At 40.6% G+C, this 72,089-nt stretch overlaps 1 protein-coding gene across 1 annotated transcript; it reads left to right on the top strand.

The window, feature by feature from the left end:
• The first annotated feature begins 29,072 nt into the window (after window positions 1-29,072).
• On the top strand, window positions 29,073-62,769 carry LOC117522959 (protein eyes shut homolog). Its single transcript, XM_034184379.1, has 4 exons — window positions 29,073-29,087; window positions 45,477-45,640; window positions 45,806-46,059; window positions 62,636-62,769. Exons 1-4 carry the CDS (start codon window positions 29,073-29,075, stop codon window positions 62,767-62,769), a joined length of 567 nt encoding a protein of 188 aa, XP_034040270.1.
• Window positions 62,770-72,089: the final 9,320 nt, after the last annotated feature.

The raw sequence follows: 72,089 nt of genomic DNA, 5'->3' as shown, positions 1-72,089 counted from the left end.
TTAATGTGCAGTTAAGAGCAAACAGACCAAACAGAATCCAAAATTATGGCTGTTGGACATTTTTTTTTTTTTTTTTTTTTTTTTTTTACATACATTGGCCATTACACATACACCACTGTGCACAGTCTTTTGTATTCTTGACCATTTTCATTTGAGGGGGCAGGAAATTATGGGGATGTGGTGTAGGATGGCGCCAGGGTGTACAGGGCTCTGACAGCTTGGGGAAGAAGCTATTACAGAACCTTGCAGTGCGGGTCTTGATGCTGCAGAACCTCCTGCCTGATGACAGGAGGACAAACACACTGTGTGAGTGGTGGGAGGGTTCCTTCACAATGGCAGAGGGTCTGAGAACACAGCATGTCCCAAAGATGTCCTGGATGGGGTGGGGAGGAAACCCCAGTGATCGTTTTTCCACTGTCCTCATTATGCAGTGCAGGGACTGTGCAATTCTCAAACCACACAGTGATACAGCTGGCCAGAACACACTCCATAGTTCCTGTGAAGAAGGTGGTGAGGATGGTTTAGGAGAGACTGGCTCTCCTCAGTCTCTCCAGGAAGTGAAGATATTGGTGTGCCTTTATCACAGCAGAGTTGGTGTGGATGGAGCAGGTCCATGAAATTTGGGGCCTCTGACTTTCTCCATTTCAGAGCCATTTATGAGCAGGGGAGGATGGTCAGCCTGCCATTTCCATAATTCATCAACATTCTTCGTTTTGTCTCTATGAAGAGACAAATTGCTATTGTGCCACCAACTTAAAAGCTATGGATCTGCTTTGAGACCTGCATAGCAAAGCCCAGGCTGACAATCAGTCCATCACCACCTCTTGAAAGTAGCCCACTCTCTGCCATAGTCAGGTGAAATGTGAGCTTCCATGAGGTCTTCTCCAGAATCTGGGATCCTGAACAATGAGGCACCTGCATGCTGTGTCACGCCTAGAGAATTGCTGTTCATTTGACACAAAATCATTCCACTGGTACCAAAGGATCCTCTGAAGAGACCTAGCACCAAAGGCATCCTGTTGCTACCTTAAGCCACGGGTTTCATCCAAGTCTGGCAACCAAAACCCTAAAGACTAGGATGTTTGTTCTACACAGGTGCTTGGCATCACCAAACACCTTTGTCCTCATGATTCCATTACCTCTTCCCAACCATATTATACCCCATTCTTCCATCAGAGGGGCCAGGGCTCTCCACACGAAATTCTTCCTGAGGGGTGGGCTGATGCACGACCATGGCCAATATCATGTTTATTGGAATGCCAAGTCCAATAAAATGTCTAATTTCATGACAAGTAGAAAATCTATCACAAAAACTCACATGATTTTGTCCATTTTTGTCCTTTTCTCATTCATTAAACGTATTTCATGTAGTGCTGCCACAGTAACTTTGAAAAGTTACTTTATTAGTTACAGCCCCAATTCCAATTAAGTTGGGACGTTGTGAAAAATGTAAATTAAAAACAGAATACAATGATTTGCAGATCCTCTTCAACCTATATTCAATTGAATACACCACAAAGACAAGATATTTAATGTTCAAACTGATAAACATTATTGTTTTGTGCAAATATTTGCTCATTTTGAAATGGATGCCTGCAACACATTTCAAAAAAGCTGGGACAGGGGTATGTTTACCACTGTGTTACATCACCTTTCCTTCTAACAACACTCAATAAGCGTTTGGGAACTGAGGACACTAATTGTTGAAGCTTTGTAGGTGGAATTCTTTCCCATTCTTGCTTGATGTACGACTTCAGTTGTTCAACAGTCCGGGTTCTCTGTTGTCATATTTTGCGCTTCATAATGCGCCACACATTTCCAATGGGCGACAGGTCTGGACTGCAGGCAGGCCAGTCTAGTACCCGCACTCTTTTAATACGAAGTCACGCTGTTGTAACATGTGCAGAATGTGGCTTGACATTGTCTTGCTGAAATAAGCAGGGACATTCCTGAAAAAGACGTTGCTTGGATGGCAGCATGTGTTGCTCCAAAACCTGGATGTACCTTTCAGCATTGATGGCGCCATCACAGATGTGTAAGTTGGCCATGTCATGGGCACTAACACACCCCCATACCATCACAGATGCTGGCTTTTGAACTTTGTGCTGGTTACAATCTGGATGGTCTTTTTCCTCTTTTGTCCAGAGGACACAATGTCCATGATTTCCAAAAACAATTTGAAATGTGGACTCATCAGACCACAGCACACTTTTCTACTTTGTGTATGTCCATTTCAAATGAGCTCGGGCCCAGAGAAGGCGGCTGCGTTTCTGGGTGTTGATGTACGGCTTTCGCTTTGCATGGTAGAGTTTTAACTTGCACTTGTAGATGTAGCGACAAGCTGTGTTAACCGACAATGGTTTTCTGAAGTTTTCCTGAGCCCACACAGTAAGATCCTTTACACAATGATGTCAGTTTTTAATGCTCTGCCACCTGAGGGATCAAAGGTCACGTGCATTCAATGTTGGTTTTTGGCCTTGCTGCTTACTAGAGAAAGTTCTCTAGTTTCTCTGAATCTTCTGATTATATTATGGACTGTAGAAGCTGGAATTTTTCAGTTTCAATTTATTTTCATTTATATAGCGCCAAATCACAACAGAGTTGCCTCAAGGCACTTCACACAAGTAAGGTCTAACCTTACTAACCCCCAGAGCAACAGTGGTAAGGAAAAACTCCCTCTGCGGAGAAGCCTCAAGCAGACCACACTCAAAGGGGTGACCCTCTGCTTGGGCCATGCTACAGACATAAATTACAGACCAATTCACAGAACAATTCACAAGACGAATATACAGGAAATGCTGTTGGTGCACAGGACATGAGGGTCACCAGCACAAATACAACTCCCATCTCTGGATGGAGCTGCACCTTAAACAGAGAGAAAAAACAGAATCAGGCATCAGAAAGACAAAAAATACTGTATAATTTGCCAGCATTAAACAACAAGAAAAACAGAAGAAATACCAAGGTGATAGCCGGCTTTTTTTTCTCAAAGCTTCACTAAAAGACCTAGAATTTAGGTAAATTTGAGGCCACGGCACGCTCTGTTTCCTAATAAAATGAATTAAAAGAGTAAAAGCTTAAAACAAAATTATACTAGTATGCTAGCCATACGAAAGGGAAAATAAGTGCGTCTTAGATCTGGACTGGAAAGTCTCCACAGAATTTGACTGTTTTATTTATGCAGGGAGACCATTCCACAGAACAGGGGCATAAGAGAAAGCTCTATGACCTGCAGACTTCTTATTCACCCTAGGGACACAAATTAGTCCTGCACCCTGAGAACGCAAAGCCCGGGCCGGTATGTAAGGTTTAATTAGGTCAGCTAGGTAGGGAGGTGCCAGTCCGTGAACATTTTTTTCTGGACTAGTCGTAGAACCTTAAAATCTGATCTCACAGGGACAGGAAGGCAGTGAAGGGATGCCAAAATGGGTGTAATGTGGTCGACCTTTCTGCTTCGTGTCAAAAGTCTGGCTGCAGCATTTTGAACCATTTCTAAAGCCCTAAATGCTGGACTGCGGTAAACCAGAAAATAGAACATTAAAATCCCTTCGGAATCCCTAAATCCATTGCAATTGAACATTGAGAAACATTGTTCTTAAACTGTTGGACTATTTTTTCATGCAGTTGTTCACAAAGTGGTGATCCTTGCCGCTTGTGAACAGCTGAGCCTTTTGGGGATGCTCCTTTTATACCCAATCATAACACTCACCTGTTTCCAATTTGGTGTTCTTTGAGCAATCATCAACTTTCCCAGTCTTTTGTTGCTCCGTCCCAACTTTTTTGAAATGTGCTGCAGGCATCCATTTCAAAATGAGCAAATATTTGCACAAAAACAATAAAGTTTGTCAGTTTGAACATTAAATATCTTGTCTTTGTGGTGTATTCAGTTGAGTATAGGTTGAAGATTATTTGCAAATCATTGTATTCTGATTTTATTTACATTTTACACAACGTCCCAACTTCATTGGAATTGGGGTTGTACTTTATACAGTTATATTTTACAGTTATTTTATCCAGTTACTTCATTTGCACCTGCAGACAACTTGTCGGCAGCTGCTGAATGTAACTAATAAAGTAACTAGTAATCTAACTTGGTTATTTTGTTGTGTGGGCCGCCAGAAGAGGAGGTACTGCTGGCCCACCACCAGTGGGCGCCCTGCCTGAAGTGTGGGCTTCAGGCACAAGAGGGCGCTGCCGCCACGGACACAGCCGGGGGTGACAGCTGTCACTCATTATCTCTTGACAGCTGTCACCCATCTACTCTACATCATCTCACTCCATAAAGACCAGACGTCATCTCCACCTCGTTGCCGAGATATCGTACTTCACTGGAGGTAATATTCTCAGCCGAGTAACTAACTGTGTTTAGTCTGAACTCATTTTTGCAGCTGTTTTTCCTGTGGAGTGCATTGTCTGGAGATTGGCGTGACCGGCGACAGCTTCGCTTCACACCCCGCCAGATAAGTGCTTTGTGACAGGAGCTGCACGTGTGTTAGAGGTGGAGGTGGCATTCCCACCGTTGTTGTTACGGGGTGTACACACACCCACACTTGACTGTTTGACTGTCTTTGTTCTTCGCCAGCAGTACCAGATCCGACAGTCGGGGAAGGTGATCACCTGGGAATTCGGGACTTGGCGGCTCCAGTATTCACCAGGTTCGGTGGCGGCGGAAATCGTGTGGTTCCGGCTCTTCTCAGGACAGGCGTCTTCTATCCTTGAGCCTGCCCACATGTCACCTTTATGGATTGACTGTTATCATATTCTGAGATTGTCTGTGTATTTGTTGTGCACCTTCACAACATTAAATTGTTACTTTTTGGCTCATCTATTGACCGTTCATTTGCGCCCCCTGTTGTGGGTCCGTGTCACTACACTTTCACAACATATTTTTAAGATTGAGTACTCAGAAAAGTAACTATTTGTTACTTTGCTGATTAGTTACTTGGCAGATTACTCAATCTTAAGAGTAACAAAGTTAGATTGCTAGTTACCTTATTAGTTACATTACTTATTAGTTAGAAGTTGTCGGCAGCTCCTAATGAAGTAACTGCATAAAGCTGCTAATAAAGTAACTGTATAAAGCTGGTAATGAAGTAACTGTATAAATTAACTAAGAAAGTAACTTTTCAAAGTAACCGTGACAACACATAATTTCATTTAAATTCAGGTGGGCATTTAGCCAACTTTCTTCAAAAAAGGTGGTGGGCTGATGGGCCCTCCGACAAGCAAATGGGTGATTCTTAGACTACGGGCACTTATTATGTCCTTTGATCATATTGTATGAAAAACAGAAAAAAGGGGAAATTTCACACTTTTATAGTTATCTTTACAATGAAAGTGTGTTAAGAAATTTGTTCTAGTAGTCTATGATGACTTTTTCACCTTTTTTCAGCACCATTATATGCAAATATTGTCCTTTTGTGCTTGTCCCACACCCAGACTTTTGATCTTCAATGATAAAAATGAATGGTAAAGAAAGGTTTTTTTCTAATGTTTTAAAATATCTCTGAATAAAATATCAGTAAAATAATCAAAACATAATTGGGGTATTCAATGTCATACAAATGTTGTGATTTTTTTAAACAAAATGTAGTTGTCCCACACTATTGCTGTAATTTCCACCACAACACTGTAATGTCCCTTTAAACAGTTTGTATGAAAGATTGTTTGGGTAGTTTCTATGGAGATAAACAGTGACATCAGACCACATGTATATAGCACCAAATCACAACAAACAGTTGCCCCAAGGCGCTTTATATTGTAAGGCAATGGTGTGGTGGAAATTACATTTACAAGGCCAATAGTGCCCGTAGTTAAAGAATCACCCAAATATGACATATCACCAGCTTTGATTGGGACTGTACAAAGTTCAAAGTGTTCAGAGAACTCCTCCATGGGATGGTTTTACTAACCCACTTTTTTTTTTCACAATGTATGCATGTCCATCGATGGAGGGACATTTAATTCTTCCCAAAATTGATGTAAATGTGTCCGTATGAAGCCAATTTATATTGTTCCTCAACCAAAGACAGCTGCACACAAGCCATGTTGTGATGCTGATGATGATGTCATGCATAGATGAAGAGAGGAAACGTCACCAATCAGAACTCATGATAATGCTTCCTTTTAGCCTGTAAAAAGAACACCGGTAACAACCATTTGTGTTATGCATTGTTTATATTCATCATGAGTTCATGAAAGTGATATTACTATTGACAATACAATCACACACTGCTGTGTATAGGGTTTGAATATATACACTGTATTTAACTCTATAAAAATATCTATACACAACTAAGGAAGAATGCAAGTGGATGGTGTTTTCTTTATTTAGAGTCTGAAATATAGCATGTGGAGGTTCTTGCTTCTAAAATATGCATTAAATCAAGGACAATGTGGCGGTCCTGCAACAAAACCAAGAACACAAGCAGATGATTCATATGACAATCTTTACAAATAGATATTTGGATATACTGTAAGTACTTGTATTAATTTCATTCACCCATTATTTTTAGACATATATATTAACAAAACTCATTTCCAAGCTTTTACACTCGCATCTTGCAGGTGATGCTACGAACTGTGATGGTTTTTTTTTTTTCTCAACTTTCTTCTCAGGAACAAGCTGTGAGACTGATATAAAGGAGTGTGTCTCAAGCCCCTGTCAGCACAACGGCACATGTTACGACTTGGGAGGACGCTACAAATGCCAATGTCCGACAGGTATGTCGGCCTGTGGCCAAAGCTACAGTTGTCTACATAATGGCTTTCTTGTGTTAGCTGAGGTATCACGCAATACTGCTGACCTTTTATAATTGTATGCAGTGAAATTGGACAGAGCTCCACTGACAGTGACCCACTAGCCATTTCATTTTAACAAAATAACAACTTGCAATTTATGCCACCAATAACCCCTGGACTATTCTACCGAAGGAAGTTACGGAAGACAGGTAAGAAACTTTTAAAAATACATTCACATTTTTTGACCTTTTATATGTGACAGTCTCAATTAGTTTTTTTTTTTTCCTGTTCCCCCTGTCCATCTGAGTGTACAAGGTTATTTTCAAGATATGGATAGATTTTTTTTTTTCTGTAAGGGGACGTTTTTACATTCAAAGAAAGAGATCTAATTAGTGAAGAAATATGGATCCAAGTGCAGAGTATTGTACTGCCCTGCCTTGCATGCAGGGGATGGGTATTTTTGATAAATATATTTAAAATAGGCATTTAAAATGTAAGACAACGTATCTATAATTGATGAAGTAAGTAGTAAACATCACAAATTGGAGTAAAAAAATGTTCATTTGATATTTGGTGTTTTCAAAATTTTGCCATCTGATTTTTCACCATATTGGGAATAAAAAAATTCATGATGAATTCTAATTATCATAAAATGCATTTTTTTCCTGTCATATATCACAAAATTACAGCTAATTGTATTGCTGGAATTTATTTACAGTGCATCCGGAAGTTATTTGCAGCGTTTCACTTTTCTGACATTTTTTTTCTACAACCTAATTTCCAAATTATTGAAATTTATTTTTTAACCCTAAACATCCTACACACAATACCAAATAAGGACAATGTGAACAAATATTTAATGAGATTTTAGCATATTTATTACAAATAAAATAAAGTAAGAAATCACATGTGTATAAGTATTCACAGCCTTTTGCCATGAAGCTCAAAATTGAGCTCGGGTGCATCCTGTTTCCACTGATCATCCTTGAGATTTTCCTGCAGCTTAATTGGAGTCCACTTGGGGCAAATTCAGTTGATTGTACATGATTTGGAAAGATACACACCTGTTTACATTTAATGTTGCCTAGTTGGCAGTGCAAGTCAGAATACAAACCAAGCATGAAGTCAAAGGGTTAACCTTTACCCTAACTCTGTTTGTAGACCTCTGAGAGGATTGTCTCGAGGTACAAATCTGGGGAAGGGTACAGAAACATTTCTGCTGCTCTGAAGGTTTCAATGAGCCCGGTGGCCTCCATCATCTGTAAATGGAAGAAGTTCAGAACCACCGGGACTCTTCCTACAGTTGGCCGCTTCGCTAAACTGTGCAGTCGGCCTTAGTTAGGGAGGTAGCCAAGAACCCAATGGTCACTCTGTCAGAGCTCCACCATCTCTCTGTGGAGAAAAGAGAACCTTCCAGAAGAACAACAATCTCTGCAGCAATCCACCAATCAGGCCTGTATGGTAGAGTGACAGACAGAAGCCACTCCTTAGTAAAAGGCACATGGTAGCCCACCTGCCACTTAGGTGCCTGATCTTCAGAGCAAGGGATAGTAGGTTGAAATGGTAGTTAGGTTTTTATCCCATGGGAACTCTCCCTGCCCATCTAAGCGGCTCAAGAAAATGGACAGCATGTGTATAAGTGATATTTACACAATCAGGGTAGTAAACAACATATACAAGAAATATAGCTACTACATAATATTATAGGAGTTAACTTCTAAACCTAAATATTCATACAGGAGAAGATTGTAGTATACCTTTACCTAGTCTGTAGACTTGCTGTAAAACTAAATTATAGCTAGTAGGCTAAGCTATAAATATGGTTATTTTATTGTAGAAACAGAAGCTATGATGTAATATGTATTAGGTATCTTACTATAGGAAGACAAAATCCATACTCTCCATGCTTTATAATGGAAACCCCAAAATTAGATACTATCTGTTTATCTATAGAACCCATAAACTGAAGAACCATTAAAAATCTACACCATGTAAAATAAAAGTATAAATCATGAAAGTAAGCTTAGTTGTACATGTACTAGAGGCTGCTATAAATCTACTACCTATTGGATTTTTGTGCATTAGAAGGATGATAGTGTTAGTATTGACAACTGACATGACAGACGTGTGAAAGTGTTCTTAACTGTGTCTGGCCCATCCATTCATCCATCCATCCAGTTTGTATACCCGCTTACTCCCATTAAGGGTCGCTGGGCTGGAGCCTATCCCAGCAGTCATGGGGCATGAAGCAGAGTACACCCTTTACTGGACACCTGTGTCCTGTAAATTTCCATGAAATTTGGTGATCTATCTGCTCACCATCAAAATTTTATAAAAATTCCTTCAATACTGTTATGGGAAATAAGTGATTAAAGTTTGGACACGATCCAGAGTATATTCTGGAAGTGAGATCCAGAAGAATGTTTGGTACATATGAACATTTTACTCAAAACATTGTGAAAGGATGAGGATAATATATTTGGAGCAGATGGAAAATATCCTACAACATGAGGGATTTCATTTGACACTATATCCAGAACATATGTAGTATTCAAAAACAATTTTTATAAATGAACTTTGATAACATTTTATGAGCAGATGAACAATGTCCTTGGAAACAATATCTGTAATTTATTTATTTTTGACCAGAAGCATCCAGCAGAATGTTTGCATTAAAGCAAATCAAGAAGCCATGAATGGATCTTGATGAAATTTTATGAGCATATACTAGATAGGAACAAGGCTAGAGGCTAAATGAGTATACTAGTGGCCTTGATAGTGATATCCATGCTTTCTAGATGTTAGTTTTGGCTATTGCTGTCTGTTTCCATTTTCTTTCTTTTTTTTTTTTTTTTGAAGTGGGCAGGGGTAGGGTGCAAATTAATTCATAACATTTGTATACAAAGCCAGCCATGCACTCTGTGTCTTTAGTGAGATACTGGGAAACAGTTTCTCCCTGTATAATGGGGTATGTTTGTTGTGTTTTTACCCCCATGGGTCAAACATCTTTATTTTTTTTCCAGAAAGGTGAATCTTCTCTCATGTTATATGTATTTACTGACAATATCTTGTTTAAATTTGTCTGTGTTTTCATATTTTCTTATAATATGTTTATACTGCTGCCTTTGGTTCACTATAATTGATTAAAGCATATCATTAATGAGCTCTACAGATCAGCACACCTCTGGGTATGATGCTGCAGAATACAGAGGAAAAGATGAACGCTCTTGGCATGCAATTGACAGCTGAGAATAACCACCAAAAGTATTTCCACAGCTTAATAATGGAACCAAATTGCGCAAATGTCACATTATCAAAGCTCCCATTATTATAATTTCCCAGTAATTGGCAGTTTTGCTTCACCGCCTGAGTCTGACTTTACACTCAGTGAACATAAATTGATGGACTACTCGTGGGAGTTCCGTGGTGCTACCAGGGCACACTCAGTATGTGTGTTAATTGCTCGTGTCTGCTTTGCTGCGCATGCACACCGTGACAAAGTGTCTCGGTCAGGTGATTCTTTTCTCAGTAGATCTCAGCACATTCAGTTTTTAGATGTGGTTTTCAGCAAATGTTTGTTTCTGTTTAGGGAAGTGCACCACTGATTGGAATGAAACATTATGTTTGTTCAGTCATGTTCAATTAGACATTGAAACACAATAGCAGTGTCCATGGCCCGCAAATCACAGATTTTCTATCACCATCATAATTTGTTCAGGCTTTGCACATTACAGTCAGAGTTTATGGGGATTTTTAGATGGCTGTGTCATATTTTCAACAGTAGATGGGTTATATATCAGATGGATTTATATATAAAGTGAGGAAAATAAGTATTTGAACACCCTGCAGTTTTGCAAGTTCTCCCACTTAGAAATCATGGAAGGGTCTGAAATGTTCATTTTAGGTGCATGTCCACTGTGAGAGACATAATCTAAAAAAAAAAAAAATCCGGAAATCACAATGTATGATTTTTTAATAATTTATTTGTATATTACTGCTGCAAATAAGTATTTGAACACCTGTGAAAATCAATGTTAATATTTGGTACAGTAGCCTTTGTTTGCAATTACAGAGGTCAAACGTTTCCGGTAGTTTTCCACCAGGTTTGCTCACACTGCAGCAGGGATTTTGGTCCACTCCTCCATACAGATCATCTCCAAATCTTTCAGGTTTGGAGTTTCAGCTCCCTCCAAAGATTTTCTATTGAGTTCAGGTCTGGAGACTGGCCAGGCCACTCCAGCACCTTGAAATGCTTATTACGGAGCCCCTCCTTAGTTGCCCTGGCTGTGTGTTTGGGGTCATTGTCATGCTGGAAGACCCAGCCATGACCCATCTTCAATGCTCTTACTGAGGGAAGGAGGTTGTTTGCCAAAATCTCACAATACATGACCCCATCCATCCTCCCTTCAATACGGTGCAGTCGTCCTGTCCCCTTTGCAGAAGAGCACCTCCAGAGTATGATGTTTCCACCCCCATGCTTCACGGTTGGGATGGTTTTCTTGGGGTTGTTCTCATCCTCTAAACATGGTAAGTGGAGTTGATTCCAAAAAGCTCTATTCTGGTCTCATCTGACCACATGACCTTCTCCCATGCCTCCTCTGGATCATCCAGATGGTCACTGGTGAACTTCATACGGGCCTTGAGCAGGGGGACCTTGCTGCCTTGCAGGATTTTAAACCACAACAGCATCATGTGTTACTAATGTAATCTTTGTGACTCTGGTCCCAGCTCTCTTCAGGTCATTGACCAGGCCCTCCTGTGTAGTTCTGAGCTTTCTCAGAATCATCCTTACCCCACAAAGTGAGATCTTGCATGGAATCCCAGACTGAGGGAGATTGACAGTCATCTTGTGTTTCTTCCACTTTCTAATAAATAATCATAACAGCTGTTGTCGTCTACCAAGCTGCTTGCCTGTTGTCCTGAAGTCCATCCCAGCCTTGTGCAGGTCTACAGTTTAGTGGACAGGTTGGAGTGTGATTGAGTGTGTGAACAGGTGTCTTTTATACAGGTAACAAGTTCAAACAGGTGCAATTAATACAGGTAAAGAGTGCAGAATAAGAGAGCTTCTTAAAGAAAAATTAACAGTTCTGTGTGAGCCAGAATTCTTGCTGGTTGGTAGGTACTTATTTGCAGCAGTAACATACAAATAAATTATTAAAAAAATCATACATTGTGATTTCCGGATTTTTTTTTTTTTTTTTTTTTTTTTTTAGATTATGTCTCTCACAGTGGACATGCACCTAAGATGAAAATTTCAGACCCCACCATGATTTCTAAGTGGGAGAACATGCAAAATCACAGGGTGTTCAAAGACTTATTTTCCTCACTGTATATATATATATATATATATATATATATATATATATATATATATAGATATATAGATACAGTGCACACGGGAACACAGTGCCACCAGCTGCATGATGTGGTTACACATCGCACAGCTGCTATGAAGAAAATAAAAAATACATGTTGCGACAGTTTAGTGCACGCAGGAACACAGCAGCTTTTCATAGCAGCTGTGCAATGTGGTTACACATCGCGCAGCTGCTATGAAAAAAAAAAAAAAAAAAAAAATTACATGCCACCCACAGGAATCAAACCCACGCCAAAATCTCTGATAGAGTTATGATTGCTGTCCTGTAAAAGCTGCGGGAAACTGCTTGTATCAAGACGGATATGGATGTATTAAAAAAAATCACACACCATATAAAAACACTGCATTGTATTGAATCCCTCTTATCAAGCAGGTAATACAAATATGATCCGTCTGTTCCTCTGTAGATGACCCATGGTCACGGACGTACAGTCATGAAATTACATGAATGAGAAGCAGTTCACTCTTCTCATGTTCACATCTACTGGTCCAGTGTGTCCAGCCGGCCCCACGCATGTGTTCTGCCCGACACGCCACAGCACTGACACCGTGTCATGTGGAACAGAGCTCACGTGGGTGACCTGACAGTCAGATCGCCCGCTGCGTGTTCTGATCTGACGGTTCATTTCAATCTGGGGGCAGCCTGTCAATGGGTTGCAGTGAGTGAGTGTGCGCACATCGCCACAGCGATATATATTTTTATTTATGTCCATGTGATCAGCAAGCAGACACGTGTCACAGTGAGTAGTTGTTAGCCCATGTCTGTCCAAAAACAGTGTGTTGTCCTGTTATCCACAGCTCCCCATAGTTGCTTCAGTTGGTGGCCACACCTCCTGTCAGTGTAGCGCACACTCCAACATGTCAGTGTGTGTTTTTGCAAAACCACACTCATGGGGAACTTTGGCTAACTTCACATCCAGCTCGACAGTGATTGTCTGCTGACTGTTTTCGTGATAATAGTGCGAATGGCCAAACATTTTCTTAGTGCCATGTGAGCGGTGTTAGATGTTTGTGCGTGTCAGCTAGAATTTGGCCGACACCTGGCGCGAGAGGGTTCGATGGGCTCCCACAGCGCACACTCTGTCTTTCAGCCGCTAGTGTGAGCAAATAGTTGTAGCAACAGGTGTATGAGGCATTAGAGGCAGCTACAACGTTACACAATTAGCATACAATTCCTGCTTCATGCACACTTTATGCGCAAATCGACCAAATTTGCACCATGTGTGAAGGGGCCCTTATGGTCAACATTGTTCAAGAAAGGTAAGCATTTTCACACGCTTTGAACCCAGCAGCTTAAACAACCAAAATATGTCCATTAATGCATTGGTTGGCAGAGTAAAAGAAACGTAGTAAATATAAGTTCTCACCTGTTAGTTTCAGTTAAATTCTGAAGAAAATACTCCACATAAGCGTCCTGGTTATCCAAAAGGTGTGTAAACGGTGAAAAGTCCCTGCAGCTGCGCCATGAGATATCCTCTCTCCCACTGAGTTGTGGCCATTAAATTATCCCGTGCCACAAAGAAATAAAATAAAATAATGTTAAAATTAGTCTGTTTTGTTTGTGTCGAGTGGACAGTAACAGTGTAACGTCCAAAGTGAACCTGAACTACACTACTCACAATGCTCGCTGTGTCAAACGGTCAGTCACATCTTACGCTTAATGATGACATCATCAACCACTGATCTACACACAACAGGGATTAAAATGTTTGATTTTAGGGTTTACAAATGTTTTTGACTGTTAAACTTTGCTCACTACCAGCAAAAAAAAAAAAAAAATGTTAGTGGATTGAAAGTTATCAGAACTAAATTTATCGGAGAGATAATTGGTCCGATGATGGTTTTAAGACTTATCTGAAAAGCTAATCCACTAACAAAAACATTAGTTTCAATAATTAGCGGTTAGCTGAACAGTGCCCACCACTGTCCTCCACACACACAATCCTGTGACCCTTAACTGGAACTCATGGGTTAAGATTGCATCCTCTGTTTAGAGTGAACACTGGCCCCCTCAAATAACTGCCATGTTGCATTGTCATGTTGATGCAGTAGCCCAAAAGGGTCATAATTCCTCTGCAGTGCCTTGCAAAAGCATTCGGCCCCTTGATATTTCACACATTTTAATTTGTTTATGCCATTTAAATATAAAAAGTAAATAAGGCTTCTCAATATATAATTTCTAAAATTACCTTCCTTAAACTCAAGCTCAAAGCAAATTTCTACAATTTGATATAAATTCATTCAAAATATAAAGGCCAAGATGATGGGTTGCATAAGTAAAAGGTCCCTTTGGAATAATACCTGTAAATAATCTGTTTTATTGCCAGTTTTCTTCAGACAAGTCAGGGGATGGCTACATGAACATTTCCAAGTCACTGAATATGTCTTAGACTTTATGTACATCAATTACGAACAAATACAAATAGTACAACACTCTATGGTAAATATACATGAACAAGACAGTTCTCAAAAACTGAGTGATGGTGCAATAAGGAAACGAGTGAGGAAAGACACCCAGACAACCCAGAAGAAGTTATAGGCTTATGTGGCTGTGATTGGAGAAATTGCGCACAGTGCAAGCTTTTTCATTTCGTATCACCAGTTACACAGCTTCATGGTGAAGTGGTATAGAGGAGGATTTTCTTAAAAAGAAGACCTGAAAGTTTAGCTACAAATTGCCAGAAGGTACATCTAAGATGCAAACCTAGATTTGATCTGTTCTGGTGAAAGAAAGTCCTTCTCTGCTCTACTCCACAATGCAAATATGGTCGGTGATCAGAAGTATTTCTTAACATAAGAGAAGGCAAGGGAGCATGAATCCCCATTGCTAATTGCTAAAGAAGCAAAAACATGAAGAGAAACAACATCGTGACTGGTGATGGCATACTGCAATCTGCAACCTCACCACTAGAAGACACTACGTCCTACAAACTGTAGCTTTAAGAAAAACTGGAACATAAAAACCCAGCATTTTCTGTTAGGTTAACCAAACCCAAGCTTTGCAGTGAATTTCAAACTTTCTAAGCTGTCATTCTGCACCAATCCTCTAAACTGCCTGCTTTTCATCTCTTTTTTCTTTTTTTTTTTGGTAAGCATCTGTTTGTAAGTTTGTCTGGGATGTTCCAGAAAAGTGTTGGTGGTTTGACGACTGTGACATTGGGGTTATTGAGTGGGAACTTCCCATCACATATGTCAAGTTGAATTAAACCCACAGCATTCCGGAAGGCTCAACATTTATCTTGTGCCACCCCTGTTCCACCTGTAATGACTATAATCCTCATCAGACAGTGTGACTCATTTGACACAGCCTGCTCAACACATTTTTTTAAGAATATAAATTGGTGTACCTCTCTGTCTATATCTATTCAAATGATGGCTGGCCATTAATCATGTCTGGAGCACAGTGTGTGAATGATGACTTTTCCTATCACAGCTGTGGATCCTGTGATATTTGCAGCATCGTGTGTCTTAAATATGAGGTGGATTTACACCTATGAGCTGCTGTGTTCTTCATTTGACTCGAGCCACCAGTCACTCTTTTCAGATGCCTCCAAAGCCACGTTTGCAGCTTCCCATAATCCCCGATGGTGGACGCCTAACTCCCTGAGTAAACTGCTCCTAGATGGAGCCGCAGATCCGCAGTCGCAGCGATTCACGATGCTTTCCAGCCTTTGCAACTAAATCTCATCTGTTATCTCACTAAACCTAAGCCTCTTCTACTCATATGCTGCAGCTTCTCTTGCTGAAGTCCGATCGAGTAAATAAATAAATAAAAATAATCATAAAAACATAAATAAAATAATCTGGAGAGTCCAAGACTACAGATTTTAAGTCGTTCAAGGGTAGAATTATGATTTGATTGGCTGTCCTGTGACTTTTTTCAGCTCTTAATTCCTTGATTTGTACAAATTCAGTAATATGAATATGAGTGGACAGATTAATGTCTTGGATTGTGATTGTCCAGCATCAAAAGGCCTCTTCACACATAGAGCGAATTTGGTCAATTTGTGCAGATAGTGCGCATGAAGCAGGAATCGTGTGCAAAATGTGTAATTTCGTAGCTGCCTGCAACGTCACGTACACCTGTTGCTACAACTATTTGCACAGAGGCTGAAAGACAGAGTGTCCGCTGTGTGAGCCCATCGAACCCTCTCACGGCAGGTGTCAGCCAAATTCCAGCTTACACGCACAAACATCTAACACTGCTCGCATGGCACTTGGAAAATGTGTGGTCATTCATACTATCATCATGAAAACAGTCTGCAGACAGTCAGTCGAGCTGGATGTGAAATTTGTCTGTGTCCCACGACTGTGAAGTTGCCGAGTGTACATGTCCGATGCCAGAGTGTCAGGACCCCCCACAACATGTGTGCATGTGCTTCGCGCGCTCCCCCAAGGTAACACGTGTGTGTGTGGTTCCCCCCCACAGGCGAGGCATCTCTCATCTGATCACAGAGTGACATCTTGGTCTGTGTGCTGTCAGGACATGGGGTGTGGCTGGCTGCCCCACATCTGTTGGGACAGGTTCTGGAAAACACAGCTGCAGCACACGGCCCATGTTTTGACAGACACACGCATGTGTGTGCTTGTGTGGAAATACATAAAAAAATATATCGCTTTTACAATGGAGGACAAACGGAGCGTCAGTCCGTTTGGACACGCAGCAGGTGATCTGAATGTCACATCAGCCAGAACATGTGTGTCGGGCTGTGAGGGCTGTGAGCAGCACACTTTTTTTTTTTATAAAATATGTTTATCTGCTTGTTGATTTTACCCATTTCATGCTCCTGTTATAACACAGTGATTGTATCGCAGTGTTAAAGTTTCCATCTGGTAATCAGAGCATGTGGGTTTGAATTCCATGGCGTTCATTTTCTTTTTATTTAACCAAAGTTATTTAACGGCCCCTTCATTATTGTATGTCAGTGACCATGGGTCATCTACAGAGGAACAGACTGACCATATTCGTATTGCCCACTTAAAGACGGTGTTTTTATATGGTGTGTGGGTTTATTTCATTTTAAATACATCCATCTCCTTCCTCATATCAGGCAGGTTCCCACAACTTTCACAAGACTGTGATCGCAGCTCAGTGGTAAAGTTTCCGACTGGCAATCAGAGCTTTTGGAAGGCGTGGGTTCAAGTCCTGTGGGTGCCATGTAATTTTATTTATGTATTTATTTATATTTTCAGCAGCTGCACGATGTAACTGCATCATGTACGTATTCGCACTATGTGTGAAGATGCCCTAAGATCCAGGCTTTCAAAGTCATCACAGACTCGACCATCAGAATGTGGTCTAAATAAATCAGAATGCATCTGTATGCAGTGAAAGTGATGAACTTGTAGAGACATTCACTTATCTTGGAAGTGGCATTCATGTCTCGGTGTTCTTGACCTTTGATACTGACAGACACCAGGGAAGCACTTGTGGAGTCAGGAAGTCACTGTACAGAGGTGATTAGTGATGCTGATGCCTTTGGAGGGGGACAAAGGTCCAAGTCTTTTTTTGTCCCGATGCTTTATAGCTTGCTGTGTGCTTGTGAGATTGTACGCTAACCAGTGACTTAAGCCGATGACTGGATGTCTTTGGTGTTAAGTGTCTTTGCGAGATACCAAATACCAAAGAGACTTTGTGGTGGAAAAAAGCTGGAAAGCTGTAAAGATTTTATGTCAAAGAAATGGTTACATTGTTACACACACACACAACACACTGCCTCCAAATTTTACTGTAGGTAGCAAGTGTTTTTCTTGTGTTCTTTTTCTCACATGCATATTGCCCCTTGTTATTTCCAAATAACTCAATTTTAGTTTCATCAGTCTACACCACCTTATTGCAAAATATAGCTGGCTTGTCCAAATGTGCTTTAGAGTACCTCAAGTGACTCTGTTTGTGGCATGCACACAGAAAAGCCTTCCTTTGCATTGCAGCATCATTCAGCATCTCTTTGTGCAAAGTGCACTAATGATGCACAGAGACACTATCTGCAGCAAGATCATGTTGTACATCTTTGGAGCAGGTCTGTGGATTGATTAGAACTGTTCCCACCATTCTTCACTTCAGCTTAGGTGAGATTTTTCTTGGCCTGCCATTTTGGGCCTTAATTAGTAATGTGCCTGTGGTCTTCTATTTCCTCACTATCTTCCTCACAGTGGAAACTGACAGCTGAAATCTCAGCGATAGCTTTTCGTATCCTTCCCCTAAACCATGATGTTGAACAATCTTTGTTTTCAGGTCATTTGAGAGTTGTTTAGAGGCTCCCATGTTGCCACTCACAAGAGATGCAAAGAGGGGAAACATTTGCAAATGGCCACCTTAAATACCCTTTCTCATGTTTGGATTCACCTCTGTAAGGAGGTCAAGGGGGGGTCATTGAGCTTACCAAACCAATGTGTTCCAATAATTAGTGTGAAATGTATTCAAATCAATAAAATGACCAGGGTGCCCAAATTTATGCACCTGCCTAATTGTATTTAAATAATTATTGCACACTTTCTGTAAAACCTATAAACTTCATTTCATTTCTCAAATATCACTGTGTTTGTCTGCTATATGATATATTTTACAAAATTTCTGATCCAAACAACCAATGATTTATAAAGGACAATCATGGAAATAATCAGGGGTGCCCAAACATTTACATACAACTGTAGGTGACATGCATCTGAAGTGTAGCTGTCACTGACAATGGCAGGAACCATGGCCAGATCCTGTAGTGCTGATCCTGTGGTGCATTTTATTGTCAAGGGCCGAGGACATATCTGCTGCAAAACATGTGTGTCTGCGGCAGCACATGCCTGACACTGCCTTAGTTATTTGAGAAAGCCCAGTGGTAAGTGGTCCAGATTTCAATTTCAATTTTTTAATTTCTTTTCCTTTATATAGCACCAAATCACAACAGAGTTACCTCAAGGCGCTTCACGCTAACTCCCAGAGCAGCAGTGTTAAGGAAAAACTCCCTCTGAGGAAGAAAACTCAAGCAGACCAAACTCAAAGGGGTTACCCTCTGCTTGGGCCATGCTACAGACATAAATTACAGAACAATTCACAAAACGATGATACAGGAAATGCCATTGGTGCACAGGACAGGTGGGTCTTCAGCACAAATACCACACCCATCTCTGGATGGAGCTGCACCTTAAACAGAGAGAAAAAACAGAATTAGGCATCAGACAGACAAGAAATACAGTATAATTTGTCAGCATTAAACAATAAGAAAAAAGGAAATACTAAGGTGATCGCCAGCCACTAGCCCTTAGCTTCACTAAAACACCCAGAATTTAGGTAAAGTTGAGGCCGTGGCATGCTCCGTTTCCTAATAAAATGAATTAAAAGAGTAAAAAGCATAGAACTATAGTATGCCAGTATGCTAGCCATATGAAAGGGAAAATAAGTGTGTTTTAAATCTGGACTTGAAAGTCTCCACAGAATTTGACTGTTTTGTTGACGCAGGGAGATCGTTTCACAGAACAGGGGCACAATAAGAGAAAGCTCTATGGCTCACAGACTTCTTATTCATTCTAGGGACACAAAGTAGTCCTGCACCCTGAGAACGCAAAGCCCAGGCCGGGACGTAAGGTTTAATTAGGTCAGCTAGGTAGGGCGGTGCCAGTCCATGAACAATTTTATAGACTGGTAGTAGAACCTTAAAATCTGATCTCACTGGGACAGGAAGCCAGTGAAGGGATGCCAAAACGGGTGTAATGTGGTCGAACTTTCTGCTTCTTGTCAAAAGTCTGGCAGCAGCATTTTGAACCAATTGGAGAGCCCTAATGCTGGACTACGGTAAACCAGAAAATAGAACATTGCAGTAGTCCAATCTAGAAGAGATAAATGCATGGATCAGGGTCTCAGCATCAGCCATAGAGAGGATGGGATGAATCTTTGCTATATTCTGCAGGTGGAAGAAAGCAGCCTTCATAATATTTCTAATGTGGAGGTCAAAGGACAATGTAGGAATAAAAATTACCCCAAGGTTCCTCACTTTGTCAGTGTGATGTATGACACACGAGCCTAGGCTAAGCGTTGATTGATGCCAATGTCTCACTGGACCAAGAAACATCATTTCAGTCTTATCAGAGTTTAAAAGTAGGAAGTTTCTAGTCATCCAGCTTCTCACTGATGCAAGGCAATCTTCTAAGGATTTTATGTGGATGAGATTACCAGCAGTTATCGGCACATATAACTGAGTATCATCAGCATAGCAGTGAAAGATAATCCCAAAGCACAGCAATATGTGTCCAAGGGGTGGTATATACAGTAGTGTTCAGAATAATAGTACTGCTATGTGAGTAAAAAGATTAATCCAGGTTTTGAGTATGTTTCTTATTGTTACATGGGAAACAAGGTACCGGTAGATTCAGTAGATTCTCACACATCCAACAAGACCAAGCATTCATGATATGCACACTCTTAAGGCTATAAAATTGGGCTATTAGTAAAAAAAAAGTAGAAAGGGTGGTGTTCACAATAATAGTAGTGTGGCATTCAGTCAGTGAGTTCGTCAGTTTTGTGGAACAAACAGGTGTGAATCAGGTGTCCCCTATTTAAGGATGAAGCCAGCACCTGTGGAACATGCTTTTCTCTTTGAAAGCCTGTGGAAAATGGGACGTTCAAGACATTGTTCAGAAGAACAGCGTAGTTTGATTAAAAAGTTGATTGGAGAGGGGAAAACTTATACGCAGGTGCAAAAAATGATAGGCTGTTCATCTACAATGATCTCCAGTGCTTTAAAATGGACAAAAAAACAGAGATGCATGGAAGAAAACAGAAAACAACCATCAAAATGGATTGAAGAATAACCAGAATGGCAAAGGCTCACCATTGATCAGCTCCAGGATGATCAAAGACAGTCTGGAGTTACCTGTAAGTGCTGTGGCAGTTTGAAGATGCCTGTGTGAAGCTAATTTATTTACAAGAATCCCCCGCAAAGTCCCTCTGTTAAATAAAAGACGTGCAGAAGAGGTTACAATTTGCCAAAGAACACATTAACTGGCCTAAAGAGAAATGGAGGAATATTTTGTGGACTGATGAGAGTAAAATTTTTCTTTTTGGGTCCAAGGGCCGCAGACAGTTTGTTAGACGACCCCCAAACTCTGAATTCAAGCCACAGTTCACAGTGAAGACAGTGAAGCATGGTGGTGCAAGCATCATGGTATGGGCATGTTTCTCCTACTGTGGTGTTGGGCCTATATTGCATACCAGGCATCATGGATCAGTTTGGATATGTCAAAATACTTGAAGAGGTCATGTTGCCTTATGCTGAAGAGGACATGCCCTTGAAATGGGTGTTTCAACAAGACAATGACCCCAAGCACACTAGTAAATGAGCAAAATCTTGGTTCCAAACCAACAAAATTAATGCCTCGCAGATGTGAAGAAATCATGAAAAACTGTGGTTATACAACTAAATACTAGTTTAGTGATTCACAGGATTGCTAAAAAAGTAGTTTGAACATAATAGTTTTGAGTTTGTAGTGTCAACAGCAGATACTACTATTATTGTGAACACCCCCTTTTCTACTTTTATTTACTAATAGCCCAATTTCATAGCATTAAGAGTATGCATATCATGAATGCTTGGTCTTGTTGGATTTGTGAGAATCTATTGAATCTACTGGTACCTTGTTTCCTATGTAACAATGAGAAATATACTCAAAACCTGGATTAATCTTTTTAGTCACATAGCACTACTATTATTCTGAACACTACTGTAAAGGGAGAAAAGCAGGGGCCCTAAGACGGATCCCTGTGGAACCCCAAACCTCATGTCACTAAGGTTAGAGGTAGTGTTACTGTACAAAAAGTGAAAATGAGTGTTCAAGTATGACAAATTGATGCCAATGTCTCACTGGACCAAGAAACATAATTTCAGTGTTATCAGTGTTTAAAAGTAGGAAGTTTCTAGACATCCAACTTCTCACTGATGCAAGGCAGTCTTCTAAGGATTTTATGTGGATGAGATTACCAGCAGTTATCAGCACGTATAACTGAGTATCATCAGCATAGCAGTGAAAGATAATCCCAAAGCACCGCAATATGTGTCCAAGGGGTGCCATATAAAGGGAGAAAAGCAGGGGGCCTAAGATGGACCCCTGTGGAACCCCAAACTTCATCTCACTAAGGTTAGAGGTAGTGTTACTATACAAAAAGTGAGAATGACTGGTCACGTATGACGTCAACCACGCAAGGGCACTCCCGGTAATTGCAAAATGATTTTCGAGCCTATCAAGTAGAATATGATGATCCATGGTATTAAATGCAACACTGAGATCTAACAGCACAAGAGCCATAGTGGTGTCTGAATCCATTGCATGCAGAAGATCATTCACCACTTTAGTGAGACCCGGCTGTTTGGAATGATATTTTCTAAAAGCAGACTGCAGTGGCTCAAAGAGATTATTCTCAGTAAGATAGTCCATGAGCTGCCGTGACACCACTTTTTCCAAAATTTTAGAGCAAAATGATAGATTTTATATCGGGCGATAGTTTTTCAATACACTAGGGACAAGATTAGGTTTCTTAAGTAATGGTTTAATCACTGCAGATTTGAAACATTTAGGAACAGACCCAAATGAGTCCAGTTTTCTGTTGCATAAAATCAACTCATTCACTGATGATTAAAAGCATATTTTATATTTAGCTTTCTAATTGACAGATTTCCAAAAGCAGATTTTTCTGTGGCTCAGAGGTGTGCAGAGGCATGGCCACATGAAGTGTGGGGTCAAACAACACAGGACCACTGACCAAATGTCAGTGAGATGACTGTTTAATGTTGTTATTACTACTTGGATAATACAGTCTTTATTTCATTCAGAAACATCTGGGTTAAAAATGGATCTGGCTTCTTACCTTACTGCATAATTTGCTCAGGCCGGACAAGCTTTGCATGGCTTTATATAGGAAGGTGAAATAACAAAAAGCCTTGTATTTTGCCACCTTGTAATGCACCATATGGACTGTGTGGTGCATTCTGTGCCTTTTACCTTTTGAAAAAGGATACATATAAATTCCCTCAGATTATATTAATATTGTGTGAAGACAAGCATTTGCACAATATGAGTTTTCCACTGTTTACATCATAGCATGGATGTGCATTAAAACACACATTTGATAAACACACTTTGCCTCGTTGGCTCACCTATGTTGTTGTGCATGGATCTGACTGCATATTAATGAATAAATTAATGAAATAATGAAATAATTAATCCAAACATGTCTGTTTGTGAATGTGTGAAGCACCTCACAAGGACACAAGGACCAAATTTCAGCACTGGAGCTGTTCATCTCTTTTTCCTTTTACACCTTCCTTCTGACAATAAATCTTTTCCCTCCAGTCTCATTGTGCCAGTTGCCAATATATGCAATCTGTGACACACTGTGGAACAGAGATGGCACCACTGTGGTACACTTATTTTAAACCAGTTGCCAAATCTTGGAATTGGAGGAGCTGCAGAGTGTATTTTGAACATGTTTAGGAACCCTCTGTGACTGATTTTCAGCCTACAACACATCGCCAACACCCACATTTTCAGTGACAGTAGAACAAATGCAATGTGCATACCTGCAAAATTTTGTCTTGGATCTGTGGCAGGATGTTTGCAAATCCTGTGTGACTGGATGAGGGACTCTGACAAGGGCAGTTGTTTCTCCTCCACTCTCCCTTATCTCTCTGCTTTTAACCTTCAAGTCCCTACTTCTCCAGACTGTGAATTTCTCAAAACTATATTGGATTCTGGATCTATTGGACTACTATTGGATTAACCATGGAATTGATCTGCTGGTCTCTGAACGCTATTGACACCATTTTTTCTACAAGAAGGTCAGGACCGGGAGATCCTGCCTGCCCAGATGGAATGTATCCTGCGGGCTATGTCCTCGACTCCTGGAGTTCCTGGCGTGTGGCATGCTTGGCGCCTTTCTCTGTTGAGGATGTCGAGGATTTATTTATTTTTGGTCTCATGGTAGCAGGGCTGGTACTTTTTGGCTTATGTGCTGCCCTGATCTACCGTCAAGAACCACGGGCCCTCGTTTGTCCATCATGATTAACGAGGTTGGCAAGGCAGTGCATTCTCAGACTGCACTGACTCTTGAACTCAGACGCAAATTGGATGACACCTTGGAGCTGATGCGTGCCTTGCAGTTGAAGCTGAAGGTTTCGGAGGCCAGTGAATATTCTTAATTCATAATTGGGATTTGGCTGAGCGAGTGGAACTGTTAAAAGTGTTTTTCACTGCTCGGCTGCAACACTACAGGCTATCTAGCATCAAGGTCAATTGCCCACTGTTTACCTCCAGAGGAATTTATCCAGGCTCTGGTGAGAATATTCGGCTCCATTCTTATCTCAACCCACAAGGACAATAAACTGACAGACTTACACATGGACTGAAGTATGCCCCAGCTTTCTCCTCTTACCTCCCTTCCTGCACTCCCTCCCTGCGGCAGGCCTCTGTCATTCCCAAGCTGGCAGGCGGCGCGACTTGACAGTTGCAGGCAGCCTTCACCCACTCTGCCTCAATTCGGAAGACGGACTACTTCAAGTTCAGTGCACATAAACAATGTCAAATATATATGTGTTGTCTTTAATTTTGATGTGTGCCATTATTACGGTAAACAAGTAATAATTGTGGATAAATTGCTGTATCTTGTCTGAGGTAATTGGAGTGTAAATGTAATTGCCCTTTTTTGGGATCAATAAATTTGTCTGAAAGTTGTCTGAACACAATTATGTTACATCAATTGCATTTTGAGGGAACATCAGCTGTATCATTTTGGCTATCTGGTGTGTTTCTCTGTGTATAATCCAGCACACAGGTGCCTGAGTGTTGAACACCCCAGTGGCTACAAAAGGCCAATGTGGTGTTTGCATTTCACCTCGCTGTGGCAGGTAGATGGTTTCTTTCAAGAGACAGCAATAGATAAGTTGGCTGCCTGAGTCATTGTCATCCAGGGCTTGGTTTGGTCATATACGAGGTCTGTTAGAAAAGTATCCAACCTTATTATTTTTTTCAAAAACCTGATGGATTTGAATCACGTGTGCTTGTATGAGCCAACCTTGAACCTTCATGCGCATGCGTGATTTTTTTTCACGCCTGTCGCTTGCGGCATTTGCTTGTAAGCAGCCTTTGTGTGAGGATGGGTGTAGTCTCTCGTCGTTTTTTCTTTGCAAGGAAATGGCAGAACGACTGGAGCAGCGTGACTGCATCAAATTTTGCCACAAACTGGGCGACAGCCAGGTTGAAACCATTCGGATTATTCAGATGGCTTTCGGTGACGATCCTCTGGGCATCACACAGATTAAGGAGCAGTACAACTGGTTTAAAGATGGCCACACAACGGTGGAGGGTGTGCCGCGCTCCGATCGGCACGAAGCTGAACGCGCAGCAACAGCGCCTCCGTGATGAAGCCTCACAGGACATGCCCTAACATGTCCAGCTTGTCCACAATTTCTCGGATAGTCACACGACGGAAAAGCACCGAAAGCCGTCTGAATCTTCCAAATGGTTGACGAGCTGGGCATGTTACAACATGTCCTGTGAGACTTCAACATGGAGGTGCTGTTGCTGCGCCATCAGCTTCGTGCCGATGAATTTCGCTGCCACTCTTTTCATGGCAAAATCTTCTTTCACAGTGGAATGTGCCGAAAAAGTGCTGTTGTCCACCTCTTCCGCAATTTCTTGGATAATCACACGAAGGTCCCACATCATCACAGCGTTCACTTTGGAAATGATCCGGTCGTTTCAGCGTGTTGATGCCGATCGGAGCGCGGCACGCCCTCCACCGTTGTGTGGCCATTTTTAAACCGGTTGTACCGCTCCTTAATCTGTGTGATGCCCAGAGGATCGTCACCGAAAGCCATCTGAATAATCCGAATGGTTTCCACCTGGCTGTCGCCCAGTTTGTGGCAAAATTTGATGCAGTCGCGCTGCTCCAGTCGTTCCGCCATTTCCTTGCAAAGAAAAACGACGAGAGACTCCACCCATCCTCACACAAAGGCTGCTTACAAGCAAATGACGCAATCGACAGGCGTGAAAAAAATCATGCATGCGCACAAAGGTTCAAGGTTGGCTCATGCAAGCACACGTGATTCAAATCCATCAGGTTTTTGAAAAAAATAAAAAGGTCGGATATTTTTCTAACAGACCTCGTACTGTGGTGTATGCATCGACACGCAGCACTAACAAATGCTCCCAGACCTGACCTGGGTAATATGAAGAAAGTTATGCACAGTGTGACTTTTCTCTCTCCTTTGATTAATCTCTTCCTGCAGGTTTTCTGGGAAAAGACTGTGAAGTAGATGTAGATGCATGTGCTCTACCAACCAGCATGTGTCCACCAAAGACTCAGTGTGTGGATCTTCCACAAGGTCTTGAATATACCTGTCGTATACCCTGCCCTCCAAACATCCAGGTGGGTAAAATGAATAAATAAATAAAAAATCCAACTGTACATTTTGTCTTATGTGCTGTTTTTTTTCTATGAATGATTTTGGAGCACATTTTTAAAATAAATTGATTTGCAATATTTTTTTCCCTGCTCCCTATTGTACATTTTATTATTTGAGGGCTCAAAAATGGCAAAAAAAAATAAATAAATAATGAAGTGTCAGACGTCACAAAAGACAAATTTGCCCTACAACTGAAAATTTGTGAAATTGCATCATGTTATGTGTGTGAAATAGGGAAGCAGAGTAGCTTTCAGTAATTTTAATCTGCAAAGTAAAAATGCTACACTAATGACCGATGTGAGAAGGTATCTCATTTATAAAATGTGAGATAATCCTATGTTATGCACCCAAGATAAAACTATGCCCAATTCCCCCTCGATGTTTGACAGCAAATGCGATAAACCGCAACCAAAGCAGTCAGCTGGTGTTGCAGCTCTGCAGTATGTGGTGTGTGAGATGGGGGGGGCATATCAAATTCCTGACTGATAGCGGTATGTACAGTTCCCAACTATATTTTGTTTTCCATCTAGGCAAAGATGGTACGTGCTGAGGCTATTAGCAGGTATCCTCTAAAATGCAGTGAATGAACACATAGCTATATCCAGGTCTGTAAGCAGTTGGGAAGTGTGACAATTTTTGTCTCTGTTGAAACTATGATTCTTTGTGTACATAGTCCCTTCATGATGTCAGAGTGTTCCATGATGCATAACACAAAATGGCTGACGCACATCGAAAATGTCCTTGTAACTATCTGATCTTAACTAAAAAACCAAATGTCTATTTGGAAAAAAATAATTAGCAAGATGGAACACTGTTTTTATTGTGTGACATTACACTACATAAACACACACTATAAGATTTTTACATAATTATAAACGCACTGCGAACAGATGGCGCCTATTTTCACTACACTTTGCAGCTATCTCACATAGACACTGATTGAAGTCAGGTTAAGGACTGCCCATATGGGGGTGGCTTAGTCTGAAAGAACAAAAGGTAGTGAAGGAGAAAAATCTAGGTTCAAGATCCCAGCATTGGGATAACTGTATCAGTGTAACAACTCTTTACAATACAACATCTAAACTTTGAAGTCTGTTTCCTGTCCAGTTTTTTTTTTGGAGATCTCACTGTGATTAAAGAACCTAACAATGATTATAGTTCAGAAATATAGGGATAAATATTGGGATTACTGTTCATCCAAGTCTCCACTTTTACAATCACTTTTCTTTAGACAAGTCAGGGGATAGACACATGAATGTTTCCAAGTCACTAAATATGTCTTGGACTTCATTGTCATTGTTATTTAGGCAATACAAACAGTATATTGTACGGTATGGTGAATCTGTCTGGGGTAGGCAGTTCTCAAAGTCAAGCCTCCAAGATCCCTATGAAAACTCTGTAGGAATTATGCTGTAGGCTTCTGTGGCAAGAATGGACAAAGTGTGCATGGTGCAACTTTTTTGTTCCCTTTTTATTACCACACAGTTTCATTATAACCCAGAAAAGAGAAGGTTCTTGGCTGGAGTCTCCCAGTTCAGCTTTAGTTTGCCAGAAGGATTTTGAAGAAAATCCTTGTCTGAGCCACTCCTCCAAAATGCTATGTGACTGGAAATGATCCAGACAAAAGTTGCACTGTGGACAGTTTCTTCAGTCACAGCCAAAGGATAGCTATAACTCCTTTGGGGTAGTCCCGGGTGACTCAGTGGCTTCACTCACCTCTCTCTTTCTCACTCAATATTTTACATCTCATCTATCTGGCTGTGTCTCATTTTCTTCTTTTATTTTCTTTTGTGATGAAAATGGATGTCTCTATGCACATACCACTACATTCTCATTGTAATCTCACTATTAAAAGTAACAGTATTTAGTATTTATGCTACAGTGTGACAGCATACATCTTTTCATGTGTTCCTAGATGTCATACATCATATGGTTGAGGCACACAGTGTTTCAAAACTGTCTACGGACAAAGTGTCATAAATAATTTTTATGGCTGTGCAACCGAGGGATATATTTTTGTGGCTCATGGTAGAATTCCAACAGCAACTTGCTAAGCTAGTAGGAAAACATTTTCCAGTGTTGATTTCTCCGTGTGAGATATTCCGCATTACATTCATCCGCCATCATCCCGAGGTGTCGGATGTATTTAACCCTTATAGGGTCTTTATTTTTTGTTACACAGGGAGTCCTGCTGGGTCTGGTGGACCCATTGCATATTGGGGCTTTTAATTCAAGATATTCACACTTTTTTGGGGGGTTAAAATACTCAGCACATGTTTACTTCATCCCAATTGCAAGTAATATAAACAATACATATGTTAAGTTTGTTCCTTTTACCTTTGTTAAATCACATTTATGAATAGAAATGGAACTCATTTTGTTTATTTTTTTAATTAAAATATAAAAAAATAATGAAATGCATAATAAAACAGGGATAACTGGAAAATAACAAATTAAATTAAAATTTCCAAAACTATAGTGTATTATTTATTTGAATTACAGTAGAAATGTATCCTCCTCAGGTCAGTTTACACATAACACCTGTCTGAACAACACATTAGCTCCATTGAACTCTGTCATTTTCATACCAGTCTATACCACACATGCGGGAAGAGTTTCATTGTGTGTGTACTGCATATGTACTTCTTGCACTGTGTGCATGTATATTGTGTTTTCTGTCCATCTTGGGTCCACACACTTTACAGATTAGTCCTGGTTGGTGATGTGCTGGTTCTGAGGTTCTTTCATGCTTCGGAGCTGGCTGATGCTTATCCTCCTCTACAAACTCAGTGTCAGACTCTGAATTTTTAGAAATATGATCTTCACAATGTGAAACTTCCTCTGCATCCCCATCAAAACCCTCTGTCCCTTCCAACATCAACTGTAAGGCAGCCTGAACAGAGAATCGCTTTGCCATCTTGATGTTGTGGTATGGAACCATGCTGACTGAGCTATTTATAGTGTCAGGCAGTGGTGGGCACACTTCCGATAATCCAATAACAGATAATTATCGAAGATAATGTTTTCATTACTGGATTATCTTTTTAGGTAACTTTAAAAACCATTATCGGACCAATTATCTTACAATTAATTTTTGTCCAGTAACTTTTAGACCAATAAACAAAGTACACAAAGCTGAACAGCGACAAGCATTTTTTAAATTTAAAATCAGTTCAGCACGTGCCTGTTAAAAGTTTTGTAACAGGTGAACAGTTATACCCTCTGCTAACAGAAGAGAGCTGCTTCTATGAAAAGCATATCTATCCTCTGTAGACAAAGGCAAAAAGGCCAAAAAAAAAAAATCATTTCCTTTAACACCATACCGAAATGCTGGCAATATCACCTAAGTCATCCAGAGGCATACATTTTAAACTTATGGTTCAAATTTTAACCAAACTAATTTTGGACAAGCTATTTTAAATTACTGTCATGTCTGAAGTTTTATGAAGTGAAAATATCAGATATATGTTTTAGTTTTAAAGTGCTAATTTTTAAGGTTTTGTGAGCACATGCTGTTTCCTGCAGTGCATTATGGGTAGGATGATGTAATCTCAGTACAATCACGATAGGACAATTGCATTTCAGACACTCTGTTCAGGCTCCACGGACAACAGCATTAAACTCTAGTGCCTAAAACTCTCGTGAATATATTCTCTGGGTTTATAAGCGTTGTTATTGTATTTGCGTTTGTTAAATTCCACGCATTTTAAATGTAGCAGACAGGAATTATCTGGAATTTTGTTTTCAAGGCCTCTACTGCCATCTACTGGCCAGTAGTGTTCATGGCAGTATTTGCCCTAAGTACTAAGCGTCTGGGCACCAAATCAACTTTTTGGCTTTGCAAATGGCTTTATTTTTTTTTTACCAATGAAGTTGAAAAACAAAACAGCAGCAAAAAAAATAAATAAATAAAATAACACTACAAGACAGCTCTGCGGTGTTTGCACAGGTACAGTGTGAGCGGTTAGATGCTTGTAGCTCTTCAGCAGTTGGATACTCTCACGAAGGCCGACCACAATAATATCAAACAGGTTTGATTTTCTTTGGACCATACGATCGGCGATCAGGAGGTGGTCCTAAGATGTTAAACGCAGCTTGTTACTCCATGTACACTACACGATGCAGGACGTGCGATTAACCTGAAACTCGGTCCAAAAAATTCCTGCATGAAAAATCATCTCGCACAGTGTAAAGCACGTTTTACATCATAAAACATGCGCACATTCTCTCCACATGCAAAACATTTTGCGATGACACTTCCAGGGCTCCGTAAAAATGCCTATTTTTACAAATAAAAAAAAAATGGAATATTTTACAAAAGCATCTTTATCTGTAAAGACCAACACACGACAGACGTCACATTAACGTGTTGGTTTACATAATGAATGACTGAACCAATCAGTGTTTAGCAGAGGCACTTTTACCCAGAATCCTTTGCGAACTGTGTTTATTACAAAACCTCAGAATTAGTGCATTATTCAACATTAAAAGACCCACCCGGAAACTGAACATTCTTTGAATGTTCATTGAATGTTTGCATGAGAACGTTTGCAAACATGGAATGAACATTAGATGAACATCATATGAACAAAGAATGACTGTTTGCATGTAAACATTACCTTTCAATGAACATTATACAAACATTCACAAACATATGAACAGTTGAACCAGAACATTAAATGAACATTTGTAGAATGTTTGCATGCAAACATTACCTGTCCTCATTCTTTGTTCATATGATGTTCGTGCAATGTTCCTGCTCAATATATCTACAATTTTTTTGTGATTTTTCCTATTGAGAACTAAAAATGACGTAAAACAAACTTTTAAAATTCAACAGGTTTTATTCAAATAGTAACTTGCAATGTATTCATGGAATTCACATATAAAATCAATAATGCAGAAACCTTTGAAATCACTTAGATTTAATGATGGAATTCATCTTTACAGAATTAAACATAATGTTCAAAAATAAAGCACATAAAATGAAAAATGTTCAACTTTACAGAAGATTTCTTACATGGCATACCACCGACAATACTCCAAAAGATGTTCAGACAAAAGAATAAATCTTCGAGAAATAATAATGAAACCTAAAAAAAAAAATTCATCTATTGATCTACAACCAACTACACATTTTAGGAGCAAAAATAAATGCAGCTTACATCTACATACAGTTAATAATACTTTATATTTAAGAGCAAAAATGTGGACAGTTTTAAAACAAACACTCAATAAATTCCCTGAGAAAATATTAATATAGAGTTTTTAATCACAGATTTGAAGACTCAGTATGACAGTCAGATACGACAATGCAACTTGCTGAACACATTTTTAAGAGCGAAACTGAACAGTTTAAGACAAACACATTACAATCAAATTTTCTGAGGAAATTCACATGACAAAACACTAAGTTTTTATCACATAGAAGTACAGTCAGATACAACAATATAATTGAACACAATTTTTAAAGCAAAATTGAACAGCGACCCCCAGTGCAAACAAGGGAGCAGCCGAAGGGACTATTAAGGGTCATAACTGGTATTCAACTCAACTCCTTATTGGACAGACCCTCTATTTTTAACAAGCTGTTTACGAGGTCTATTAGAAAAGTATCAGACCTTATTTTTTTCAAAAACCATATGGATTTGAATCACGTGTGATTACATCAGACATGCTTAAACTCTCGTGGGCATGCGAGAGTTTTTTCACGCCTGTCGGTTACGTCATTCGCCTGTGGGCAGTCTGATCAAAATTTTTTCAAAAATGTAAGGCACAACTGAGTGGACACCATTCAATAAATTCAGCTGGTTTTCAGTAAAAATTTTAACGGCTGATGAGAGATTTTGGTCTGGTAGTGTCACTTTAAGGACGGCCCAGCGGCAGCGTCTCACCGTTTCAAGTTGAAAATTTCCACATTTCAGGCTCTGTTGACCTAGTAAGTCGTCAGAACAGAGAACTTTCAAAAGAAGTCGGCATGAGTAGTTTATTCGGACATTCCATTGTTAACGGACATTTTGTAATGAAAGAACGTGCGGGTAGAGTCGCATGTCTGGCTGGACCCGACCGCGGGGGGTCGTGACAGGAAAAACACCTCCGTTGGAAACCTTAAGGGACAAGTTGGAACATGCCCAAGCTGTTAAACAATTTCTCAGTTACTCACTTGTTGAAAGCCATCAAAAGCCGCCTGAATTTTACAAATGGTTTTCAACACGGAGGTGTTTTTCCTGTCGCGGCACACACAGAGCAGAATTTGCGCGCAAGTCTTTCATTAAAAAATGTCCTTAAACAGTGGAATGTCCGCATAAAGTCCTCACGCCGGCCTCTTCTAAATCTTCTCTGTTCTCTCACGACGTTCTGGGTGAATTAAGCCTTAAATTAGGATGTTTTCAGGTCAAAACAGGCCGGCGACCACACCTGGAAGCGCTGCGCAACGTCCTGCTCCGTGGGAAGTCCTTACAGCGACAGAAACACCCCATAATCTCTCATCAGCCGTTAAACTTTTCACCGAAAACCAGCTAAATTTCTCGAATAGTGTCCACTCGGATATTCCTCACAGGTCCAGAAAAACTTTTGATAAAGCAACGCGCGCCGTCTCGAGCAGCGTGTGAAACAAAGGAATTCAGCCGAGAGGGCTGAACCACATCTCACTCAAGGCCTGCCCACAGGGAAATGACATCACCGACACGCGTGAAAAAACTCACGCATGCGCACGAGGGTTCAAGCATGATTGGTGTAATCGCATGTCATTCAAATCCATATAGTTAAAAAAATAAATAAAAGTGTCGGTTTCTTATCTAATAGACCTCGTATTTGCTTGCAGAATTTTTCTCAGGTTAGTTATCAGCGAGGTATACCACACAGGTGAAAGCAGATCAGACAAAAATGATTAATCCTCTGTACCCAACGCTATTTGTGTAAAGGGCCTTTCACACCGCATGCTTTGGAAGTGTCAGAGGCATCACAAATCAGTCTAAAAAGCATTATTTTCAATGAAACACATAGCTTTTTACAGGCGTTAGAAGTGTTGCGTCAAAAGCTGAACTAAACAGATGCTTCTACCAGGAGTGTGCGCATTCCTGCTTGTCAACAGAATGACATTCAAAGTTCAACCCAATCCAACTTTTGGCGCTCTGAACTGTGACAAAGCTTCGCACTGTCCAATAGAAACGTGTTGGGTCCAGACATGGAAGACTCCTGGCAGAAACCACTGATCTCTACAAAACAGAAACGTGTCACAGGACTGCTCATTTATACAGAGCAGTTTTCTGAAGAAAAATCCTTGCAAATGTTTAACCCCAAAATTAATTTGATTGTGAAATCAAATTGCTATATTAAAGCTTTTTCTTGGTTCATCGACACATATACAACATGGCGATCATTCAGCTTTCCTCTGGGAAAAAATAAAAAAATAAAAATCAGAGTGAAAATCTCAGCCCCCCTGCTGCATGCGTCGCGTCAGGGCGTAGGGAGGCGTTGACACAACATGACTGACGACACATTGGGAGTTGTTGCCTGACGCGTATAAAGCATGCAATGTGAAAGGCCCTTTAGTTGCTAGTTTCCATAAATACAGCATGTCTATAATACACTGTGTAAAAAAAAAAAAAAAAAAAAAGGCAAAACTTTATTGAAGTGAAGAGGACCTAACAAACAGAAAACACATTAACTCACTTCTTTGAGTGACTTTACTGGAAGCCCCATTACTTCCAGGCACTGCTTGTAATTGGTTCAAGCCCACACTTCTGGTTTAGCTGGCCAACCTTCGGATAATTGTGTCAGCAGCGTCCACATTGTTCTCTCTCTTGGTATGTCTGGGAACCGACACTTTCAGGGATGGTCCAAGGATGTAGTGCATCAACTTTGTCATTCAACTGTTCGATACTGTGAATGATGTCATTCTGCTTCTCCTGGAACACAAAATGTATATAGATCCACATGTTACAACCTTAATACAGAAGTTCCCACTTTTTTTTTTTATTAAATCCTATGCTTCACAAATGATTTCATGAGCACGGACAAATCTGTGAATGAACCGAGTGATGAAAGTGAGCTATGGGGGGGAAAAAAACAAAACAAAAACTTGAAAGATCTTGACAAGGCCCTGGCGGGGTCTGGTGGTTGTCGACCAGAAAAATGTGAAATCTCAAATGCATTCTGGTGCTTACGCAGGTCTATTCCAAAAGAATCTCCAAAAATTAATTTTTTTGTTGGCACAGGTCAGTTTTTCCACCCCAGATAAGGTGGAAACCTCAGTAGTACAGCATAGAAGTCCTTATGTTTCAAGTGTATGGTACCACAGACAGTACGCACACACTATGCAAATGAAACATTATGCAACGGGCACAGAATTTTTTATTTAAGAAATTCTGAAACTTTATATTAGCAATAAATAAATGTTTATTGAGTAACAGGGCCTGTAAATTATTTCTTTAAGGAAGGAAAGTTAGCATATACAACTTCATTACTGACAGATTTTACTCTATTTTCAAATTATATCCCAAACAAAGTATTTCTTGCCAGAAATGTTTGAATATTTTGCTTGCTGAACATGAATTTTAGAATCTACTGGCACAAGACACTATACAATCTTATTTAACCATTATAGTACAAAACTCTGCATAATCGGGCTGATGTGAATCAACTGCAGGCACACACTCAACCCACTGATCAGATGGAGGATTCACTGAGCCAACAACTCTTATGGCAGCCGGCGTGGTTGCTGTTGGGGGGAAAACAAGCATCCAAAAATATTATCACAAGCTTATCTTCATAAAGTCTCTTTCTGGGCACTGACATGACTTCAAATGCGTCAACACCTAATAAAAGAGAGTATATATTTTAGTCATGTTTTAGTCAAAATATTAATTAGGCCTGTGCCTCTCTGTGGCTAATGTTAGCTCCATGCTAGTCAAAAATGTGTTTGTTTGGTTCCCATTAATCTATGGCTGGCATAGTCAAGCTTCAAGCAAGTTTTGTTATTTCTGGCTAAAACGAATTTGTGCTCACATCAGGTTCCGTTACCTTCTTTTGATATTCACAGCATCGATATCACGGCACAAAGGCCCAGCCATTTGAAGCTAGCTGCTACCTCATGGGTAGCTATGTGGTGGCTCTTTGTGAGGAATCCCAGTCGACAAGCATCCAGCATTAGTCTCCTCTTCTGCTCTCAGTGGTCTCTTAATCACAGTATAGAGACTGAACAGGCAAATTAACTTGTGGAACACAAACTTCTATTTGCTAAAACAGAACAGAGTTGAGTGCTGTAACTCAGCTAAGTCTTCTTCTTCTGATCTGTTAAACAGCGGGTTTTAACCCAACTCGGTGCACTACTGCCACCAACTGGTTCGTGAGCAGCACTGCAAGCAACTGTGAAGCAGCATGCATATTGTTAACAAAATAATTTAATAGTAAATAGATCTATGTACAAAAACTACTTGAAATAAAATGAATTCATTTGAATTGTATCCTCTGATAATGTTGGTCAAACATGTTTTAAAATAAAGCACTATAGTGTTTCAGACGTTCTGACCCAATTATTACAGTAGTTTTGTGAGACAGCATTTCTCTGAGCTGATAAACCTGCTCTGGCTTTGCCTTTAACCACGAAGGAACCAAACACTTATGCTAGAAATTTGTTAACTTAATTGGCAATACATGAATGTATAATGTGATTACAGGAAATTATACACAATGATCACTGATGCTTTTTTATTTTTTATTTTTACCAGAATGAGTATGTTGCATTTTACATACAGAAATGATTGTATCCAGGTGTTACAAATATATTGTGTACAATGTACATGTTTTACCCTGGATAATTATAATATCATGCCTCACTGCAAACATGCATTAAGCAGCTGATATTAAAGGAATCAGAAAGCAAGAAATATGTTGTAACAATTATGTGGTAACAATTCCCACCAAACACTGTTCGACTGTGACATGAAGTCATCCTCAAATGATGCCTGAACGAAACACTAAACCCTGGACAAATGTTCATTCTGGAAATGTGAAATCGAGTTGATTTCTGCCACTGTAACGTGTGTGACTGCTATATTCATCTCATGTTCAAACATGTTTGTTTAAAAACGTGTTTGAACTGCAAGTTGTGAAGTGACCAGTAAAAAATATTATTTGTCTGTGAGCTGTTTTATTTAAATGTCAATGCTTCCTGCTCATGTATGTTGAAAACATTATTTTGTAAATCAGTTTTTTTTTTTACTTATTTTCAAAAATGCTAAAGATAGGTTTTTTTTGTTGTTGTTTTTTAATTTGGCAAAATGTACGTAACTCAGGTCTGTGGGATAATAAGCTGCCATTGCAGTCTATTTCCATAAAAAACATATTTTGGTAGCTGACAACCACAGTCTGTAGTGATGTAAATTATTTTGCAAAAATTAATATTCCAATTAACAGAGTGCATGTTTATGCAAGTTGCACAAGACATGTTTCGGAGTTAGCTCTGTCAGTTTATTACAGTAATCTTGAAATTATACAGTATATTCTGTAGGCCTGAATAAATCATAAATCGACAAATTCTTGGTTACCATGGTAGAGTGCTTAAATTATTTCCTATTGTTCATTCTACCTATGTTTGCACACATAATTTAAATGGAGTCCAACATTAACTTTCTGTATGCCGTAAATTATATTTAATGTTTTCCTATAATGTGAAATTTTACACACACACACATACACATATATATATATATATATATATATATATATATATATATATATATATATATATATATATATATATATATAATATACACACACACACACATACACACTTTTATTTAGAGGCAAGCTTTACACATACAACATGAACATTATGTGAATGTTGAACATTAAGCATACATTCTATGAACATTTGATTGATTTTTGCAAATGTTTCCTTACATGTTTGTCTAATGTTTGCTTCCATGCAAACATTAGACAAACATCACAAACACTATATGAACGTTCGCAAACTTGCTGAACAGTAAATGAACATTCTATGAACGTTCACTTGATGTTTGCAAATTTCCGCCTCCATGCAAACATTAGACAAACATCACAAACATTACATGAACGTTCACAAACTTGCTGAACAGTAAACAAACATTCTATGAACATTTGTTTGATGTTTGCAAATGTTCCCTTCCGGGTGGGGATATATGCTATATTTTAACTTTGTACAAATGACAGAATTGACATTAATGTAGTTATTCTATCGGTATTAATGTTATTTATAAATCAAAACCATAAGTCAGCATGACTTTATTTTTCAAGACCTCCGCCTGACCGGAGCATTGTGACTGATAGAGAGTTGGCTTTATGGCAGCTCTCAGAGTGTCTCTACTGGGAGCTCTGTAGTGAACAAGTGCTTCCAGCAGGGACAGAATGTTCAAAGACAAAAGTGTGGTCTCATTGTTTGGGTCTGTTGTTACTTTTAATATTATTAGAAGCTATTGTGGCATTAAAACTTAAATTTGTTTTATTAGTAGTTGTAAATGTACCAGAGACAATATTGGAATTTATCTGTTATCGGTTATCTGTAACTTCTGATACATTTTTGGGTGGTTCATTGTTTTATCTTTATCAAAGATAACTTTTCAGTTATCTGATTATCTTTTACTGAAGTTAATTTTTTGGTTATCTGTGCCCACCACTGGTGTCAGGTCCCCAAGATTGGGGACAGAGGGTGAAATGTGTGGGAATGTGGGTGCAGTCACCACACAATGTTGCAACCTTGTGCGGGAACAGTGGGTGCTCATACCAAGGGCCCATTCACCTGCTTTTCTTTGCTCCACTCCACTTCACTCACTCACTCACTCACTCACTCACTCACTCACTCACTCACTCACTCACTCACTCACTCACTCACTCACTCACTCACTCACTCACTCACAGGCCCAGCGAGCAGAAAGGGAAAATGAGGATGCACAGTACCTATGATTTCCACACACTTTCAATAGCCTCGGGTCCAGTGGATCCAAAGACCCTGTATGTAATATAAATGTGATATTATTTGTAGCATTTTTCTTCAGCTAAATACTGAAAACAGGTCCCACCCGAAGACCTTATAAGGGTTAAGCATGAAGAACCTTTGCTTTGTAATCAGGGCTACACAGTCACCTGATACACCTTGTCTCCTTGTCAATCATGCCAAATTGAAACAGAGTGACCTGTCTTTGTGTAGCTTATGAAGGGATTCAAACGCTGGACTTCTCTCTCAAGTCAGCCTAAGGGGAAATCCCACTAGCTAAGTTGGTAGGAACATTTTTCATTCTGGTTTTCACTTTAATACATATCTTCTCAGTACTTTTTGAGCCAGTCTCAAGATCACAGGTGTGGTAAAGCATTAAGAACCTTTGTCTGTAACTAAGACTACATATTCACCTCATTCCCCTTGTCAGCAATGCCAGTTTGTAATTGAGTGATGTATCGTTGTTGTATATGGTGGAATCTGAATGCCAGACTACTCGCTCATGAGACCAATGCTCTACCAGGTCAAACAAAGGGGAAACACCGCTTCATCTTGCTGCATATCTCCCCATCACATTTCGACCTCACCCCGAGGTTACAAGTGCATTTCAGCATTAAGAACCTTCACCTGTAACTGGGAGTACATGGTCACTTTGCACATCCTGTCAACAATGTCAATGTGCAACCAAGTGATGTATCTTTTTTGGCTTGTGGTGGGATATAATTATCTTGTAAACATTTTGTAATTACACTGTTAGGGCAGTGTTTTTGAGCGTTATCTTCCCCACACATACAAATACACAGGTTGACAATGAAACCCACTACTGTCTACAGTTTTAAATTGTGTTATTGTCATCCAGGGCGTTTATGGGTAATCCCCTTAAAAAATTAAATATTAGATATACAGTAGTGTTCAGAATAATAGTAGTGCTATGTGACTAAAAAGATTAATCCAGGTTTTGAGTATATTTCTTATTGTTACATGGGAAACAAGGTACCAGTAGATTCAGTAGATTCTCACAAATCCATCAAGACCAAGCATTCATGATATGCACACTTAAGGCTATGAAATTGGGCTATTAGTAAAAAAAAAAGTAGAAAAGGGGGTGTTCACAATAATAGTAGTGTGGCATTCGGTCAGTGAGTTCATCAATTTTGTGGAACAAAAAGGTGTGAATCAGGTGTCCCCTATTTAAGGATGAAGCCAGCACCTGTTGAACATGCTTTTCTCTTTGAAAGCCTGAGGAAAATGGGACGTTCAAGACATTGTTCAGAAGAACAGCGTAGTTTGATTAAAAAGTTGATTGGAGAGGGGAAAACTTATACGCAGGTGCAAAAAATTATAGGCTGTTCATCTACAATGATCTCCAATGCTTTAAAATGGACAAAAACAAAAAAAAAACAGAGACGTGTGGAAGAAAACGGAAAATAAACATCAAAATGGATAGAAGAATAACCAGAATGGCAAAGGCTCACCCATTGATTAGCTCAAGGATGATCAAAGACAGTCTGGAGTTATCTGTAAGTGCTGTGACAGTTAGAAGACACCTGTGTGAAGCTAATTTATTTGCAAGAATCCGACGCAAAGTCCCTCTGTTAAATAAAAGACGTGCAGAAGAGGTTACAATTTGCCAAAGAACACATCAACTGACCCAAAGAGAAATGGAGGAATATTTTGTGGACTGATGAGAGTAAAATTGTTCTTTTTGGGTCCAAGGGCCACAGACAGTTTGTGAGACGACCCCCAAACTCTGAATTCAAGCCACAGTTCACAGTGAAGACAGTGAAGCATGGTGGTGCAAGCATCATGATATGGGCATGTTTCTCCTACTATGGTGTTGGGCCTATATATCACATACCAGGTATCATGGATCAGTTTGGATATGTCAAAATACGTGAAGAGGTCATGTTGCCTTATGCTGAAGAGGACATGCCCTTGAAATGGATGTTTCAACAAGACAATGACCCCAAGCACATTAGTAAACAAGCAAAATCTTGGTTCCAAACCAACAAAATTAATGCTTCGCAGATGTGAAGAAATCATGAAAAACTGTGGTTATACAACCAAATACTAGTTTAGTGATTCACAGGATTGCTAAAAAAGTAGTTTGAACATAATAGTTTTGAGTTTGTAGCGTCAACAGCAGATGCTACTATTATTGTGAACATCCCCTTTTCTACTTTTTTTTTTTTACTAATAGCCCAATTTCATAGCCTTAAGAGTGTGCCTATCATGAATGCTTGGTCTTGTTGGATGTGTGAGAATCTACTGAATCTACTGGTACCTTGTTTCCCATGTAACAATAAGAAATATACTCAAAACCTGGATTAATCTTTTTAGTCACATAGAACTACTATTATTCTCAACACTACTGTACTTAGGGCCCCTTCACACATAGTGCGAATTTGGTCGAAGTGCACACGAAGTGTACATGGAGCAGGAATTATATGCAAAACATAAATTCGTAGCTGCCTCTAACGCCTCGTACATCTCTTGCTACAACTATTTGCGTACACCAGTGGCTGAAAGACAGAGTATGTGCTGTGCGAGCCATCGATCCCTCTCGCAGCAGGTGTCGGCCAAATTCCAGCTGACACACATGAACATCTAACACCGCTCGGGTGGCACTTGGAAAATGTGTGGCCATTTGCACAATCATCATGACAACAGTCAGCAGACAATCATTGTCAAGCTGGATGTGAAATTTGTCTAAGTGCCCCATGAGTGTGCCCCATGAGTGTGGCTTTGCAAAACAGCAACACACATGTAAGGTGCCAGAGTGTCAGCTCTCCCCACACACACATACTGTCCATGTGAATTGCGCGTGTGTTGCCCTCCCCCCATCTGAAAAAATGTGGTACCGGGGAGGGAAGAGCGCACTTGCCTGATATATGGATGTACAGCTGGTGTGTGCACTTAACTGACAGTGGGTGTATCCACCCACAGCGCGCACATTGACAGACTGCCCCAGGTGACAATGGACTGTCAGATCATAACACACAGTGGGCGATCTGACTGTCATGTCACCCACGTAAGCTATGTTACACATGGACATGCGTGCGGGGCTGGCTGGACACACCGGACCAGTAGATGTGGACATGATAACAGCACACTGCTTCATTAATGTCATTTCATGACTGTATGTCTGTGACCATTGGTCATCTACAGAGGAACAGACAGTTCATACTCATAAGTCCATCTCTTTGTTGATTTAAGGCATTTTCCCGCATTATTTACAGGCCAGTGATGGTAGCTCAGTGGTAAAGTTTCAGGCTGGCAATCAGTAAAGTTCAGGTATGAATCCTGTGGGTGGCATATATGTTTTTTTTTTTGTTGTTTATTTTCCACAACAGCAGCATGATGTGGTTCCACACACACCAGTTGGTTTTTATTTTTTATTTATTCCACAGGAGTGGCGCAATGTGGTTCCACACATACCAGCTGGTTTTTATTTTTTATTTATTCCACAGGATTGGTGCGATGAGGTTCCACATGCTCCAGTTGCTCGCACTTTGTTCATGCAACAGTGTGCACGACACCTTCGCAGCAGGATCTTACACACTTGCCTGTCGGTGCAATGTTTTTCGTGGTTCGCTAATTTGAACTGTTTCGCACTGTTTCCCTGTAATTCAACCAAATTCACACTATGTGTGAAGGGGCCCTTAATGTAGTTATGTCAACTGGTTCCACAAAACATGGTTGTTGAAATGAGAAAGCAAGTTGCTGGACTTAATTTAACACATTGTGTGGGATAAGGACATAATTTGATTATGTAAATCCAACATTTTGTTTTAGTGTTACTCAAATTTTTCTACCAATGTGGCCGATCAAGTGTTGCTCACAGGTTGTGACCAGCTTTTTAGCAGGTGATATTGATTGACTGGGTGCATGTTGAAGATCATATGGTTCATTGGGATTGGGAGGATGGTGATTTTTTATTTTTTTATTTTTTTTTTTTGAAATGTTTATTTCAAAACAAGTTGTGCATTCAACTTAGAGACCATATTCTCAGGTCGAGGGATGGGTTAATTAAAGACTGGAGTATTGATAAGGTCTGCCCCCTTTCCTTTAGGTCTGCCTAAAAGAAATGCTCTCTGTATTAAAGGATTTAAAGACATACATTTAGAGCTCTTTCAATCCTTACGAGCTTTGTGTGCCAACGCGATCTCATGCCAGTCCGTATAATGACATCACAAAAAGTGATTTAACCTATGAGTTTGTGATCCCGCCACAAAATGTGTTACATTGTTGTGATGGTAACACAACATTATTTCATGATAGTATCACAGAATTTGGGGTGATGCAGGGTTGGCGGGCATGGGGTTTGAGTTAAAAATAGTGAAAACTTGACCGCATCACAAAAATGTGAAGCAGGTCTTGATGGTATCATGAAAAAGAAAAACGTTGTGTGTGCAGAGCTGAAGGCAGGCCTTCTTGTCACATGTCTCACTCTCACTGTCTATTTGTCCACACTGGCAGCTTGTGTGTGTGTGTGTGTGTGTGTGTGTGTGTGTGTGTGTGTGTGTGTGTGTGTGCGCGCGCGTGCGTGTGTGTGTGTGTGTGTTCCTGCCTGCGTGTGTTTGCAGAGAATTAAATGCTCAAATGTGTGGTTGCATTTGACTGTTTGTTAAATGCATCTAGAAAATAAAGCTTTGTCATTCATTTCTTAATTTGATTCATTTTTCTGCCAAAAGCACCAATAAGAATACCATTAAAGTATCAGACCAATAAGCAGTAGAGTTAAAGTAGTTGTAAAATGGTAACGACAACCATCCCTACCCATGACTCATTTCTCCAGTGTTCTCCATGTTTGCATTTTAGATAGGGTTCAGTTTAGAGATTGGTTTGGGGTTAGAATAACAATAATAACAAGTAAGAGATGACTTACCTTACCATCTTATTGGCAGTAAAATGTCATCACCACCTCCTGCTGGAAAATACGTTGGATATGAATGAATGAATGAATTTATTGGGTACACACACAGACTCAACAAAAACTCCTAAACAAAAAACAATTTCGCAAACATCCTATGTGGTCAAAAGGGTGTAGGCAGAAGCAAAAGCTTATAATGACCCACTCCTTGTACCATAACAAATTGTATAAAAACACATATATACACACATAGCCATTTCCAAAGGAACAAAGCACAAACAATTTAGAGTAATCAATGAACTGATATTTCTCATCTCAACAAAACAAACATTAATGCACAACCCCCAAAACCAATAATGCAAATACTTACTATAGCAAGAAATTACATTATTTTTTTGAAAATTTTTAAAGCCAGCTAAAGTACCAAATAATGTAATGTTATTAGGACAGTTAATCCAAATATTTACACCTTTTACAGAAACACAATGATTTTTTGTGGAAGTTTGAGTCTTTAATTTAACAAATAATAATATTCCTCTCAGATTATAAGTAGAGACCTTCATTTTAAACAAATATTGGACATGTTGAGGTAAAAGTTTATTTTTTGCTTTATACATAATTTGTATTGTAATGTAATTGACTAAGTCCCTGAATTTCAAAATATGTAAACAGATAAACAGTGGGTTAGTTGGCTCATGATAAGGTTTATTATTGATAATTTTAATGGCTTTTTTTGTAATAAAAATATTAAATTGGTATTTGTTTTATAATTGTTTTTATATGTGTTGGTAAGGATAGACTTTACTTATATGAAGCACCTTGAGGCAACTTTGTTGTGATTTGGTGCTATTTAAATGAAATCAATTGAATTCAATTGAATTCCCCAAACCTCAATGCAATATGTCATATACGGAACAAGTAATGAATAATATAAAGTAATTAGTGAATGTTGGGAGAGGATGTTGTGCTTTATATAGAATCACAATGGCTTTTGACATTTTAGATTAAACATAATTTATGTGTTTACCAACTTGATTTATCATTAATTAAAACTCCAACTCCAAAACTATTTCTGTTACAATTTCAGTTTCAGCATCATATAATATTAAATTTCTGGGTAAATTCCTGGGCTTATTTTCAAATATAATAGACATAAGATATGTACAAATTCAGCATGAAAAATTACATACACCTTTTTGTATGTTGTACAACACATTTTTTCACAAGAAAACACTGATCTAACATGTTGACTTGTACACATCAACAAACCTCAGGTTGTAAGTTGAAAAAAAAATCTTAATGTATCATTTTCAAATCCTGAAACACATATTTCTGTCATCTTTTGAGTGGTTGTATCGATTAAGCGCACCTTCTAGATTTTTCTGCAGTCACGGTGCACCCCCACAAAGCTGGAATATTCTGACTGCTTGTCAAGCTTTCTGCTTTTTTGGCATGCACAGTGAGAGCACTTTTTCCAGATTGGAAAGCTCGCCGTTACCTGACGTGGATGAATGCTACTGAAGATTTGCAACGTCTGTGCACTTGTTTGTGCTGGATTCTTCATGTACGAATGAAGTAACGGCATGCATGAAAAACAAAAAAAAAAAATCGAAAGTGTAGCTCAACAGATGACAGATGGAGCTGATCTCTCAGTGTGTGCCGGGGCATGTTTTGTCCTCTTTACAGGAATGCAATGACGTCTGTATCATACACCTCACACACCAGCTCTTCCTCTGCCCCTTTACTTCCCGCTTTCGTCTCTCTCGTGAGCTTGCAGTAATTTAGTTTTTCTTAAAGAGAGCTCTTGCAAGGTTTAGCGGTAAGTGGCAGTTCATCTCTTCTCACAAGACATGTAGGCCGAATGAGTCCCGTAGAAAACATGAATCAGTATTCATGAGCGCACCATATGGCTGTAATAAAGCTCATACGCAGGCAGCCGGGAGCAAGAAATGATTCAGGGCTGCATTCTGAAATAATGCTTAGATTTTAATGCTGTAACAAAAGTGATATTTAAAACACAGTGCCTATTTCACATTTGTATCGTTTTATATTTTTAACCAACAGGTGTGCGCCAATGGGGGGCGCTGCGTGCTTAGCGGCGCTGACAGCTACACCTGTCTCTGTGCACCTGGTTGGTCCGGTCAGAGCTGCCACATGAATGTCAATGATTGTGTTCAACACTGGTGTCAAAACGGAGCCACTTGTGTGGATGAAATTGATGGTTACAGGTGAGTGTTCGAAATGTTGATTGTCTGCAGGCCGTTCGGGCTGCAGAATGTCAGTGATTGTAAAAGCCGTGACATTTAGCATTCTGTTCCTTTAGGGGCTTTAAAAAAAATCCCCATGCCTCTGTATGGTGTTAAAAAAAAAATCTTTATAATGTGTTGCTGTAGCTGCCTTTGTCCCAGAGGATACAGGGGCACCCGCTGTGAAGATGACATTGATTACTGTGTCGACCATGGCTGCTCTGAGCACGGCGTTTGCCTCGACCAGCAGTATAACTTTACCTGCCGCTGCATGCTCGGGTTTGAAGGATCGCTCTGTGAACTGGAAACAAATGAGTGTAACAGCTCGCCCTGTGCAGACGGCTCCACTTGTGTGGACCTCATCGCTGATTATCAGTGCCGCTGTCCTGCTGGATTTGAGGGTATGACACTCAATTTCACCGTAATCATGAGGTTTTAGATTTAAAAGATGAGATGTTGCAATATTTGGGAAAAAATATATATGCTGCCTATTAGTCATCATGACAGATGTATAGGTTTTGGGATTTTATTTATTTTTACTTTTATAGCAGCAACAAGCTTCTTTCATTAGGCTTTTCCCATTTTCCTCAGGACAGACTCAGAGGATTCAATATGGATATCCATGTTGATTTGTTCTGAATCCAATTCCAGATGTACACAGAGAATATACTGTAAAAAAGGAAAAATATAACGCAATGCTAAAATACCCTTAGCTGCATGTGCAATGTGTTCTTTGAAATTTGCAGTTGTTTAATTAGTTAATAAGTTTCTATTGTCTCACATACAATTTGTACATGTTCAATAAAGTCCCTCAATCAATCAATCACTCAATCAAAAAAAAATTTACATTTTAATGGTGCCTGCAGGAGGTCTGTTGTCTGTGTATGTGTGTACATGAGCTTTTGACAAGAGTGGAAGTTGTGCTCATCAAGGAATATTTGTAGATCACCCTCTGTACATTTGCAGGTATTAATGAGACAAATTTTACTCCATAGCAAGTTAGCTTTGAGTTAGCCAAAGTTAGTGTGCATTATAACGTCCACAAAATGTATTGTAAATGACTCCAAAGTTGTTGTCAGGTTACAAAAAAGCATTTTTACTTATAGAAGTGTTTATTTCTCACTACCAAAACAGAGTTTTGCAGCTAGCCAGTGGTGGGCACCAAAAAATTAACTTCGATAACAGATAATCAGATAACTGAAAAGTTATTTTTGATAAAGATAAAACAATAAACCACCCAAAAATATATCGGAGTTACAGATCACCAATAACCGATAAATTCCAGTATTGTCTCTGGTACATTTGCAACTACTAACAAGCTGAATTTGAGTTTTAATACCACAATCGCTTCTGGTAGCATCAAAAGCGACAACCAACCCAAACAATTAGCCAGCACTTCTGTCTTTGAACATCTTGCCCCCTGCTGGAAGCTCCTGTTTACTACATGGCTTCCAGCACAGAAGCAAGCTGGGAGGAGCCACAAAGCAAAACTCTCTCACAGCTCAATCACAATGCTGCCATCAGGGCGAGGTCTTGGAAAATAAAGCAATGCTGAGTTATGGTTTGGTGTATAAATAAAATGAATACTGATAGAATAACTCCATTAATGTCAATTCTGTCATTTGTACAAAGTTAAATTATAACATATATCTTTTAATGTTGAATATAGCACTAATTCTGAAGTTTTGTAACAAACACAGACAGATTGCAAAGGATTCTGGGTAAAATGTGCCTCCGCTAAACACTGATTGGTGGAGTCATTCATTTTGTAAACCAACACGTTAATGTGACATGTGTCGTGTGTTGGTGTTTACAGATAAATGTGCTTTTGTAAAATATTCCATTTTTTATTTGTAAAAACAGGCATTTTCAAAAAAAAGTTGTAATTAGATAACCGTCTGATATAACCGGTGTCAAAAATAAATAGAACACTGCCATGATCTACTGTGCCAGACCTTCAGTACTTAAGCTGGATTTACACTGAGTGAGTTTTTGGCCCTTTTTCAGCTGATTTTTCATTTGTGCGAGAATTTTTTGGATCGCACAGAGTTTCAGGTTAATTGCGCGTGTTGTGAAAGTGTAGTGACACGGACCCACAACAGGGGGCGCAAATGAATGGTCAATAGATGAGCCAAAAATTAACAATTTAATGTTGTGAAGGAGCACAACGAACATACAGACAATCTCAGAATAAGATTTCAGTCAATCCACAAAGGTGACGTGTGGGCAGGCTCGAGGATAGAAGACGTCTGTCCTGAGAAGAGCCGGAACCACACGATTTCCGCCGCCACCGAACCTGGTGAATACTGGAGCCGCCAAGTCCCGAATTCCCAGGTGATCACCGTCCCCGACTGTCGGATCTGGTACTGCTGGCGAGAACAAAGACAGTCAAGTGTAGGTGTGTGCACACCGAGTAACAACAACGGTGCAGCAGTTGAGAGTACTTATCACAGAATAGCGTGGGGAGCGAAGACGTCAGCTCTCCACGTCTCTCACACTCAGCCTCCGGCTGCAAGCACTCACAGAACTGACTGCAAACACTGTGTAACAAACACTTGTCAGAAAAGACAAAAGCAACGGCTGAGAGTTTTACCTCCAATGAAGTACGATATCTCGGCGATGAGGTGGAGATGACGTCTGGGTTTTATGGAGTGCGATGATGAAGAATGAGTGACAGCTGTCAGGAATTAATGAGTGACAGCTGTCACTCCCGGCTGTGTCCGTGGCGGCAGCGCCCTCTCGTGCCTGAAGCCCGCACTTCAGGCAGGGCACCCTTTGGTGGTGGGCCAGCAGTACCTCCTCTTCTGGCGGCCCACACAACAGGACCCCCCCCTCAACGGGCGCCTCCTGGCGCCCGACCAGGCTTGTCCGGGTGTCGACGGTAGAAATCGGCCAGGAGGGCCGGATCCAGGATGAAGCTCCTCTTCACCCAGGAGCGTTCTTCGGGTCCATACCCCTCCCAGTCCACCAAATACTGGAACCCCCGGCCCATCCGACGGACGTCCAGGAGCCGGCGCACTGTCCAAGCCGGCTCCCCGTCAATGATCCGGGCAGGAGGCGGCGCCGGACCGGGAGCACAGAGGGGTGAGGTGTGGTGAGGCTTGATTCTGGACACATGAAAAACTGGGAGGATCCGCAGTGAAGCTGGGAGTCGGAGCTTCACTGCGGCAGGACTGAGGATTTTGAGGATCTTGAATGGTCCAATGTAATGGTCCTTCAACTTAGGGGAGTCCACTTGGAGGGGGATGTCCTTCGTGGACAGCCACACCTCCTGCCCGGGCTGGTAAGCAGGGGCCGGGGATCGCCGGCGGTCCGCATGGGTCTTCGCCCTTGTCCGGGCCTTCAACAAGGCAGAACGGGCAGAGCGCCACACCCGACGGCACTTCCGCAGGTGGGCCTGGACTGAGGGCACACCGACCTCTCCCTCCACCACGGGAAACAATGGGGGCTGATACCCCAAACACACCTCAAATGGGGAGAGGCCAGTGGCAGAGGACACCTGGCTGTTATGTGCATACTCGATCCAGGCCAGATGTTCACTCCAGGCCGTCGGGTGTGCGGACGTTACGCAGCGCAGGGCTTGCTCCAATTCCTGATTGGCCCGTTCTGCCTGTCCATTGGTCTGCGGGTGATACCCGGACGAGAGGCTCACAGTGGCCCCCAGTTCCCGGCAGAAGCTCCTCCAGACGTGTGAGGAGAACTGGGGACCACGATCAGAGACGATGTTGGTGGGTATCCCATGCAGACGGACGACGTGGTGGACCAGGAGGTCTGCTGTCTCCTGGGCTGTTGGGAGCTTCAGGAGGGCCACGAAGTGGGCCACCTTGGAGAATCGGTCCACTATCGTGAAGATGGTGGTGTTGCCCTGGGACGGCGGGAGGCCTGTGACGAAATCCAGGCCGATATGGGACCAGGGGCGATGAGGCACAGGAAGTGGCTGGAGAAGCCCTTGGGACCTCTTGTGGTCTGCCTTGCCCCTGGCACAGGTGGTGCAGGCCTGGATGTACTCCCGGACGTCGGCCTCCATAGACGCCCACCAGAAGCGCTGCCGGACAACTGCCACGGTCCTTCACATCCCTGGATGACAGGAGAGCTTGGAACCGTGACAGAAGTCCAAGACTGCAGCTCTGGCCTCTGGTGGGACGTATAGACGATTCTTCGGACCGGTTCCGGGGTCCAGGCTCCGTGCCAGGGCCTCCCGGACGGTCTTCTCCACGTCCCAGGTGAGGGTGGCCACGATAGTGGACTCCGGAATGATGGGCACCGGTGGATCCGACAGCACCGTTTTGACTTTGTCTTCGTGTACCCGGGACAAGGCATCCGATCTCTGGTTCTTGGTCCCGGGGCGATAGGTGATCCGGAAGTCAAAACGTCCGAAGAACAGTGACCAGCAGGCTTGCCTGGGGTTCAGCCGCTTGGCGGTCCTGATATACTCCAGGTTCTGATGGTCAGTGAAAACTGTGAACGGCACAGACGCTCCCTCCAACAGGTGTCTCCACTCCTCAAGAGCCTCTTTCACCGCAAGGAGTTCTCGATTGCCGACGTCATAGTTCCGTTCAGCTGGGGTCAACCTGCGAGAAAAGTAGGCACACGGGTGAAGAACCTTATCGGTCTCTCTGCTCTGGGATAGCACAGCTCCTATCCCTGAGTCAGAGGCGTCCACTTCAACCACGAACTGGCGGCTAGGGTCGGGCTGCACCAAAACTGGCGCAGTAGAGAACCGTCGTTTCAACTCCTTGAACGCGGCTTCGCACCGATCCGACCAGGTGAAGGGGACTTTTGGAGAGGTCAGGGCTGTCAGGGGGCTAACTACCTGACTGTAGCCCTTAATGAACCTCCTATAGAAATTAGCGAAGCCGAGGAACTGTTGCAGCTTCCTACGGCTTGTTGGTTGGGGCCAATCTCTCACCGCCGCAACCTTGGCCGGATCAGGGGCGACGGCGTTAGAGGAGATGATAAACCCCAGGAAGGACAAAGACGTGCGGTGAAACTCGCACTTCTCGCCCTTCACAAACAGTCAGTTCTCTAATAACCGCTGCAGGACCTGATGTACATGCTGGACATGGGTCTCAGGATCCGGAGAAAAGATGAGAATATCGTCCAGATATACGAAGACGAATCGGTGCAGGAAGTCCCGCAAGACGTCGTTAACCAAGGCTTGGAACGTCGCGGGGGCGTTGGTGAGGCCGAACGGCATGACCAGGTACTCAAAGTGACCTAACGGGTGTTAAATGCCGTCTTCCATTCGTCTCCCTTCCGGATCCGAACCAGGTGATACGCATTTCTAAGATCCAGCTTAGTAAAGATTTTGGCTCCATGCAGGGGGGTGAACACGGAATCCAACAATGGCAACGGGTATCGGTTGCGAACCGTAATCTCATTCAGCCCCCTGTAATCAATGCATGGACGGAGTCCGCCATCTTTCTTGCCCACAAAAAAGAAACCTGCCCCCATTGGGGAGGTGGAGTTCCGGATCAGCCCGGCAGCTAATGAGTCCCGGATGTAGGTCTCCATTGATTCGCGCTCAGGTCGTGAGAGGTTGTACAGCCTGCTGGACGGGAACTCAGCGCCTGGAACCAAATCAATGGCACAATCGTACGGATGGTGCGGGGGAAGGGTGAGTGCCAGATCCTTGCTGAAGACGTCAGCAAGATCGTGGTACTCAACCGGCACTGCCGTCAGATTGGGAGGGACGATTGGGATGCGTCCTGCATCGTTTAGTATACATGAACAAGCTGCATTTAATATCTCACGACCATCTCCTGATCGTATAGTCAGATGAAAATCAAACCTGTTTGATATTCTGGTCGGCCGTCGTGAGGGTATCCTGCTGCTGAAGAGCTACAAGCGTCCAACCTCTCGCACCACAGACCTGTCTTGTAATTTTTTTTTTTTTTTTACTTTGATGTCTCCCATCGAGAGTTTTTGTAAAGAATAAGAAATGTAAATTAAATTTGAAAAAAGCTTCTGTTTACATTTTGCTTCTGGAAACACGACTCCGACGTGTGGTTTTTGAACGTACAATGTATGTGAGAACATAAATCGTGCGCTCTGAACTTTTACACCGTGCGGTTCTGTTGTACAGTTTGAGCTGGAACTGAGTACAGTGATTGAAAATATCAGCCCAGCTTCAGTTTGAATACTGCCATGAACACTACTGGCCACTAGATGGCAGTAGAGACCGTAAAAACTTGCCAAAACAAAATTCCAGATAATCCGTGTCTGCTACATTTAAGATGCATGGAATTTAATAAATGCAAACACAATAACAACGTCTATAAACCCAGAGAATATATTCACGAGAGTTTTAGGCACTAGAATATAATGCTATTATCCGTGGAGCCAGATCAGAGTGTCTGAAATGCATTTCTCATGTCGTGAACGTACTATTACCCTATCATACCCATAATCAATCAATCAATCAATCAATTTTTTTTTATATAGCGCCAAATCACAACAAACAGTTGCCCCAAGGCACTTTATATTGTAAGGCAAGGCCATACAATAATTATGTAAAACCCCAACGGTCAAAACGACCCCCTGTGAGCAAGCACTTGGCTACAGTGGGAAGGAAAAACTCCCTTTTAACAGGAAGAAACCTCCAGCAGAACCAGGCTCAGGGAGGGGCAGTCTTCTGCTGGGACTGGTTGGGGCTGAGGGAGAGAACCAGGAAAAAGACATGCTGTGGAGGGGAGCAGAGATCGATCACTAATGATTAAATGCAGAGTGGTGCATACAGAGCAAAAAGAGAAAGAAACAGTGCATCATGGGAACCCCCCAGCAGTCTACGTCTATAGCAGCATAACTAAGGGATGGTTCAGGGTCACCTGATCCAGCCCTAACTATAAGCTTTAACAAAAAGGAAAGTTTTAAGCCTAATCTTAAAAGTAGAGAGGGTGTCTGTCTCCCTGATCTGAATTGGGAGCTGGTTCCACAGGAGAGGAGCCTGAAAGCTGAAGGCTCTGCCTCCCATTCTACTCTTACAAACCCTAGGAACTACAAGTAAGCCTGCAGTCTGAGAGCGAAGCGCTCTATTGGGGTGATATGGTACTACGAGGTCCCTAAGATAAGATGGGACCTGATTATTCAAAACCTTATAAGTAAGAAGAAGAATTTTAAATTCTATTCTAGAATTAACAGGAAGCCAATGAAGAGAGGCCAATATGGGTGAGATATGCTCTCTCCTTCTAGTCCCCGTCAGTACTCTAGCTGCAGCATTTTGAATTAACTGAAGGCTTTTTAGGGAACTTTTAGGACAACCTGATAATAATGAATTACAATAGTCCAGCCTAGAGGAAATAAATGCATGAATTAGTTTTTCAGCATCACTCTGAGACAAGACCTTTCTGATTTTAGAGATATTGCGTAAATGCAAAAAAGCAGTCCTACATATTTGTTTAATATGCGCTTGAATGACATATCCTGATCAAAAATGACTCCAAGATTTCTCACAGTATTACTAGAGGTCAGGGTAATGCCATCCAGAGTAAGGATCTGGTTAGACACCATGTTTCTAAGATTTGTGGGGCCAAGTACAATAACTTCAGTAATAATGTAATTATTGTAACTAAAGTAATAATGCACTGGGCACAGCATTTCCACAGTAAAACCTTAAAAATTAGCGCATTACTTTAAAACTAAAACATATATCTGATATTTTCACTTTATAAAACTTCAGATGTGACGTTAATTTACATAACTTGTCTGAAATTAGTTTGGTTAAAATTTGAACCATAAGTTAAATATGTATGCCTCTGGATGACTTGGGTGATATTGCTTGCATATCAGTATGGGGTTAAAAGAAATTAGGTTTTTGTTTGTTTGTTTATTTTTTTGTGACCAGTTCTCCTTTGACTGCAGAGGATAGAGCGGTTTCTTCTAGAAGCAGCTCTTCTCTGTTTGCAGAGGGTAGAACTACACATCTACTACAAAACATTTAACAGGTTGGTGCTCACCTGATTTTACATTTTATGTTTGTAGCTGTTCAGCTTTGTTTACCATGTTATCGGTCTAAAAATTATCAGACAAAAATTTATCGCAAGATAACTAGTCCGATAAAGGTTTTTTAAAGTTATCTAAAAAGATAATCCGATTATGAAAACATTATCTTCGATAATTAGCGGTTATCGGATTATCGGAAGTGTGCCCACCACTGCAGCTAGCTACCAGCCTGTGACGTCACCGTGCTAATGTCCGCGAAATAATAAGTTCAGGGGGATTATTAGGTTCCAGAAACAACATTTTCAGTTTTAGAAGTGTTTATTTCTCACTAGCTTTTACATAATATATGACAAACATGCACAACCCCATTTCCAATGAAGTTGGGATGTTGTGTAAAATGTAAATAAAAACACAATACAATGATTTGCAAATCCTTTTCGACCTATATTCAATTGAATACACCACAAAGACAAGATATTTAATGTTCAAACTGATAAACTTTATTGTTTTTGTGCAAATATTTGCTCATTTTGAAATGGACGCCTGCAGAGCGTTTCAAAAAAGCTGGGACAGCGGTATGTTTACCACTGTGTTACATCACCTTTCCTTCTAACAACATCCAGAAAGCATTTGGGAACTGAGGACACTAATTGTGAGTGTCATGATTTGGTATAAAAGGAGCATCCCCAAAAGACTCAGCTGTTCACAAGCAAAGGTGGGGCGAGAATCACCACTTTGTGAACAACTGCATGAACAAATAGTCCAACAGTTTCTCAGCATTCAGTTGCAAGGAATTTAGGGACTCCATCATCTAGTTGATAATATAATCAGAAGATTCAGAGAATCTGGAGAACTTTTTACACGTAAGCGGCAAGGCCAAAGACCAACATTGAATGCCCGTGATCTTTAATCCCTCAGGCGGCACTGCATTAAAGACCGACAACATTGTGCAAAGGATCTTACTGCGTGGGGTCAGGAACACTTCAGAAAACCATTGTCAGTTAACACAGTTCGACGCTACATCAACAAGTGCAAGTTAACCCTCTCAAGGCAGGCGCTGCAGATTTGCAACAGCTAAATATCTGATTGTTCCTGTTACTAAAAATTAAATTGAGCCTGAGAGTGTTAAAACTCTACCATGCAAAGGGAAAGCCATACATCAACATCCAGAAATGCCGCTGCCTTCTCTGGGCCCAACCTCATTTGAAATGGACAGACACAAAGTGGAAAAATGTGCTGTGGTCTGATGAGTCCACATTTCAAATCATGGACGTCATGTCCTCTGGACAAAAGAGGCAAAAGACCATCCAGATTGTTACCAGCGCAAAGTTCAAAAGCCAGCTAAAGTACCAAATAATTTAAGTGATGGTATGGGGGTGTGTTAGTGGCCATGGCATGGGCAACTTACACATCTGTGATGGCACCATCAATGCTGAAAGGTACATCCAGGCTCTGGAGCAACACATGTTGCCATCCAAGCAGTGTCTTTTTCAGGGACGTCCCTGCTTATTTCAGCAAGACAATGCCAAGCCACATTCTGCATGTGTTACAACAGCGTGGCTTCATAGTAAAAGAGTGCAGGTACTAGACTGACCTGCCTGCAGTCCAGACCTGTCATCTATTGAAAATGTGTGGCGCATTATGAAGTGCAAAATATGACAACGGAGACCCCGGACTGTTGAACAACTGAAGTCGTACATCAAGCAAAGCTTCAACAATTAGTGTCAATTTCAATTTCAATTTTCAGTTTATTTTCATTTATTTAGCGCCAAATCACAACAGAGTTGCCTCAAGGCGCTTGACACAATGTCCTCAGTTCCCAAACGCTTACTGAGTGTTGTTAGAAGGAAAGGTGATGTAACACAGTGGTAAACATACCACTGTCCCAGCTTTTCTGAAATGTGTTGCAGGCATCCATTTCAAAATGAGCAAATATTTGCACAAAAACAATAAAGTTTATCAGTTTGAACATTAAATATCTTGTCTTTGTGGTGTATTCAATTAAATTTAGTTTGAAGAGGATTTGCAAATCATTTTATTCTGTTTTTATTTACATTTTACACAACGTCCCAACTTCATTGGAATTGGGGTTGTAACATCAAGCTGATCATGACCAGCACCTCTTTGTGATAGTCCTTAATGTTCATAACTCCCCTGCGTTTAACGTTTTCTTGTGCTTAGTTCTCTTATGTTTAATTCCTGTAGTCTTTATTATTTCTGGTTATTCCCTGTTGTAATCAATCAGTGTTCCTTTCAAGTCTTAATAGTTCCCAGTGTTTACAGTTCCTCTTCTGTTTACATTCTGTTTGTATTCACCCGTGTTATTAGCTCTTGTTTGTTCCACTCAGTGTTAATAGGTGTTGTTTCCTTTTGTGTTAATAGTTCTTCTTTGTTTCCCTCAGCTTCAATATTTTTTATTTTGACTTCCCTTTCCCTTGTCTTTTCCATTTGCTTTACTTCCTGTTTAGAGCACACCTGTTGGTTCCTGCAGTGATTGTTCCCCTCATGTATTTAAACCCTTCTCTTGTGTTTGCTCCAGTAAATCTGAAGTTTTACTGTGGGTACCAATGTTATTATTAATATCCTTGTGAGTTCCTCGTGATTCCTTGTTTGCCTTTGTTATTCCAGTTTTTGACTTCTCTCTTGAACCTGTAATGTTTGGATTTTGCTCTGCTTGATTTGTTTGCATCAACCATGAGTTAACTCATGAGTATTTTTCTAGAATATGTTTCCGCTGAGTCCCTTGAGTACTGTTGCTATGCTGACTAATCTCCTGATCTTTGACCTCATTGTTGTGTGGGCCGCCAGAAGAGGAGGTACGGCTGGCCCACCACCAGAGGGCGCCCTGCCTGAAGTGCGGGCTTCAGGCATGAGAGGGCGCAGTCGCCTCACAGGAGCAGCCAGGGTGACAGCTGTCACGCATCACCTGCAACAGCTGTTACCCATCATCTGATCAGCAGGGGAATATCAGCAGGACGACGCCTCCACCTCTTTGCCGAGATATCGTTCTACCTGGAAGGTAACGTGCTCAGCTGACTGGTTAACAGTGATCTTTTGTGACTTTTGTGAGTTGTTTAGCTGACTCCTTTTCCAACGAGTGGTGGAGGTAGTTTTCCTGCCGTGCGGATTCCTGGGTGCAGACGCACCCACATTTAATTGTTCTTTTGTTCCTCGCCAGCAGTACCAGGTCCGACACGCGAAGGCAGTGGCCACCTGGGAGTTCGGGACTTGGCGGCTCCAGTATTCCCGGGGTCTGGTGGCGGAGGAAATCGTGTGGTTCCGGTTCTGCTTTGGACAGACGTCTCCTATCTTCGAGCCTGCCCACACGACACCTTTTGTGATTTGGCTTTTGTCTATTGTTGTAATCTGATTGTATTTGTTGTGCCCATTCACAACAGTAAAGTGTTGTTATTTGACCTCATCCATTGTCCGTTCATTTGCGCCCCGTTGTGGGTCCGTGTACCTACACTTTCCCAACACTCATGTCTGCTTCATGGAACTGCCTTTGCCTGAACGCTCATGTTCACTTGTGATATATTGTTTGGCACCTTTATGTGGCCTTGGACTGTCCCTGGTTTTTGATTAAAACAACTTTTTTTTTCCCTGCAGCATTGTGCCTGTTCTCTGCGAAGGGGTCATGACAGTACAGTACACAGCAATGACATTACCATGTCATGTGAGAGCAAAATTAAAATACACTTGCACTTAGCTCATACCTTAATGACTGGATCAGCTCACAAAATATAATTGTAAATATCCATCTACTTTTTATCCATGCCACTGGACAGAGAGAAGAGCCCTGCCTGAGGATGTCAGGTTGTTCGTTCTGTGAGCTCTATGGTTCGCAGAGAAGTAAGAGGTCTGAAATACTGCCAGAAGCCAGACCTAGCGGTGCTTTAAATTTGTCAGTAAAGCCCTAAATCAATTCCATATCTAAGTCATGCCTGCAGGAAAGATATTACAGCAGAGGTTATACCATTTAAACAGTGAACATGCAAGCTGCAGCGTGGTGAAAGCATAATCATCCATGCAGAACCAAATTCAGGGAATGACACAGGTATTTTGATATGGAGTCAATAAAATCGGTGGTGCCCTTCTGCCTGAGAAAATATAAGGCAGTGTTCAGCATGCCAGGTGCCCTGTAATGATGAGGTAATAACAGACAATGTTTTTTGTTCATCTTCGTATACAGTATGCTGCCAAACTACAGGCACAAATGTAAATAATGAAAACAGTAGGCTAGTATGTATAAACAGAAATAAGTAAAATGTGCTTCTTTTGCATTCTTTTTCAGCATCTTCATGCATTTTTATAATTTGACTGGACTTTAATTTAGTTTATATTGTTACTTTTAATATTCCCTGATAATCTATAACTGTCTTTCAGTTGTCTTGGTGAACCTACAAAGAAGAAATAATTTTATTTTATATAAATGCAATTATTTTATAAATGATCCTACAACTTGAGCAATGTTTGTTCATCTGTTTATTCCTGTACTCCCCCCCCCCCATATCTTTTGCTTGATTTCCACCAAGCGTAAACTGTAGATCACAGTCAACACCAAAGATCAACTGTGGAGACATCATTCAAGTTTCTTTTCCAGTTATATGTACACAATACCCTTGTGTATTTTATTTTATTAAATGGTTTAGTAGTCTTTACATAATAAACGTGTATATGACACCTTGCTCAGTATTTACACTTGTGCATGTGGAAATGAGTGTATAGGGCATCGTGCAATACAACCTAGTACTGTAATGTGCTATTACAACCAGGCACTGAAGCACTTTTGCACTTAGCACTTGTCACTTTAATACAGTACTTTTGCACCTCACCCATCATGAAACTCTTTATATATATATATATATATATATATATATATATATATATATATATATATATATATATATATATGTGATTTGTTTTGGCAAAAAGTCGGTGTCATTGGAGTCAAAGATAAAATTTTTATGATCCTGCCAATCTCCACCGTACTTGGCACACACATGTAGCTGACTTCCAGAATTACCCAGTAAGGTTAGGTTTGCCAAAGGTCAACCACTGGAGTCAAGGTCTTTGGATTCAAAGGTCAAAATTTTACTTTTTCATTACAATTTGCACCAAGCTTGACACATATATAGTACATAAGTAAAGTTTATTTTTATAGCAACTTTCAAGACAAAATCACAAAGTGCTTTACAGAAATTTAAGAAACACAGAAATAAAAATGCAGAATCCAAAAGCAGCAGTAACATAAAGCATGTCTGTACAAATAGGTGTTGAGCTTAGAACAGAGTTCACGGAACATAGGTGTAGTGGCAGTGAATTCCACAGTTTGGGTGCCACAACCTCAAATGCACAGTCTCCTTTGGTCTTCAGCCTTGACCTTGATACAACCAATGGGTTCTGGTCCAGGGACCTCAGAGATCTGCTTGTCACAGATCAACAGTTCAGTGCAACAGTGCTAGAGTCCACTGATGTAAAGTGGCATTTGACTGTGCAGAGCTCTAAGAGTCATCACTAATATTTTAAATGCAGTCTGAACCGAATTGGGAGCCAATGCCAAAGGATCAGAATGGGTGTTACCTGAGACCACTTAGATGACCTTGTAAGGAGCCCTGTAGCCGTTTTCTGGACCATTTGTAGGCAGTCCAGCGAAGACTTACTGATGCTAGAGCAGTGATTTTCAACTTTTTTTGAGCCGCAGCACCCTTTTTATATTTACAAAATCCTGCGGCACACCACCAACCAAAATAATAATATAAGTCTATTACCTCTGGTTTTGTGCAAAACCCAATTATCGCAATAGAAAATCGATACAGAAAACACAGCATTTCGAAAATCCTCAAGCATTTTGCGCTCTGATCTCAAGTAGGGCTGTCACAATTACAAATTTCTGGAGACGATTAATTGTCAGACAAATAATTGCGATTGATGAATATATTGTCTATTTTTTTTCCCCTTCTTTATATTCTACTATTGTAGTATAATTACACAACTCTGGAAGAACGTTTGGCTTCTGTGAGTGGAGAAACTGGGAAAGGTGCAACATTTTTATTTTTATCTTCATTTTACATACAGTCCCAACTTTTTCTGAATTGTGGTTGTTTCTGTTGCATTTCTGAAATTGTTTCTCCTCATCAGTCACGTTTTGTGCTTAAACACTGCATTAAGCCCATACTGAACAAATAAATACCTTTGGAAAGTAACAGCTGTTAAAGTTCAGAGTTCTCACCTGCTTTTTGTGATCTGTGCATCTGAACATCACCACAGCTTCTCCATGTCAGGGTTTTTTTTTTTGTGGCTCAGTTCATTCATATATTCTCATTTTTTAAACGGTAACAGCAGAATCACACCTTTAGAGAAAGTTCAGAGAGAAGTAAAAGCAGTTCAGAGAGAAGTAAAAGCAGCCCCATGCAGTCTGCAGCCTGTCGCACACACACACACACACACACCGACAGCTCCGCATTTTAGACGGCTTTTGAAGAAGACGGCCACTGTTTTAATCGGCCGTCTTATCCAAACGGAGGCTGCAGCACAATGACGTCAGATTCTGAGTTGTTTTATGCTTTGTGGATAAATAATTCACGGTAATCGCGAATATGAAAAATAATCGCGATTGACTAATATTGTAATAATTGTGACAGCCCTAATCTCAAGTGTTTTTTTAGACGTGTCGACACTTTTATTCACAATAATCTGCCACTCTAATGTTCACGGAGCACAGAGGCTACCTTCAGCGAACCCAGTTGTGAGCGAGAAGGCCCAAGTCTGACCACGGTGACATCAACGGAGGTCAGGCCGCCTTCCCGGCACACCTCCACAGCCAACGCGGTTTCTCCTTCCCAAGAGGAGCCATGCTCCGTGAGTAGCTGAGATTCACGCTGTAGTCAGCAACCCGTAACCATGGAGACGCACAACACTTTGTGCGCAAGTATGTCTATTATACTGTAGTACAGCGCTTTGCTGCCATCTACTGGAATAAAAGAGCATTACATCATCTGCCACACTATTACAGCACATACACCCGATAATGGTGATATTTGATAATTGCCCACGGCACCCCTGATGATCGATCACGGCACCCTAGGGTGCCGCGGCACCCCGGATGAGAATCACTGTGCTAGAGAACCGCAAATGACAGTAATCAAGATGTGAAGAAATAAAGGTAAGAATGATCTGTTCCAGCTCAGCTTGAACAGAATGTTTCTAAGGTGGACAATGTTCTGTAAATGAAAGAAGCATGACTGCACTTGACTGGTAACGTGTGCATCAAATTAGAAAGCCTGGTCAAATATAATACCCAAATTTCTGACTGCTGAGTGAACAAAAGATGACAGAGAACCAAGGTTCTTAATCACTGAGGGAACAAAGTCCTCAGATGCACAAAAAAGGACTTCAGTTTTTGCAGTACTAAATGACAGTTAGCAGCCATCCAGTTTTTCTCACATTAATACAGTTTTGAAGAAGAGATACCCTAGAAACATTTGTGGAGAAAAGAAGATGTAAAGCTGTATGTCATCTGCATAACAATATGAGACATCATTAAAAGAACTCAAAATATTTCCATGTGGGAGCAAGTACAATGCAAATAGAATAGGTCCCAGAACGGAACCTTTGGACACACCACAGGAGAGAATGACAGAAGAGAATGCATATTTAGCTGAAGCAACTGAGAAACTCCTGTTAGAGAGATAGGATAAAACCAAACTAGGGCTGACCCAGAAATGCCTACCCATGCCCTTAAACTCTCAATTAAAACACCATGATCAACAGTGTCAAAAGCTGCAGACAGATCCAAAAGTACAAGTAAACATAGGCAAGTAGATTCCAGAATTACCCAGCAAGGTCAAATTTCCCAAAGGTCAATCAAGGTGGTAAATGTCATGTTCATTTGTTGTCTTACTAATACCAAATCTTTTTGCTTATTTCTGCCAAACTTGACATGTATGTCAGTGAAGGTTGGCCATAAAACTTCCCTTAAAGGAATTCCATTTTGGCAAAGGTCAAGGAATTTGATTGTTCAAGGTTATTTGGATCAAATGCGGTGCTCACATGTAGACTGCAGCATTGCCTTGTGGATTGCAGCATTGCCTTGGCAAGGTGAGCCAGAGGTCGGTCAAGGTCATGATAGTCCTTACTGTCTTCATGCCGGAGGGTACCATTACTTATTTTTAATGATGAAGCTTTAAATCGTTTAAGGGGTGGTAGAAATCCCCCCCAAAAAACATTTGTCTAATATTCTGGAGTAGCTAAGTTTTTTTTTCCTCTGTGTGTGAGCTTTAAAAAAATTCTCCTGATGTAGTTTGAAGTTCTGCATCAAAAGACAGCATAAATTAAGTAAGGTTTGATGTGTTTTTCTTTTAATTATTAAATTATTTAATAATTATTTAATTATTAATTATTAAAAATATATTGTTTCTGTGGACAGGCAGATTCATCTGTGTTTACCTGTCATGTTCTGATACTTATTTCTAATTAAACAGTAATTGATTTTATTATTACATTTTTTTAGGAGTGTCAAAATTAACTGTGTTGCAGTAAATCATGGGTATTATAAAGATTTTATGATGCATCTAATAATTGCTGGAGTAATCAACGTTGAACCAAATTACCTTTGGATGGCATCATTTCACCGGTAATGACAGTGTTTATTTGCAACATTTGGTGTAGCATGAAACTATCATCTCTGTTTGTGTTGATGTTGAATGAATAAATTTATTTATTTATTCGGCACACAGATCAACAGTAGGGCAATTCTACGGTAACGGAATTACAACCTGAGCTAATCTGTCATGGTTAGATGTCATATGTCCAGATTTTGCTGCTGTTGTAATTCCGTTACCATACTGTTGCCCAGTAACAAAAAGTCATAAAAAGGACAACTTAACAGTGTACCTGTGTGACTGAAAGGGTGCAGGCAGAAGCAAAACTTATAAACACCCATGCCTTACACTTTAAAAAAATTATATATATATATATATATAATATCAACAATGTTCGCCCTTACATGTCTTTGTTTCCCTGTTTGCCCTGCAGGGAGGACCTGCTCTGAGAATGTAGATGACTGCTGGTCTGTGCCTTGTCTGAATGGAGGCTCATGTATAGATCTGATAAATGACTACATTTGTCATTGTCCTCTGGGTAAGGACCATCTACTGCTGTATTATTGAGCATGTTTACAAAAATATCATGCCATTAATTTTCTGCACACCCTTGGGAATATGTGTAAAGTTTGTGTCTTCTGCATACATTTTTCACTTTTTAAACTGTGTTCACAAAGGTAGGGATTTTCTCCTACTCTCTCTTGAATCACTGTCGAAAGACCTTTGTGAAAACAGAACAGTTTCCTCAAAGGTGGCGGAAAGAACTGTAGCTTTGTTTTGGTGCCTGAGCAAACCTGCTATGCAATTTTAGGTGGCAAAAAAAAAAAAAAACATGAAAATGAGACTGGAGTTTGCTAACATTTTGTTCAACCTAATCATGCGTAAGAAACTTGATTTCACCAATTACTTGGGCTGAATTATGATTTTTTTTACATTGCCCACTAAACAGTTTCTGTCAAGTTGCATCCTGTCAAATTTACACGTTATTTATTATGCAGCACATTCACTTAGAAATAATCCAAAATCAGTAAATAATCGATGTGGCCACTGATTTTGCCTTGCGTGCTGGCAATAAAATGCATAATTACTACTTAATTACATAAATCAGAATACTACAGATATTGTTATTGTTAATTCCTGCAAATTGCAGAATCTGAATCTAAATTCAAATTAATGGTTGAAGTGGCCTGAATCTTTTGTTGTTGTTATGTTTTGTTTATTTGTTTGTTTGTTTTGAGGAGTGGTGGGGTGTGAGATCTAAGATTACTATTTGCACAATGTACTATGTACATGATTGTAAGTGATGTGAAAATCATGTGGCTGTTCAACCACACAACAGTCCCTTTTGCTGTGTTCACATTAATGGCTGTAGTGATCCAAAACCAATTATTTAGCATAAATGCACTACAGACATGATTTTTCATCTATTGTGAACACCATGAGACTGATTATTTCATATCACATTACATAAATGGGTGAAGCATGACTGCACTCATGCCACTCTACATCAGTGAACTCTTGCACCCTTATGTGACAAACAGATCCTTGAGGTCCTTAGACCAGAACCTGTTGGTTGTACCAAGGTCAAGGTCATTTTTAATCTCATCTCTGGCAATTCGACCACTGAGACTATAGTTGGAACAACCAGCTTTCAGCACTGTGAACATGCAATAGCATTATTTGTACAGCTTACTTCCATTTATGGCCCTGTATGTGATTTGCTGTAAGTCTGACTGTTGTGTGAATGGTCAGATCACATACACATCAGTGAAAAACATGAATGAACAATACAGATTAATTAAATAAATGAATAAAATCAGATGTGGCACAAATAAACAAAGTCAGATTTAAGCCACTTCTGCCTGTATTGTGAGCAACATGAAACAGTCTTCAGAAATTAAAAAAAAACATGATATATTAAAGAAGAAATGTACAGCTCCATGTAAAAATCATCAGTTTAACAAATAAGTAAATAAATAAAATTGATGAAATGAAATATGCTGCAAAACTAGTGTGTATCTAAATGTATCATCAATATATACTAAATATCAAATAATTCAATAGAGATTTTACGTTTGGGATCCCATATTATTGACCGCCTTTATAGTAAAGGTGGGGGGAAACTATGTACCTTGTGTGAGTACCCTTTACCTTTAACAATGAATTATTTTTGGTGAATTTTCCCATTAGGTTTTTTGTTTGTTTGTTTACAAGTAAATCATGTTAATGTTCAGTAACTATTATTACCTTCTCCCAATCTTTGTAGAATGTACACTGGACTGTCAGTCTACAATGCCACCAGATTTATTTTAATCAGAAAAAGTTATTTGCCTCCTTTGACATGTTGTTATTTAAAAAAAATAGAAGAATAGGTGGTTTATATTTACAAAGCACCAGGCAATAGGACAGTAATGGTGCACAATATTAATGTAATTATATAGCGTATTCCATAAAGGCATCTGAACTTCATGGGTTATGCTAGATTAGGTCTTTTTTAACCTTTCAAGGTCAGCAAAAGAAAATGAGTGATGCATAAGCAAATAACAATTTCATCTATTCAAAAATAGCAATTTTCCAGCTCATGAATTCCATTTAAATCACATCTCTTTCTTGCATGACTGTTGAAATGGCTTCTGATCAAACACATGGTTTAGAAATTGAAGATGTACCACCTGCAATAATTAATTTTTGAACCTGGACATGTCATCAAACACCCCACATTTTAAATCACCACATTGTCCGGCGGGCTAATGGTTTCTTTTACCATTGGAAGTTCATCTCATAATAGTAGGGTTCATCTCATTTGGTAGGGTTTTATGGGAAGCTGATTAATGCAAAAGCTTGACTAAACAAGACATCACATATCCACCTTGACATAGTTCGTGACCCAACTTGGTAGCACAGTGCTGTCCAGCTGGGCGTAGCAGGTGACTCAATTCAGGATTACAGCGCTGTCAGGTCAGATAGTCACAGGTGCTGAAAAAAGTGAAAATAGCATTGCCAGAGCCTGTCAAATCTGCCAGCCTTTTATTTTGAAGGGTCTCACCAGTTGGATCTTTTTGTATTTCACCTTGACAGTGGTCCTCAGTCGTGATTGGTTCTCAACCAGTTATATAGGTCCTGTTTGTCAAGAAATACTTTTGAATACGGCCTATGCCTTAGCACAAGCAATCAATCAATCAATCAATCAATTTTTTTTTATATAGCGCCAAATCACAACAAACAGTTGCCCCAAGGCGCTTTATATTGTAAGGCAAGGCCATACAACAATTATGTAAAACCCCAACGGTCAAAACGACCCCCTGTGAGCAAGCACTTGGCTACAGTGGGAAGGAAAAACTCCCTTTTAACAGGAAGAAACCTCCAGCAGAACCAGGCTCAGGGAGGGGCAGTCTTCTGCTGGGACTGGTTGGGGCTGAGGGAGAAAACCGGGAAAAAGACATGCTATGGAGGGGAGCAGAGATCGATCACTAATGATTAAATGCAGAGTGGTGCATACAGAGCAAAAAGAGAAAGAAACAGTGCATCATGGGAACCCCCCAGCAGTCTACGTCTATAGCAGCATAACTAAGGGATGGTTCAGGGTCACCTGATCAGCCCTAACTATAAGCTTTAACAAAAAGGAAAGTTTTAAGCCTAATCTTAAAAGTAGAGAGGGTGTCTGTCTCCCTGATCTGAATTGGGAGCTGGTTCCACAGGAGAGGAGCCTGAAAGCTGAAGGCTCTGCCTCCCATTCTACTCTTACAAACCCTAGGAACTACAAGTAAGCCTGCAGTCTGAGAGCGAAGCGCTCTAATGGGGTGATATGGTACTACGAGGTCCCTAAGATAAGATGGGACCTGATTATTCAAAACCTTATAAGTAAGAAGAAGAATTTTAAATTCTATTCTAGAATTAACAGGAAGCCAATGAAGAGAGGCCAATATGGGTGAGATATGCTCTCTCCTGCTAGTCCCCGTCAGTACTCTAGCTGCAGCATTTTGAATTAACTGAAGGCTTTTTAGGGAACTTTTAGGACAACCTGATAATAATGAATTACAATAGTCCAGCCTAGAGGAAATAAATGCATGAATTAGTTTTTCAGCATCACTCTGAGACAAGACCTTTCTGATTTTAGAGATATTGCATAAATGCAAAAAAGCAGTCCTACATATTTGTTTAATATGCGCTTTGAATGACATATCCTGATCAAAAATGACTCCAAGATTTCTCACAGTATTACTAGAGGTCAGGGTAATGCCATCCAGAGTAAGGATCTGGTTAGACACCATGTTTCTAAGATTTGTGGGGCCAAGTACAATAACTTCAGTTTTATCTGAGTTTAAAAGCAGGAAATTAGAGGTCATCCATGTCTTTATGTCTGTAAGACAATCCTGCAGTTTAGCTAATTGGTGTGTGTCCTCTGGCTTCATGGATAGATAAAGCTGGGTATCATCTGCGTAACAATGAAAATTTAAGCAATACCGTCTAATAATACTGCCTAAGGGAAGCATGTATAAAGTGAATAAAATTGGTCCTAGCACAGAACCTTGTGGAACTCCATAATTAACTTTAGTCTGTGAAGAAGATTCCCCATTTACATGAACAAACTGTAATCTATTAGACAAATATGATTCAAACCACCGCAGCGCAGTGCCTTTAATACCTATGGCATGCTCTAATCTCTGTAATAAAATTTTATGATCAACAGTATCAAAAGCAGCACTGAGGTCTAACAGAACAAGCACAGAGATGAGTCCACTGTCCGAGGCCATAAGAAGGTCATTTGTAACCTTCACTAATGCTGTTTCTGTACTATGATGAATTCTAAAACCTGACTGAAACTCTTCAAATAGACCATTCCTCTGCAGATGATCAGTTAGCTGTTTTACAACTACCCTTTCAAGAATTTTTGAGAGAAAAGGAAGGTTGGAGATTGGCCTATAATTAGCTAAGATAGCTGGGTCAAGTGATGGCTTTTTAAGTAATGGTTTAATTACTGCCACCTTAAAAGCCTGTGGTACATAGCCAACTAACAAAGATAGATTGATCATATTTAAGATCGAAGCATTAAATAATGGTAGGGCTTCCTTGTGCAGCCTGGCACTGATGGGGTCTAATAAACATGTTGATGGTTTGGATGAAGTAACTAATGAAGATAACTCAGACAGAACAATCGGAGAGAAAGAGTCTAACCAAATACCGGCATCACTGAGAGCAGCCAAAGATAACGATACGTCTTTGGGATGGTTATGAGTAATTTTTTCTCTAATAGTTAAAATTTTGTTAGCAAAGAAAGTCATGAAGTCATTACTAGTTAAAGTTAATGGAATACTCAGCTCAATAGAGCTCTGACTCTTTGTCAGCCTGGCTACAGTGCTGAAAAGAAACCTGGGGTTGTTCTTATTTTCTTCAATTAGTGATGAGTAGAAAGATGTCCTAGCTTTACGGAGGGCTTTTTTATAGAGCAACAGACTCTTTTTCCAGGCTAAGTGAAGATCTTCTAAATTAGTGAGACGCCATTTCCTCTCCAACTTACGGGTTATCTGCTTTAAGCTACGAGTTTGTGAGTTATACCACGGAGTCAGACACTTCTGATTTAAAGCTCTCTTTTTCAGAGGAGCTACAGCATCCAAAGTTGTCTTCAATGAGGATGTAAAACTATTGACGAGATACTCTAACTCCCTTACAGAGTTTAGGTAGCTACTCTGCTCTGTGTTGGTATATGACATTAGAGAACATAAAGAAGGAATCATATCCTTAAACCTAGTTACAGCGCTTTCTGAAAGACGTCTAGTGTAATGAAACTTATTCCCCACTGCTGGGTAGTCCATCAGAGTAAATGTAAATGTTATTAAGAAATGATCAGACAGAAGGGAGTTTTCAGGGAATACTGTTAAGTCTTCTATTTCCATACCATAAGTCAGAACAAGATCTAAGATATGATTAAAGTGGTGGGTGGACTCATTTACTTTTTGAGCAAAGCTAATAGAGTCAAATAATAGATTAAATGCAGTGTTGAGGCTGTCATTCTCAGCATCTGTGTGGATGTTAAAATCGCCCACTATAATTATCTTATCTGAGCTAAGCACTAAGTCAGACAAAAGGTCTGAAAATTCACAGAGAAACTCACAGTAACGACCAGGTGGACGATAGATAATAACAAATAAAACTGGTTTTTGGGACTTCCAATTTGGATGGACAAGACTAAGAGACAAGCTTTCAAATGAATTAAAGCTCTGTCTGGGTTTTTGATTAATTAATAAGCTGGAATGGAAGATTGCTGCTAATCCTCCGCCCCGGCCCGTGCTACGAGCATTCTGACAGTTAGTGTGACTCGGGGGTGTTGACTCATTTAAACTAACATATTCATCCTGCTGTAACCAGGTTTCTGTTAGGCAGAATAAATCAATATGTTGATCAATTATTATATCATTTACCAACAGGGACTTAGAAGAGAGAGACCTAATGTTTAATAGACCACATTTAACTGTTTTAGTCTGTGGTGCAGTTGAAGGTGCTATATTATTTTTTCTTTTTGAATTTTTATGCTTAAATAGATTTTTGCTGGTTATTGGTGGTCTGGGAGCAGGCACCGTCTCTACGGGGATGGGGCAATGAGGGGATGGCAGGGGGAGAGAAGCTGCAGAGAGGTGTGTAAGACCACAACTCTGCCTCCTGGTCCCAACCCTGGACAGTCACAGTTTGGAGGATCCAAGAAAATTGGCCAGATTTCTAGAAATGAGAGCTGCTCCATCCAAAGTGGGATGGATGCCGTCTCTCCTAACAAGACCAGGTTTTCCCCAGAAGCTTTGCCAATTATCTATGAAGCCCACCTCATTTTTTGGACACCACTCAGACAGCCAGCAATTCAAGGAGAACATGCGGCTAAACATGTCACTCCCGGTCCGATTGGGGAGGGGCCCAGAGAAAACTACAGAGTCCGACATTGTTTTTGCAAAGTTACACACCGATTTAATGTTAATTTTAGTGACCTCCGATTGGCGTAACCGAGTGTCATTACTGCCGACGTGAATTACAATCTTACCAAATTTACGCTTAGCCTTAGCCAGCAATTTCAAATTTCCTTCAATGTCGCCTGCTCTGGCCCCTGGAAGACAATTGACTATAGTTGCTGGTGTCGCTAACTTCACATTTCTCAAAACAGAGTCGCCAATAACCAGAGTTTGATCCTCGGCGGGTGTATCGTCGAGTGGGGAAAAACGGTTAGAGATGTGAACGGGTTGACGGTGTACACGGGGCTTCTGTTTAGGGCTACGCTTCCTCCTCACAGTCACCCAGTCAGCCTGCTTTCCCGACTGCTCGGGATCTGCCAGGGGGGAACTAACGGCGGCTAAGCTACCTTGGTCCGCACCGACTACAGGGGCCTGGCTAGCTGTAGAATTTTCCACGGTGCGGAGCCGAGTCTCCAATTCGCCCAGCCTGGCCTCCAAAGCTCCGAATAAGCTACACTTATTACAAGTACCGTTACTGCTAAAGGAGGCCGAGGAATAACTAAACATTTCACACCCAAAGCAGAAAAGTGCGGGAGAGACAGGAGAAGCCGCCATGCTAAATCGGCTAAGAGCTAGTAGCTACGCTAACCAAGCGGATTCCTAAAAACACGCAAAGTGAATAATGTGTAAATAATTTAGAGGTAATTCAACAGAAGGAGTGCTTTAGTTAAGGCACCAGACAGGCCATGAAGCAGCACAGGTAACGCACGGCAACAGTGCTAAAAAATAAAATAAAAATCCACCAGACAGGCCATGAAGCAGCACATGTAACGCACGGCAAATGTGCTAAAAAATAAAATAAAAATCCACCAGACAGGCCAAGAAGCAGCACAGGTAACGCACGGCAACAGTGCTAAAAAATAAAATAAAAATCCACCAGACAGGCCATGAAGCAGCACAGGTAACGCACGGCAAGAGTGCTAAAAAATAAAATAAAATAAAAATCCACCAGACAGGCTGTGGAGCAGCACAGGTAACGCACGGCAACAGTGCTAAAAAATAAAATAAAAATCCACCAGACAGGCCGTGAAGCAGCACAGGTAACGCACGGCAAGAGTGCTAAAAAATAAAATAAAAATCCACCAGACAGGCCATGAAGCAGCACAGGTAACGCACGGCAACAGTGCTAAAAAATAAAATAAAAATCCACCAGACAGGCCATGAAGCAGCACAGGTAACGCACGGCAAGAGTGCTAAAAAATAAAATAAAATAAAATCCACCAGACAGGCTGTGGAGCAGCACAGGTAACGCACGGCAACAGTGCTAAAAAATAAAATAAAAATCCACCAGACAGGCCATGAAGCAGCACAGGTAACGCACGACAAGAGTGCTAAAAAATAAAATAAAATAAAATCCACCAGACAGGCTGTGGAGCAGCACAGGTAACGCACAGCAACAGTGCTAAAAAATAAAATAAAAATCCACCAGACAGGCCATGGAGCAGCACAGGTAACGCACGACAACAGTGCTAAAAAATAAAATAAAAATCCACCAGACAGGCCATGGAACAGCACAGGTAACGCACGACAACGGTGCTAAAAAATAAAAAAAAATAAAAAAAAATCCACCAGACACGCTGTGGAGCAGCACAGGTGAAGTGAAAAAGCACAAGTGAAAAAGTCTTGAAAAGCAAGAGATGAGTAGCAGAAGAAGGATGTGTATCAGACAAGATACAAACACTAAATGCATTTCTTGGTATTCTTTATTGAGTGAAAAATAAAAACAAAACATTTTTTGAGAATGCAACAGAATTAGTATGACTGGGCTAAATTGCTTTTACCATAATGAATATTCCAGTGCCCATCATGCCAAAACCTCTACTGCCATCTACTGTCAAACAGACTACACCCTAATACAGCCATATCTCAGAGGCATTTCGTGATGCCATGTCAAAAAGAGATTTAATCTATTAGTTTGTGATACCGTCATGAAAAGTAGTAGATTTTGGTCATTGGATCATGAAATGATATTTGCTGGCTTGCTTAGGTGTATCTATGGCTACGTTTACATGCTGTTCATAATCGGGATAAGGTCAATATTCCGGTTTCTGAATAATTAGGAATAACCCGTTTACATGTTTAAACAGATAGAGTTACTCCTGTATACATGGTCATTGGTATCATTTGGAATATTCCCATCTAAACAGCGACACACGTCTTCCACCGGTGCTTGATTTGGTCTGGCGTTTGTGCAAATCCTGCTTCGCGTAACTTTTCGGCCACCTTCTTGTAAAAGTCGCTATCTCGGTACTTTCTACTGTCAATAAAAGACATTATATTCATGTCTTTCCTGATACTAATGAAGTACTCGGTTTCCTCCTCGCTCCAAAAGTGTGGTGCTGTGCTGCCACGTCTGGATTTCCCCATGCTTGTTTACCTCTGCTTCTGTGGTATCCGGTGGGTTGCGCGCGCCGCATACAAGTTGTTGCCGTACTCAAAAAACCAAGATTCCTTGTGAATAGGACATGCGCAGAACACAAAATAATGTTCCTTTCTATGGGGATATTCCGATGCGCGTTTATATGACCTGATACTCGGGTTAGAAAAGGAGTAATCCAGGGGTCATATTCGGGTTTTTAAAAATCAGAATATGAGCATATTCGGGTTTTTGCGGGTGTTTACATGGCTGTGCGCAAACGGGTTATTGGCTGCATGTAAACGTAGTCAGTGTTACCGAACTTTGCTAGTTTTTGGACTTCACTTCTGCCTCACGCTTGTCCGCCACTTCTGCATTACAAACTATCAAACTGTGTACCAAACTCCTGCCTGGTTTTAAGATAAAGTCCTTTTTGATTACTCCTACTTCTCAACCTGTGAGTTTGCATATGTGTCCGACTGCCTTCTGTGCCACGCCTCCTCGATTCATGACAGTAGGTAAAATTTCCTTTTTTC

Source organism: Thalassophryne amazonica, chromosome 13, assembly GCF_902500255.1.
Source record: "Thalassophryne amazonica chromosome 13, fThaAma1.1, whole genome shotgun sequence".
In the NCBI taxonomy this organism is placed as follows: Eukaryota; Metazoa; Chordata; class Actinopteri; order Batrachoidiformes; family Batrachoididae; genus Thalassophryne; species Thalassophryne amazonica.
This window is presented reverse-complemented; position numbering and strand designations above follow the sequence as displayed.

Bases quoted from the DNA above. Each gene is read 5' to 3' on its own strand.
- LOC117522959 (XM_034184379.1), top strand. The intron at 45,641-45,805 runs GTGAGTGTTCGA...GTGTTGCTGTAG, and splicing joins GATGAAATTGATGGTTACAG to CTGCCTTTGTCCCAGAGGAT. The intron at 46,060-62,635 runs GTATGACACTCA...TTTGCCCTGCAG, and splicing joins CTGTCCTGCTGGATTTGAGG to GGAGGACCTGCTCTGAGAAT.